Here is a 64,858-nt window from a genome sequence, read left to right as displayed (position 1 = left end):
TACACCCATTAAGTCGCCATTTTATAGGCAACAACCTTATACCCACCTTATAGACTGGCTTCGTGAATGAGGCCTACTAACGGTAAAACGGCTTGTTCTTATACATATATATAATAATTAACCATTAATGTTATAAATAGTATAAGTGTTGAATTTTAACTCTTTTAAAATTCTAAGGGCTAACTTGGAATTAAAGTATTCATAAGTGAAAACTTTTCAAATTCCAAAACTTGAGGGCAAGTTTTGAAACTATTCAAAACTAATTAATTCCATAACTTATGTGTTTAAAGTAGTTTTAATCCAAAAAACTCTTCAAGTTCCATAACTTATGGAAGACTTTAAACTAATAAAAGAATTAACTTTTCTTTATTATTTATAACTTATGGAATTAATTAAGGTTACATTATTTTTTTTTATTTATTTAATGAAGAGACTCTTGAACTTCCATAACTTGAGGACAAGTTATGGAGTCATAAAAAAAATTAAATGACACAAGACTCTTCATTTTGTAACCATTACCAACTTTTATGAGTTTTATGAGTCTTTAATGTGACTCTTCATGTAACTTGAGGACAAGTTACACAAACACATTTTATACTCAACTCTTAGATTAAAATGGATCGAAAACAACTATTTCAATTAACTTTTCTATTAATCTAAGCAACTCATAAGAACAAGATAATTTATATCAAACTTCTTCATGTAATTAGTCTAAACCTTAAACTAATACAAAACATGAATCTATTGACAATTATCTTTGAAAATGGATTAGCATGAACATTACCACATTAAAAAACAAGTTTATAAGTTCAAAAACAACTTAGGGTAATGTTCCTAGTCCACTTCTAGCCAAAAACCTCGAAAATATGCTGTCTGGGGTCCAACTCGTCGAGTGCATGAACAAAACTCGGCGAGTTGGATGCATTTTTCCTTGGACTCGTCGAGTCCCTTCATGGACTCGGCGAGTCTGCTGGGCTGACAGCATCAAAACTCGATTTTTCAGCTCCATTTGCAAGTATAACAAGAAAACAAGCCTAGGCTCTGATACCACTGTTGGGTTTTGAGCATTCTAACACTCCTAAGTGTGCATGCAACCCTAAATACCTTGGATCTATGTTTTCTCTATTATACATGCAAATAAGAACATCCAAGGTATTATCCTAATCTAGCATACAAAACAATGAGTGTAACAAGATAAAATACATACCTCTTTGATGTAGAAAGTCTTCATGAAGCTTGAGTGCCTAGCCCCAATAGTGTGGAAGCCTCAAATGGAATCACAATCATCAAAACACTTAGAATAACTTGAGAGAGTTCTACACTTCATGAAATCGGCTAGCCCTCTTCTTCACTTTCTAATGTGATTCTAGTGTAATACTAGTGGTCGATTTTTGTCAAGAATAAGATCATTATATAGTGTTACAATTAGGGTAAATCCTTAATTGTCATGGCTTTCCATTTCCTTGGATCCATGGGTTCAAATACACCATGGAGCATCCATGGACCATCCTATGGGTTTTAGCCCAACTTAATTATCCATGGAGCATTAGCCCACTATATAAGTATGGATGATTTACACAATCAACCCATATATTTAATTAGTCTTCTTTTGATCACTTAATTAATCCTAGATTAATTCTTGATCAATACTAATTAAATAATCTTATTATTCTTATTATTAATATACTAGAACTTATAATATATTAATAACCATAAGTGTCTTATTTCTCTCGTTATAGTCTATCCAAGTGCATGATGGTATGCAACCCAAATGGACCATGCCGGGTCGGGTCAAGTCTTACCAATTATAGTTATGGACTTAGACATTAATCCAACAAAGTAAATGGGTGTTGTACGCTGCGGTTAAACCTGGGCAGTTATGTAGTCGTGTCTAGGGTGAATATAGCCTGATCAACTATATTCATTCGAGACACAGCCAACATGTGCTTGGGAGTGACAGTGGTGTTCAGCATGCCTAAAACTTACCCAAATATCCCAAACAACGAGTCGTCGTCGCAGCGAATCATGAAATACTATGGGAGTATTTCTAGATCTAACTTTGTTGTAGAAAATTTTCATTCAAGGATCGCCCCTCGATCAGTCCTTTAGCGATAATTTATCTGCCTCGATAATTCATTCCTACTTTATCGCTTAATAGAATTATATGTTTGTCTTAAAGAGATATCCCTTGTTTCATATCTCTTGATTTAATGCAGAGGACTTACCATCCTCTTTTTCCTAATCACTTTAGATCAAAATGTCTTCAAAGAAAGGATCCAGTTCAAGTAACAACAGCTCTCCGTCGCCACCTCCTTCTCGATTCAACCCTGTGATGTTCCAATTGGCTGTTTTCTGCCGCAGTGACTGCCGCAGTGACATATTTGTGCCCTGACAGGTCCAGTGGACCAAGAAGTAACACCTACCCATAAAACCATGAAAATGTTCAGGAGCATCAGAATGAGTGTGATAAGATTAAGAAAGTTTTCTGGAAAAAGCGAAAGGGTCAGAGTGCACAAGGACCCTCCAAGAGGCATGAAACTGTAGCAGTTCAAGCTACCACTACTCTAGTTGCTGCGTCTACAGCTCAAGCACCTATCACTGGATATGTTGACAATCACCCTTGGTGCAACAAGTGCAGTTATCACCATCATATCCCTGGCCCATGTCGTGAGTTGATCTGCAAAAGATGTGGCAAAAAGGGTCACTCCGCTCGAACCTGCAAAACACCAGTTCATCTAATCAATCAAGCTTCCAGATTGAGTACTGTTCAGGCCTGTTTTAGTTGTGGAGAAATCGGGCATTTCAAGCGAAACTGCCCAAAAGCAGCAACCACCAACAATGTCAACAACGCTGAGATGGTTCTAACTACGAAGCAAGAGGAGGCAGTCGCTGATCCCACTCTCGTCGCGGGTACATTTCTTCTCGAAAATTCTTATGCTCGCATCCTTTTTGAATCTAGTGTCAAGAAAGTTTTATTAGTCATTCATTCAAATATCTTCGTAAACATAGCTCTCGTCTAAAAACCGAAACATTTACCGTCAATATGGTTACCGGTGAGAATAAGTGCACTAAACGACTTATCTCCAAGCTATATCTTTACATTGAGTAATCATTCTTTCCTCATTGACCTGATATCAGTTTCAATAAAGAGCTTTGATGTTATCTTTGGCATGTATCAATTGAGTCATGAACATGCTGATACACTTTGATATGAAAAAGTTATTCGTCTCAATTTCCCCTCTAACCGGACCCTCATGATATATGATGTCAAGCTTAGCTCAAATCTTCGCATCATTTCCTGTATCAAAGCTCGAAAACTTCTGCAAAAAGGAGTGTCAGGAATTCCTAGTCCATGCAATCAGCGAGAAACAAGAAGTTAAAGACCTCTAGAGCGTCCCCGAAAACTGTAATATTCCTGATATCTTCCCGAAGAGATCCCGAGAATTCCTTCCAAATGTTAAGTCGAGTCTCGTATCAACTTAATCCCCGGAACTACCCCCGTAGCCAAATCTCCGTATCACTTTGCTCCAGCAGAAATGCAGGAGTTATCCGGTCAGTTTAATGAGTTGACCGTCCAAAACCGATATCCTCTTTCCCGAATAGATGATTTCTTCGATCAACCTCAGGGAGCCAGCTACTCCTCGAAGATAGACCTTAGGTCAAGACACCATCAGCTACGAGTTCACGAGGATAATGTTTCCAAGACAGAATTCAGGACTCGATATGATCACTAAGAGTTCGTATTGATACCATTCGGTCAAACCCTTTTCCCTTGGTCATGTAGTGAGCGATGAAGACATACGCGTAGATCCATCTAACGTCGAAGCAATAGAGAATTGGTCGGCACCAAAAACACCCACAAAAAACCTATCAATTCTTGGGTCTCGCCGACTATTATTGCATACCCATTCAGGAAATCTTTCTAGAATCACCAAACCCCTGATCAGTCCGACATAGAAAGCTGCACCCTTTTTGTTGGAATGAAAAGCGAGATACAACATTTCACACATTGAAGCAAGACTTATGCATCACACCTATCCTGTCCCTACCATAGGGAACAAAGGATTTGGTTGTCCATTGCAATGAGCTCAATCATAGTTTAGACTATGTACTTAGGCAGGAAGGGAAAGTTATCATTCACGCTTCGAGACAAACAAAAGGCACACGAATTTAACTACACAACTTACGACTTAGAATTAGGAGAAGCAGTTCCTGCACTGAAGAATTAGAGACATGATTTATACAGAACCAAGTACACAATTTTCACTGACCTTAAGAGACTACAGAATAGCTTCGATCAGAAAGACATGAACATGAGGCGCCCTTAGCCGAAAGGAAAGCTTAGACAACAAGACTAAGACATTGACAATGATATATGTAAATAGATCATTTTGAAGCCCAAGAATTGTGTTGTGTTTCATATTACATATGTTTTTTTTTAACACTGAAAATCATAACAGATAACTGTTTGAACTTGCAGATCACATTATCATAGTATTTGTGAATAACGTTATAAATTGTTGTACTTTATATTTTTCACAAATGGTTTTCCACATTATAATAGTTAAAAACATAACCTTTAAACTTTGAACATGAAACTTAGTATATCGTTTTGTCCTCGGTAACACTCCACAGAGATACGCGAGTGGAGGATCGTCTTTGTAGATAGAACTTAAACAGGATATTCCGCATTATTACTTGTAGATTTGTTATTCCTATAAATTGGAGACACGTCCTCGGAGAACACTCCACATATATACGCGAGTGGAGGACAGCCCCTATAGCCAGAATCTCTTAGATAGGGAGTGTGACTTGAGTGTATAGATCTATACGGGGATGACTACCCCGCACCTGGCTGCTAGCTACAGCCGAACCAAAAGGTTCAAGGGTAACAAAAGTCATAAATGATACTGACCTTCCTTTTCCATATCTCGTCTATAGTATGGTTATAGAACTCGCAATTTGGATAACAGAGATTTACTTTTTAGTAATAATGGATATAGTAAATTAATAACCTTAAGAATTAGTTTACTATGTTGATAGTTTTATATATGTGTTAAACTAACACACACTTCACAAGGATAATCAGGTTTTCAGTATACATCTTTTACATTACAATTTGGGTTGGTAAAGTAATACACACTTCACAAGGATAATCAAGTTTTCAGTATACATCTTTTACATTTCAATTTGGGTTGGTAAACTAACACACACTTCGCAAGTATAATCAAGTTTTCAGTATACATCTTTTACATTACATTTTGGATTGGTAACCAACTTTTAGGAAAATATAGGATTTTCCTGGGGTAATAACTATTCATAACCAGGATTGTGTAACGTAACGGAAAACTAAACATTAATTTTAAGAAAATATGGGATTTTCTTGGATAACCAATTTTTTCAGAAAACTAAATGAATCTTGTTCATTTTCATAAAACAAACTGCTTATGAACTCACCAGCTTTATGCTGATTTTTAAACTACTTGTATTCTCAAGTTCTCTTTAGGCAGGTATCCCCCTGTTCTTTTGCAGAAGACAGAGCGTATGGAGTCATGTCTTTCTTTTGTTTAAACTTATGTATCTATGAAACTTGTATTACTTTACTTTCAAACTGATGTAATGAAATCTATGTAATGTAATGTTGTGTGTTTACTTCGCTTACTATATACATTGGTTATGATATTCACATGAAGTCACCTCCGCCCTGGAACGTTTTCGCCTTGGGTTTCGGGGTGTGACACTAAGTATATCAAACATTACATGGTATACAACTATAAATAGTAAGGGACCGAAGTGCATAGAACTAAAAGTATACTTTTAAAATCTAAGTATTTCATAAGAAGTATACTAACACTACATACATACCAGAAGCAATATCATAAGAACAAAACAAAAGTATTCGGATGTTGAACACTACGGTCAAACCTGGGCAATTATGTAATCATATATGGGATGAATATAGCCTGATCAACTATATTTATTTGAGATACGACTAACATGTGTTTGGGAGTGATAGTAATGTTGCAACAAGTCTAAAACTTACCCAACTCCATACAAAGGGAACAATAAAACAAAGCCTACAAACTAAAACACTATAAGAGTATTTTGTAGCACTACGATACTAGAACCAAACACAATGTACACATTTCATTCCATGTGTTGCTATAAATTTCATGGCAATTTTTTACTTGTGTTACGTAGACTACCATTGTAAATCGCTTGATATAACACTATAACTGTCAAGATCAGATATACACTGTTCAATATCACCTGACTCCTGACCACTATAGAGGACTTATCTTCACTTTTCTCTTAAATTCTTTTAGAGAAAGATGACTGCGAAGAAGTACATCCGAAAGAACAAAAATCCACCGCTACCACCACCTCCTAAGTATGATCCTGCTGTGTTCCAAGCAGCAGTTACAGCCGTCGTGGCTATTGTAATGTCATAAATTAATGCAAGTGGCACAAGCGAGGCGGGCAGTGGTGCCAACCCTTCCAATCAGGGAGATAGACAAGGACACCCGAGGGAGTGTTCCTACAAGGACCTCACTAACACTAAACCTCGGTCTTTCGATTGAATTGGAGGTGTCATTGCCCTAACTCGTTGGTTCGAGAGAACCGAATCAATCTTCGAGATCTGTGCATGCCCCGAGGCGATCAAAGTAAAATTTTCAGCATGCACCTTCACTGATAGAGCACTAACTTGGTGGAATAGCCAAGTCAAATCCCTAACTCTCTCGGTAGCTAATGTCATGGGTTGGGATGATTTGAAGGAGTTGATGCTGGCTGAGTATTGCCCTCGTGTCGAGATGAAAAAACTTGAGCAAGAGCTCTAGAATCTGAAGATGAAAGGTTCCGAAGTTGCTGCTTATACCATTAGGTTCAGTGACCTAGCCTTTCTGTGTCCCAGGATGGTCACCCCGGAAAATAAGAAAGTTGAAAGATACATATGGGGATTGACACCCCCAACTCAAGGGAATGTCTTAGATGCTAAACCACTCATAATTGACAGTGCCAAGCGTCTGACACATGCCTTAGTGAATCACGGGGATAGCCACAACCCCGTAGCAACCACTCCCGAACCACAAAAGAAGGAAATGGGAAGAAAAAGTTTTGGAACAAGCACAAGGGCCAATCTTCGCAGGAGACCTCAAAGAAGCAGCAAACAGTGGTAGTCCATGATGCTACCATTCCTGCTGTTGTTCCCGCTACTCAAGCATCTGCCAATAAATATGCTGGAACCCTCCCAGGGTGTGACAAATGTAACTTCTATCATCACGGACCTTGCTGTGACATGCAATGCACCAACTGTGGCAGAAAGCGACACACAAACCGTTTTTTCAAAGCACAAATCCATCCAACCAATCAGGCTCCTGGAGCTGGAATAGGTCAAGCTTGTTATGGGTTTGGTGAAACCGGTCACTACAAGAGGAATTGCCCTAAAGCAACAGCTGCGGGAAACACATGGAAAGTACTAGTAATGGGCAAGGAGTAGGAAGTTGTTGATCCCACCGTAGTCACGTGTACTTTCCTCCTTAATAACTCTTATGCATGCATTCTCTTTGATAGTGGTGCAGAGAGGAGTTTTGTCAGTCATGTATTTAAACACCTACTCAAACACAAATCCTAACCTCTAACCAAAACATTCACCATCGAGATGGCTAACAGAAAGAAAGAGAGCACTAACGACATATTTGTAGGATGCACTCTCACTCTAAACGATTATTCCTTTCCAATCGACCTTATGCCAGTCTCCATAAAAAGCTTCGATGTCATCACAGGAATGGATTGGTTGAGCCCCAATCATGCTGATATTCTTTGTTACAAAAAAGCCATTCGCCTCAATCTGCCAAACGGTGAAGCCCTCGTTATCTATGGCGATAAACTCAGCACGAACCTTCTCATCATTTCATGCATCAAAGCTAAAAAATGCTTATGAAAGGAGTGTCACGCATTCCTGGCACATGTATTCAATGAAAAGCAATAAGTTAAAGACCTTGAGAGCATCCCCGAAGTCTGCAAATTTCCTGATATCTTCCTTGAAGATCTTTCGGGAGTTCCTCCCAAACGCCAAGTCGAGTTCCAAATCAACTTGATTCCTGGAGCTACCCCTGTAGCTAAATCCTCTTATTGTCTAGAACTGGTAGAAATGCAGGAATTATCTAGCCAGCTGAATGAACTGCTCAACAAAGGGTTCATTAGACCAAGCTTCTCACCCTGGGGAGCATCAATCTTGTTCATGAAGAAGAAGGATGGATCTTTCCAGATGTGCATATACTATCGCGAACTAAACAAACTCACTTTAAAGAATCGCTACCCTCTACCCAGAATCGACGACCTCTTCGATCAACTTCAAGGAGCAAACTACTTTTTAAAGATAGACCTGAGATCAGGGTACCATCAATTACGAGTCCAGGAGAGTGATGTTCCCAAGACAACATTTTAGACTCGATATGGTCACTACGAGTTTGTAGTGATGCCATTTGGTCTTACCAACACACCCACCGTATTCATGGAATTAATGAATCGGGTGTGTCATCCTTTCCTAGACAAATTCGTGATAGTATTCATAGATGATATACTCGTCTATTCACGAAGCAAATAGGAACATAGTCAGCACTTGAGATAAGTGCTAGAAACCTCGAGGACAAAAAGAATATACACAAAATTCTCAAAGTGCGAGTTTTAGATTAGAAAGGTAACTTTCCTGAGTCACATGGTTAGCGAAGAAGGCATACATGTGGACGCTTCCAAGATAAAGGCAATTGAGAATTGGTCAGCACCGAGAACACCCACAGAAATCCGTCAATTCTTGGGTCTTGTTGGCTACTATCACAGATTTATACGGAACTTCTCCAGAATTGCTAAACCGCTTACCGCCTTAACTCAGAAAGGTGCAACCTTTAGTTGGGGAGAAAAGCAAGACACTGTGTTCCAAACATTAAAGCAGGCCCTATGCAGTGCACCTATCTTGTCTCTTCCAGAAGGGATGGAGGACTTCATCGTCTACTGCGATGCATACAATCACGGGTTAGGCTATGTGCTTATGCAGCGGGGAAAAGTTATTGCTTACACCTCGAGACAACTTAACGCACACGAAGTGAACTATACAACTCATGATCTGGAGTTGGGAGCAATGGTCTTTGCCCTAAAAATCTGGAGACATTACCTCTATGGTACCAAGTACACTATCTTCACCGACCATATAAGCTTTCAGCACATCTTTGATCAGAAGGAGCTTAACATGAGACAACGACGATGGGTAGAGCTACTCAATACCGGTAAATCCAACGTAGTAGCGGATGCCCTTAGCCGAAAAGAGTACTCGGGTCATAGAGTGAAGGCACTAACCATGACGATCCATTCCCACCTGTCCACCCAGATCAAATAGGCTCAGTTGGAAGCCTTAAAACCCGAAAATGTGGCAGGTGAGACTCCGCGAGGAATGGAAAAGAACTTTGAGATCAAGGGAGATGGAGTTCATTATTTCATGAACCGGATCTAGACCCCAAAGTTCACTAGTTATACGGAGGTTGTCATGAATGAAGCCCCAAAACTCGATACTCCATTCACCCAAGTTCAAACTAGATGTATTTGGATCTCAAGCAACTCTATTGGTGGCCAAACATGAAAGCTGAGATTGCTACCTATGTGGGCAAGTGACTAACTTGCACCAAGGTCAAGGTAGAATATTAGAAGGCCTCAGGTTTACTCCAACAGCCAAAAATACCTGAGTGGAAGTGGGAAAGAATTACAATGAACTTCATCACCAAATTACCCAAGACCCAGAGTGGACACGACACTATTTGGGTAATCGTTGACAAACTGACCAAGTCCGCCCACTTCCTGCCAATCAAAGAAACATACAAAATGGAGAAACTGACTAGAACCTACATCCAATAGATAGTACAATTGCACGGTGTGCTCATATCCATTATCTCAGATAGAGATAGTAGATTCACCTCTCTATTCTGGTAGTCACTTGAAAAGACTCTTGGAACTAAGCTGGACATGAGTACAACTTATCATCCACAAACCGATGGGCAGAGTGACAGAACCATTCAAATGCTCGAAGACATGCTGAGAGCATGTGTTATCAACTTTGTCAAGTCATGGGATACCCATTTGACCCTGGTCGAGTTTTCATATAACAACAACTATCACACCAGCGTCAAGGTTGCTCCATTCGAAGCCCTCTATGGTCGTAAGTGCAACCCTGTTGGAGGTAACGTCTCGCTCTCACTGTCAAACATAAAGTTGGTCCTCGTTGTGGCCTCTCGCCCTAAATCACCAGCTCTCCCCCACTTGGGGTCCTGATTCGCACCAACTGTTGTGTGCAGTCGAGCACCGCCCCATTGGGGCTTAGCCAATCCATGCCGATAATAACCTTTTCCCCCCGCAAAGGTATCGGAACCAAGTCTACTAGGTAGCGCTTCTCGAATAATCTCAGCACACAATCTCGGAATACTGTTGATGCTCACACCGATCGATCAACGTAAATCTCTACCTCTAAAGAGAAATCCAACATGTCCGAAGACTCGGGAAACCTCTTGCTAAGTGCAAGAGAAACAAAAGATCGAGTGGCACCTGAATCAAACAACACATGCACTGAAATATCGTTTACATGGAATGACCCTAAACATGCATATACATAGAATATATCAATATCATAAACATCATATAAATACATTAGAGGGAAAGAATGATACCCATCACCACATCAGGTACAACACATGCCTCCTCGGTAGTCAACTGGAAGGCCCGAATCCTCACCACTAGAGCCTTCGCCTTGCCCTGCCGGCCATCAGTAATCCGCAGGGTCGCTGGAGTTGGCGTCGTTGCTGCTGCTATCAACTGGGGACAATTGGCCTTCTTGTGGCCCCTCTGGTTGCAGTGGAAACACAACAACTCTGATGTCTGAAAAGTGGGTGCAGGGGCGGTACAATCCCTGCTGAAGTGTCCTGTCTTTTCGCACTTGTAGCAGCCAGACAATCCCATCTTGCATGCTCCTTCATGTGTTCTGCCGCATTTCCTGCAGCGGTTCGGTCCCGACTGGCATTTCGGCCTACCATCTAACCCCTTGGGCTTCTTCCCCAAAGCCCCAATCACCTGTCCCTCCTCCGCCTTCCTCTTACCAATGTGCTCCAGATCAATCTCTCTCTCCCTTTCCCTGGGAATCATAGAATCCAGGATGGGACAAGCTGAGAAGCTGGCATGCTCCTGAATGTCAGGTCTCAGCATGTCATGGTAGCGGGTCCTTCTCATATCCTCGTCTCCCGCATATTGAGGCACTAATAAAGCCCTCTCTCGAAACTTGGCGGTCATCTCCGCCACTGTATCAGTCGTCTGCCTCACGTCGAGGAACTCTCGGGACAGTCGCTGGAGTTCCACAGCGGGTGCGAACTTGGCTCCTAGAGAGTCACCAACCGACTCCCACCAATCTCTATCCCTATCCCTCAAACATCCTGCCGCAAATCGTACCTTCGACCCCTCGGGGCAATAGCTGGTCAACTGTGCAGACTCAATGTCTGCAATCCATCATCTTGCAGCAATGGGGTCCTTCACCCCATGGAAATCCGGTGCACCACTACCCATGAAGTCCTTAAAGGACAGTGTGCGTGATCCTGAATTAGTGGTAGCCATGTCACTCCTGAACGCCCTAAGGCGATCCTCCTTCAGCTCAAAAATCCCTTCCTTGATTGACCAAAAGATGATCGGGGTCGCATCAAGGATACCTTTAGTGATCTCGGATGCGATGAACTCACGTAGCCTCTCATCCACCGGTTCGGTACCTGAACCCGAACCCGATCTCTCGTGAGCTACCAACTGCGAGCCTCAGACATAGTACCACCATTGTGCAATACATAATGACAACCGTCAGTGATACTGATACATTTAGGCGATCACATCTATCACAAGTTCATTGGTCTTGCCTCAGCCTTCCTTGATTCAAGTACGGATTCTCTGTTTTCAGTAGTACGGGCCCATACTACCTTCCACATTTATCCGTACTTTCCTCAAGAACCGCCTTAACTTCACCAAGTCATTATTACTGCTATTGATCTCTACTGCTCTCATCCTAGGCTTACCCTAGGGAAAATCTCTGATTCCACCCAAACCGATCCTCAGCTGCTGAAGGCCTCCTTGTAATGCCAATTAGCCATCACCTGAATATCATCACATGTAACGAGGCTCAGATAATCCTTCGAGTAAAAGAGTCGCCCCTACAACGGTTAGACTCAAACGAGAGCTATGCAATAGGGCCAAATCCAACACTCTGAGATTATTCAACCCTAATCACATGTGATGCAATGTACTCACCTAATGGCTAACTCCCATCATTCATAGTCCCACAAAGCACAAAGCAAGCAACATTTGGATGCAGGAAAACTACTCAAGCAAACTTGTTCTCATAATGAGAAACTGCACTAGCATACCAATGCTAAGCTCATACTATTAGGCACAACCTAAACAGGTTATCCTACTTCTATCTACGCAATACTAGCATGCAATTCTCACAAGCTGAAAACACGTAAAGCAGACACATAAGGCATCATCCCTAGATCCTTAGTCCTATTCTAGCATGTTGTTCCACCAAAAATGCCTTAGTTCTTCTCAAATAAACGGTTAGGGTTTGCTATGGGGAGTTCTGGAAGCATTGGGGACAAAAGGGATGCTGAATAAGTGGTTTAAATAGGGTGCAAACCCTCATCTAGGGTTTTTTCCGGACAGTGCCTACTTGCCGAGTCCGGATGCGGGCTCGTCGAGTAGGTCATTAAACTTCTGCGTCCAATACGCTCCGACTCGACGAGTTAGACCTCAACTCGCCGAGTCCAAGGCCAAAATGCAAAGTACTAGAATAAAATACATACCGGGAACCAGGTGCTACATCTATCAATTGAAGTATCATTCTTTTCTTAGTTGTAGTATCAACAACATATTTTGCTCTTGATTTAGTCATACTTGTCACTCGATCTGCATCAAAACATATATCATGCTTCAATTAGAACAAAATAGTTTGCTCTTGATTTAGTCATTCTTGTCATTGGTGTATAAATTAGTTTTGATTCATCAAAGTAAACACTAACATCTAATTAATCAATAAAATAACACCCACAACGCAATTATGAAGTAACACCTAACTTAACAAATCAGAATACCTAGAATATTAAGTTACCAATCACTATTTTACTAATATTTTTACTTGATCATCTAAATAAGCAAACAAACATATGGATCAAATTAAGAAGTATCATATTGTTGGGTTATGGTCATTCTAACACTCCTATGGTGTACATGCAACCCTATAAACCTTGGATCTATGTTTTCTCTATTATACATGCAAATAAGAACTTTCCAAGGATTTAATCCTAACTAGCATATTATGAAGTTCTTATACTACAAAGTACTAGTTAGATGACATACCTTTTGATGTAGCTCGATGTCTTCAAGCTTTAAGAGCTTAGCCCTAATAGTGTGGAAGCCTCAATTGGAATCACAAATCACCAAAACACCTTGGAAGACTTTAGAGAATATGGATACTTGGTTCTCTCTAGTGAAATCGGCTAGCCCTTCTTAGTGTACCACACTAGTGCCAATTTCACCAACCAATGATATCTTTATATAGTATGGAGACTAGGGTTAAACCCATAACCTTTCATTTCATATGATCCATGGGTTGAACACTCCATGGATTATCCATGAAAGCTTAGCCCAACCTAAATGAATTTGGCCCATTCCATATATATAAGAGTCCATATTTAATTAGTTCATTTTGATCACTTAATTAATTCTAAATTAATTCTTGATCAATAATAATTAAATAATATGATTCCATATTAACATATTAGAACTTGTAATATATTAATATTAATCATAAATATACTATTCTCAAAAGACTATCCATATAAATTGTGTTGGTGAAGTGCAACCCAAATGGACCATACCGGGTCAGGTCAAGTACATACCAAATATAGTTATGGACTTAGACATTAATCCAACACATATGACTTATCAAACTATCACATAATAACAATTCATATTTTGAAATATATAGGATTCTATACCGAGTGGAAGTTCAAGGTTTATATAAAAGTGCAAGGCCTCTCGTTGGTGCAAATATGTAGAATGTGATATCACACATTTAATTCAATGAAAATTTTAGAAATTAATCATCAATTCGCAACTTGTTTAGCAAAGGACTGTGATGTACATGACAAATTGGGAGAAAGAATTAAAGAACAAGAATGTATATTAAAAATATATAAAATACTATACTAACGTATGCAGAATATTGCACGTACCACAGAAAATATGAAGAATATATAGAATATTATATTAAAATATGTAGAACAGACAAGAACGTAGGTCTAGGAATAGGAAATCGTCCCAAAATCGTTGTATATTGAATTATTTAGCTACATGGGGGAAAGAGGGTGGAATTGTCACATTAATTGAAAATATGTTCGATAATGCAAGTCTTGGCTCATCGGGCCAAAGCGCTGATCAGTTACGGGATGGCAGAACGAAGGGCAACACCAATGTCCGACAATGTCTTCGTAAGGTTGCTGATGGGCATTTTACAGCAGCAGTGAAAGTGTTGTGCTCCTCGGGTGTTTCTTCACATGACATGGACACTATCAAAGCATTAGAGGCTAAACATCCATACAAGCCACCCCCATCCATGTCGAGCACCATTTCTTTTAAGCCTCCCCTTATAGTAGATATTGATAATGTCCTTGGCTGTATTAAATCATTTCCTAAAGGAACTTCTTGCGGGAGAGACGGTTTGAAAGCTCAACATATTTTGGATGCTCTATATGGGGGAAGGATCTGTTATAGCCACAGATCTCCTACATGCCATCACCGCAGTGGTTAACCTGTGGTTAGGGGGAAGATGTCCATCATGTCTGGCAGAATTTGTGGCGTCTGCACCGCTTACTCCGCTTCTAAAACCTGACAATGGGATACGTCCTATTGCTGTGGGCACTATATGGAGGCGTTTGGTCTCGAAGGTTGCTATGAAAGGAGTTGGTAAAGAAATGGCACAATACCTTAATGACTTTCAATTTGGAGTAGGTGTGTTGGGTGGTGCTGAAGTTGTACTTCATAGTGTTAATAGGGTGTTGAGTGCACAACATGATGACGGATCTCTTGCAATACTTACTGTGGATTTCTCAAATGCCTTCAATTTAGTGGATAGATCTGCCTTAATTCACGAGGTCGGGATGAGGTTCCCTTCTATTTCCTTATGGGTTGAATTCTTATATGGCCATGCAGCAAGGTTGTATTTGGGAGATAAGCATATTTGGTCCACTACTGGGGTCCAGCAAGGTGACCCTTTGGGACCACTTCTTTTTGCTCTTGTATTGCACCCACTTATACATCAAATTAGAGACAATTATAAGCTTCTTCTTCATGCTTGGTGCCTTGATGTTGGAGATTCATAGTAGGTGGCTAGAGTTTTGGACATCATTAGGGTGGTAGGCCCAAGATTGGGGCTTGAGCTGAATATCAAGAAAACTGAGCTATTTTGGCCTTCATGTGATGGTTGGAAGCTTCGTTCAGGTTTATTCCCTGCAGACATTAGCCGACCGTCAGTGGGGTTGAAGCTTCTTGGGGGAGCTGTTAGTAGAGACGTGAGTTTTATTAGTGGGTTAGCCATGAAGAGGGCTGCCAAGGCTGTGGATTTGATGCGCCTTCTACCACAGTTACATGACCCCCAAAGTGAGCTTCTTTTACTTCGATCTTGCATGGGCATCGCCAAACTTTTCTTTGGTCTGAGAACGTGCCAAACCGCCCATATGGAAGAGGCTGCTCTGTGTTTTGATAAAGGGTTACGTGAGTCGATTGAAGATATTGTGGTTTGTGGGGGTCCGTTCTTTGGGGGACCTTCAATGGCGACTGGCTTCGTTACCAATTAAATTTGGTGGTTTGGGGTTGTACTCAGCAGTAGAGGCTTCCTCACATGCTTTTGTTTCCTCACGGGCTCAATCGTGGGTGTTACAAGACCACATCTTACGAAATAGCGACATATGTGGTATGGATTCAGATTATGTTTGTGCTTTGGCATGTCTTCATGATACAATTCCGGGCTTTGACTTTAGCGGTTTCACTAATAAGGACATCGCCCCTCCAAAAGCCCAACATTTATTAGCGAGTGCCCTTTCTAGTAAAATTGTCCAAGACATGGAAGTTCACTTCGACATGACGATTAGGCAGAAAGCTACTTTTTAGTGTCTAAGGGCCCCACATGCTCAGGATTTTCTTATGACTATTCCTATTGACGGTCTCGGCCAGCATATGTCACCAGTGGAGTATCATTCCATCCTTAAGTATCGCCTTATGATCCCTTTATTTCCAGCTGACGAGACTTGCCCTGTTTGTCGTAAGGCGTGTTTCGACTCATTTGGGGAGCATGCTGTTCATTGTAAAGAGCTCCTGGGTTTCAAGTACCGACACGATCTGGTTAAGGATGTTCTGTTTGACATATTTAGACGCGCTGGGGTTTCTGCCAAGAAAGAGACACCTATGAACTTTTTGACTGGTCCATTGGAAGGAAGATCAACACTTAGACCAGCTGATGTCTTGGTATTTAGATGGGCTGGAGGAAAACATGCATGCGTGGATCTAACAAGGGTCTCCCCTCTTGTGGGCTTGGGGAGTGGAGTTTTCACAGTGGGGCAAGCTGCTTTAAAAGCTACATCAAGCAAAATGGCAAAACATGAGAAAGCGTGCATGGAAAATCAACACACGTTTATACCCTTTGCATTTGATACTTTTGGTTTCCTTGCGCCAGAAGCTGTGGAGTTACTCAATAGAGTCCAACGGGTCATGCATTGTAATGTTATGACTCCAAGATCTACAGATATTGTGTTTAAAAGAATTAGTTTTGTCATCCAAAAAGGGGTTGCGGCACAACTTGTTGCTCGTTTACCCACTACGTTTATGTAATTTTCAAGTAAAATGTGAATGAAAATTTAAGTTTAAAGTTAAAAAAAAATTACAATTTATAAAATAATTAGAATATCACATAATCATATTTTAAAATATCAGGCATACTGTACTTCATGGAAGTGCAAGGTTTATGTAGAATTACAAGGTGTTTAACTAGTGCAGATATATAGAATATGATACTAAAATATTTAGAATATTATGCATTCTCATTAAAAATTCATAGAATCGATAGAATATTAGACATTTAAATTTCAAAATTTGAAGAAAGCTATATATAAAATGATATATTATGGTTTATTCACATTTCCTTTGACTTCTTTGACACAAAAAAATAGTTATTTGGAGTAGATATGAAGTGAAGTAAAAAAAAGATTTTATATGAGAATTAGAACCTGAATCTGATTATGTTGAATCAGGCATTCTTGATAACTTGATCTGATTTCTTTGATTCTGTAATGTTAGGTGATTGAAAGCTTGATTAGGGAACATAATCAGAATCACAAAGTTTAAAATATGAATCAGAGTGAATAAGATGATTTTTAGGGTTCTTCAATCGCAAATCTCTTATGTAATTAGAATGAGAGTAATCATTATGTTTAAGCATGAGAGGAATTTGATGGTTGAAAGAAAAACTTAATCTCGGTTTACTAGTTCTTCAATCGAACTATAGATCAGGAAAAAAAAAGGATTTTTAGTGTTCATCGAGGCAGAGGGTTTTGTACGTGAAAAAAATGAAGAAAGATTTGAGTCATGATGCAAATAAATTATATTATTATATGTTACCTGGAATGAATTAAGCTGAATCTGATTCTGTATCCATTTGTTGGAATAAGAAATTTGGATTTCTTTTGATTCAGGAATAATTGATGCTCGAGCGCTTTCAGAATCAAAATCGGAATGAAAGGTTGATAAAATTAGAGTTCAAATATGAATATGAAGGAAACAAAAGATGTTGATGATCGAGATTGAATGAAACGGGTTTTAGTGTTCGTATCGAGATTAGTGTTTTATGAATCAGAATGAAGAAGATTTAGAAGAATACTGAGTGCTTTTTCCGATCTGGATGAAATCGAATGTAAAATTCCATTACTGCCCCTCTGTGCCTTATCTAATCCCAAAGTTCCATTTAATTACAAAAATGTCACCGCCTACTTGTGGTTTAATCTGATTTAATTTCAGCCTTTGATTATAAAGATGTGTGGCCAAGATTTTGTCCCCTTGTCTCACAAAATACTATTGTCTCATATGAACCTAACGATATATATATATATATATATATATATATATATATATATATATATATATATATATATATATATATATATATATATATATATATTGAATTCATAGTCTCCTACAACTAAAAGTTTGGATAAGGGATAATGTCACTATAGCGCAATGATGTTATGGGTTTGGTCCGATTTGACCATTCATGTTTATTTTTTGCGCAATAGGCCATCTAATTTTTTTTGTGCATGTCAAGTAAGTCATTATCGTTAGTTTTTAACCATTCATTCGTTAACTTGTTATTCTAAACTACATGAGTGGCCCCTATGGTTAAAAGTTTATTCATAGTTAGTCCTTTACCGGCTATGGTTTAAATTACACGATCAAAACTACTACATATCTAAAACTCTAGGGACTAAAGCGTAAATTTCTTATCTTCTTCCTCATTAAATCCCCTTCTGCCCAAATCCAATTCCCTTTTCTTGATCTGCATTTGAAACCAAAACCCCCGAATAACTTCATTTGAACTGACCGAGATTATCCTTCTAGAAGGCCGAAGCCCCATTAAATTTTATGTTACCCCCTTTTAGTCGGTGTCATAAAAGATGAAAGATCTATTAAAAAAATTGCATCTTCGAGATCAAGACAATTGCCACTTTCCCAAATAGAATCTAAATTATTAAACTACCCCAAAGAAATGGTTACTCTTGTTTCCTCCCTGCTTCGACCATTTTCAATCCTTTTAAGTTTTCCATGGTTCCAACTGCATCACCTGAACCCCTACAAACCACCTACCATTTTCACACACTATTCGTATTTGCTCCATCAATTTGTCGTATAAAAATATCAGATCACCCGACAACTTTAATATAACAAGAATTTGAAGAACAACAAACCCAAATTAAAACTCTACTCCTCCGAAAACCAAACCCAATCCAAGTTTTTTACGAAGAAGAAGAAGATGATGATGATGATGATGAATCTGCTCTATCAATTCGGAGTTTTCAAATGTCAGATCACCCCACAACTCTAACACAATAACAATTGGAAGAACAACAAACCCAAATCAGAACTCCACTTCTCCAAGAACCAGACCCAATCCAAGTTTTACACAAAGAATAATAAGTAGACGATGAATCAAGTAGTCATCCAGATAAAGACCTTCAAGAATTGGATTTTTATCTGGTATTATTAGGTTTCAATCAAACATCAATGTTGAGATGTGGGATTTCATAGGTAACGTTTTTGACGATTGAGGTTGTACTTCCAGTTATTGTTATTGTACATTTGATAAGCACCAACTGTTTGAGACGTGATCTCTACCAGTTATTGTTACTGTACCTTTGATAAGCACCAACTGCTATTGTGCTTTGCCTTTTATATAATCTTAGAAAATATGGGATTTGAGAGTTTCTGTTTGTCGATTAGTATAATGGCCATGTTCAAAGAAGGGTAATCTCGATCAATTCCAACAAAGCTATTCCCATGGGGATTTTGGTTTCAAACGCAACTCAAAAAAATGGAATTTGATTTGGGTAATCGGAAGGTGGTTTAACTGGGAATAATATAATAAATTTACACTTTGGTCCCTAGAGTTTTAGAAATGTGGCAGTTTTGATCATGGAATTTAAATCATTGCTGGTAAGGGACCAACTACGAATAAAATTTTAACCATAAGGGTCATTCGTGTAGTTTAGAATAACTAGTTAACGGAGGAATGATTAAAAACTAATGATAATGACTTAATTGACATGCACAGTAAAAATTAGATGACCTATTGCGCAAAAAATAAACATAAATTGTCAAATTGTAAAAAACTCATAACTTCATTGTGTAACATTGACATTATCCCTTAAAGTTTTGTTGTAGTTGAATGTTTTAATTGTATATCGAATTTGGATCGATCACTTCAAGAGTTTTATGAGTATATTATGTCATATATGTGTTTTAATATTAAAAAAAATTGAAATTTTTATTACGAATAATTGTCAATGAATAAATAATAAAGTAACAAACATATGCTATTATTTTTAATAGACCAATTTTTTATGTGTAGCAAAATAGCAATAATTATATATTTTGTAAAATGTGGTTTTAATTTAATAATATTAAGTTAACGAATTGTATAAAGCTAAAAACAATAATACAATTGATTAACATTAAAGAAACGTTAATTTATTTAAAAAAATAATGATATTTGTATATATTTAAGAAAACTATACAAATAATTCGTAGATATAAAGAATACATTTTATTTGATTGGTGAGATACAAAACTATGAATAGTAAACTAGTTGGCTTTGGACTCCGCTCGCCCACATCGACCGGGACAAGAACCAGGGAGTCATTTATATTGTGAAGCTCTGCAGGTATTATCGTCCCTTCGGGGACATCCGATAAAATTGGAACGATACAGAGAAGATTAGCATGCCCCTGCGCAAGGATGACATGCACAAATCGAGAAATGGTCCAAAGGTTCATTACCTCCCGGTTGTGGATTTTGAGGAGGCATCTAACAGCAATTGATCTTCCAAAGGTTGTTGAATCTATCTCTGTTCGTTTATTCGCTGATATGTGATTCCGAGTTCCAATTTCAGATTCTTTGTTTATCTACCTGTGCACCAGGCATTGTTTTGTCAAGCTAAATATGTGTGTGTGTGTTCGCTTATGTGCTAATGTATGATTCACTTTTGCAACATCAGTTTATTAGTTCATTGCTTGAAGGGATTTCAACCAGATAGACAGCTTCATGAACATCTTTGCTTAATTGGTTTAGGATACGACACTAATTTAGGTACTGAACTTGTTGAATTGTACTGACCATGCATCTATTTGTCCAATGCCCACCTACTGTTTGATGGAATTTCCGAATGAATTGTCGTTCTTTGGAACATTTTGATTCGTGGGTATGCTTTGAATGGTCGTTATGCTGGGATTTTTCTGTATCATTAATGGTAATTTCACATTCCCGTAGGTTGGTGCTCTTAAATCTTGGTGGGAGAAATCAAGGTGACATGTGACTGCCGAAGGATTTAACTGACAAAAAATAACACAGTGACTGGTTTAACAAGTTACAGGTAAAATGTTTAAAGCTTTGCATGTTTCAGTAACAAATTGAAATTTGACTGTATAATTTGTGTTGATAATCACTTTGTTGTATAAATTGGTAAAAATGAGAAAAGTTGTATATAATGCAATTAATCAGATTTGAACTGTTATACTAGTTTGTGAGGATTACGATGATGAATTGGTCAATTTACTTGTCATACCAAGTTTCCAAGTTGCAGATTATGATGTTTTGTATGATTTGTGAAGAAAAGAGAATGATAATTCTATATAAAGAGCATGATAATAGACTAATAGTTGAATATTAAATGGGCACCAGGATGCATTTTGTTTTGTGATGATACCCTGTTAGTTTTTTGATGATAAACAAGTTAATTGTGTGTTTATGGATTAAAAAAGAGGAAAATTGCATATGCTTGGATTAAATAAATGTCAAAAGATAGACTGTTGATTTATTGGTTATATACATAGAACCTTGAGGAGATTGAGAATTTAAACAGATGGGAAAGAAGATGGAACTGCCATGGCTGGTTCGATGCCCTACCCAGATCGTCCTGGTGAACCCGATTGTATATTTTGTTTAAGAACCGGTTTGTGTGGCTATGGAAACATTTGTAGGTTTAATCATCCAACCCACATTGGTCAAGTAATAAAAAATAAATAAAAAAATAAAAAACCCTTTTATTTTTCTCAATCGGAATAAAACGATTGTTGCTCTTCATGTCTGAAATTCGATTCTTAATCAGACCAATCAACTTCAACTTGGAGGCGAGCTTCCAGAAAGAGTTGGAGAACCAGACTGTGTGGTAAGTCTCTTCTCCATCATGTTGACGATTACAGTTAGGGATAATTAAGTAATTTCACATCCTTTTTTTTCAGTATTTTCTAAAGACGGGTACTTGCAAATATGGATCAACATGCAAATACAATCATCCTCGTGTTAGGAGAGGTGCTGGACCAGTGGTGTTAAACATGGTTGGGTTACCTATGAGACAGGTTGCTATTTACTAATCTTGATTTTCAATTTCTATTTTTCTTTAAAATGATAGTTTAAACTAACTTATAAACACTTAATTAGGAAGAAAAAGCTTGTGCACAGGATCTTGTAAATTTGGAGTGGCATGCAATTTTCATCATCCACAGCCATCAATGGATGGATCTAACATTCAATTGCCATATTCATCACAACCACCACCTCTTATCAATGGTGGTTCTACATGGTCATTACCTAGGGCAACATATGTTTCTGATTTATTTACCAATTGTTCTTCCTCATTCTCAAGGAATTGGGCCCACACAAGGTTGGAGCACTTACATGGTAAGGTTAATTGATGTAAATTCTGGGTTTTTGTTTGTGGGTTATGAAAAGTATGATGTCTAAAATAAAGTAAATTGTAATTTACTTTTTGTTGAGTTAAAATATTGTGTCTGATATGGTGTTTGTTTGGTTTTGGGTTTTGGTCAGGGTAGTTTGAACTCGGTAAGTTCGGGCAGCATTTATGGTGGCCCGGGCAGCATTGAACAACCCTATTCCTCTGGTTCTACTAATCTGCCCAAACGGCCTAGGGAACCAGAATGTCGTTATTTTATGCACACTGGAAACTGCAAATACGGATCAGACTGCAAATATCATCACCCAAAGGAAAAGATTGCTCAACTTGCTGCTAGCTCTTTGGGCCCACTTGGCCTTCCACTAAGACTTGTAAGTATAAAACGGGTCAACCCATTTACATGATATTAGATAAACGGGTCGATTTTCATTAGCTTTATCTTATTTTATTTGAATGCAAATGCAGGGGCAAGCAGTGTGTTCATATTATAATCTTTATGGAATCTGCAAGTTTGAGCCAACTTATAAATATGATCACCCTTTGATGGGGTACTCATACAACTACAGCATGAGTCTACCTAATGATAATGCTAATGCACCATCTTTGTTCTCATATGGAGGGGTGAATTCGTCAACACTTCATTCTTCAGGGTCTTCCCCGTCAAAGTCATCTAAAAATGAAGGTGCTAAAACACCAGGAGGTGGTTCACCTTCACTTTCGCCTCAACGTGCTGTATCTCCATCACATTCAGAGTGATATTGGTTTTGTTTAGAATTGGGTTGTGTTTTTGAGAGATAATGATTTTTATGAGGGCTTTGTTTTTGGTTCTGAATAAAATTATCCAGATGAGGAAAAATGTTGTACTTTTATTGCTATTACTTTTACATTTTTATCCGGTATGAACTGTTTTTTTTTTTATGGATGATTTTGTTAATTTTATGAGTGGTGATGCCATTTTTGTTCTAATATTTTATTTGTTACCTTTTTTTTTGTGATGGTAACGACATTAGTTATGTTGTGGACTATTTTAATGGGTTGTTTCTTTTTGACACCTTTTAATTTCAACAACTGTATATGAATTAATAGGGGTGAGCATGAGTCACTTTTGAGAAAAAAAACCGAGCGCAAACCGCAATTTTTTATTGTTTTATTATTATTATTTATTTATTATTATTTTTTTGTGTGTTATTTTAAAAAATATTCGATTTCGGTTCAAGTTATTGGTTATTTAAGTTTGGGTATTTGGTTTTTCTATTTGAACCTGTGGGTACAGTATATAATATTAGTATGGTATTGATGCATTATTGTTCACAGATCTAACTTATTTTTTTTGTAATTTTGAAGATCTTATTTGGGAAATACATTGCCAAGTACTAATTTCGCCCTCTTTTAACTACAAGTCTACAACTATTGTTAGGATGACATAAAACCCATGCATGACTATTTATTATGGATTATGGACTTTATGAATAAGAGTTATCCGTTAAAATGCTTATACGGATTGCTGGTAAAACAATTTTGGTTGACATGGTTTTTTTCGTTTCGGTTACTAATTTTTTTAATCTTATTTTTGTTATAGATATTTTCAATAGTCTATTTGAGTTTAGCATCTTAGTGTCATAAATTTCCCTGTTATGTGTACCATTCATATAGCAACATACTTATATTTATTAACCTGAATATCAACATACTTATATTTTTACAGAAATTACAATGTACGTATATTTATTGAGTAAAACAGCTAACTACTTACAGAATTTGAAGTACAATGCTATTAACTAAATTATTATTATTTATGATTAAGACTATTTTTTTAGAGTGTATGTTATTTAAATTTATCACCCCGTGTAGTACACGGGTTATAATCTAGTATTCAACTATAGTAAAGATAAAAACAATGCAAAACAAGGACATGTACATATATATGTACATCCACATCAATATCTTCTATTTGTTGTGTTTTGAACTTGATGTGTAGTTGTGCTCGTGTAGTGGTGTCTGGTTTCAAGAACGACATGGTAACAATAGAGCTTCAAGCCTTCAATTGCTTGCAACATATATGTTTTTTTACCATAGTTCTCATCAAATTGTGTTGTATATATATTGGCTAGTTGAAATGTTACTTTAATTGGATGTATCAATGGTGTTATTTCACTTATTTGCAATTTGTATTTGTTGTTTTGAAACCTAATAAGCAACGAGTTTATGTTTTACAATATCTTCGTTGGAGAGGATGCGGTCCGAATATATTTCTTATAATTATATTTATGCTAGTATAATACAATAACTATATTTATTATGTTTTACAATATCTTCGTTTTTTTATTTATCTTATGATTAAAAAAAGTTTAAACTAAATTTTTGAATATTAATAAAGTTAGTAGAAATGATTTGTTGGAAATAATAAAATAATACTAGTTATTTGATAATAATTATCATTTATCCGGATTGTATATGATGAATAAATAGACTAGTTTTAAAGGTCTTAATAAATCTTTTGAAATTATATATTTTGTATAAAAATATTGTAGTTATTCGGAGATTCGGATAGAAATCTTGATTACAAATAATCAGATAATTCCTAGATTTAAAAGTTACGTTATAATTTTGAAGGCGTTTAATTTGATTGGCTAGAATACAAAACCATGAACAGTCAACTTAGTTGGCTTTGAAGTCGTTAGTCCCATATCGACCAGGAGAAGACATGAGAGCCGTTTATATGGCGGAGCTCTGCAGATATTATCGTCCCTTCGGGGACATCCGATAAAATTGGAACGATACAGAGAAGATTAGCATGGCCCCTGCGCAAGGATGACACGCACAAATCGAGAAATGGTCCAAATTTTTTTTAACCCCTCTTCTTCGTCTTCGCCAAAACCCTAATTTCTTTTGTGGATTTCTGCACTGTAGTCTGTAATTTCACCGTCGGTAGACAACCGGAGAGGCTATTGGTGGATTTCGAGAAGCCATATACCTGAAATGGTCCAAATTTTTTTTAACCCCTCTTCTTCGTCTTCGCCAAAACCCTAATTTCTTTTGTGGATTTCTGCACTGTAGTCTGTAATTTCACCGTCGGTAGACAACCGGAGAGGCTATTGGTGGATTTCGAGAAGCCATATACCTGCAATTGATCTTCGAACCTTTGTTGATTGTGTATGAGCTGATGTCATTCCGTCCCATCTCCCGTTCCTTGGTTCATCTTCATGTGCACCAGGTATTGTTGTATAAAGCTAAATTAGTATGTTTTCGCTTATGCCCTGATGTGCGATTAAACATTGCATCTTCAGTTTCTTTGTTAATTAAATTGCTCGCGGAGAAATTCAACAGCTTCACTCACATCTTTGCTCAATTGCTCTAGGATACCAGTACCACATCAATTTGTGTACCAAACTTGTTGATTTGAAGTGGCTCATACAAATACAAGTATTTGGCTACTGCTGTTTGTTTGCTAGAATTTCTAAAAGAAAATGTTTTTCTTTTGGTTACAATGCTTCTGCAGTTTTGCTGCTTGATAATGGAGTTGTTCCTCATATTTTATTTTTACATTCCGATTTGCTCTCAAACACATTAGTTTTTTGTTCTCAAATGCATAAATAGGTTAGTTTAACCATTTGACTCCTTGTTGATACTAAATAATCTACATACCCAGGTCATTTTTAGTACAACACAATATAAGTGCTGCTTCTTTTGGCCATGACATTTTTGCTAGTTTGGTGATACTATTGTTTGTGTTTTTTCTAGCAAATTTTACAACTGATTTTAAAATTGTTATGTGTAATATCAAACTATTATAACTACATTAATATGGAAGAATCAAAGAAGTAAAAAATCTCAGGATCAAATTTGTTCAAAAACATTTCACAAATTAGGATTGTAAATTGATTACTCTTGTTGACATCTTAACATGAAATGATCAAGAAAAGATTATAAACAAAAACTGATAACTTACTAACACATGATCTAAAACACCTGTCCTTTCAGAACGGGTATTGATGTGTTTCTTTCTCTCTCTCTCAGGAGCGTATTATGTTGTAGCTGAGTTGAGGTAATCAAACAGATCCAGGAGCATATATATCTTCAAGTCACAGCTGTGATTTGAGAGTTGAGTCAACTGTTCACAAGAGAAATTGATTGGTCATGAACTGTTCTTGAATCAACAACTTGATCTTGAAATTGATTAGTTCTTTGATTCTTTCATATCTAGTTATAATAATTTATATTTACATCTAACTAGTTTAAAATCGGTTGTAACAATTGTTTAAAAAAAATGATTTTAGCAGCTTAAAAGTATGAATTGCAATTTTCCAATGCAACAAGTAGATTGAAAGTTGGTGAGAGTAAGGAGGGAGGATGAGTTAACTTTGTGATTCAAATCTTGAATTGATACTGATCCTGTGATTGTTTAGTGCTAATTGGCTGGAAGCCCGTAGCTGTAGGTATAAAATCCAACAAGTGGTGTGGTGATTGGTGAATGTGGATGATAATGGCTTTTGCAGACTGCAGTACCAAAGACAATCTCTTGTCAATTTGGTTGTATCTGAAGTAAAGCCTTGAACTCATTCAAAATGAGTGAGGATAAGCATCTTAATAACTAATTGATGTCATGTCTTCAATAAGCTAATCCTTGATCTTGAAAATATTGATGTGAAATTAGAGGATGGGATCAGGCTTCTATACCAAAGAGTTATGTACATATCAAAGAAACATTGTTTTTGGTAGAAAATCACTCTCATATGATGAAGTGCAATCGGCTTTGAACTAACTCTTAAGGAGTTAAATGGAAAGACAAGATTTAAAAAAAAAAAAAAAAAAAAAAGAGTTTATCCGTTGATTTTTGGGCCTGTTGGGTAAAGAAACTTCTAAAAACTAGCATTAGATGTAACCATCGTTTTTGTTTTTTTGTATGGAATATGAACTATGTAAGTCGTGTTTTTATGTTTTTTCTCATCTTTACTCCGCTTTTTAAAAGCATAACCTGAGGGGTGTTGATAGTTATATAAACGTACCTTAAATATTTACTACTAATAAAAATATTAAAAAACATGTTTGCTCGTTTTAACTTACATTCGTTGTTCGTTTTTTTAACTTACTATTTGTTATTAATATGCATGTCTAAAATTATAGCATAATACTTAAGCCTACAAAGAAACAGTAAAATATCACACAGAAACAAACATCAGAAGTAAGAAAGCATAAATAAAAACACAGTGCATTCGAGTTCAAGTAGCAAGAATTCCTTTCAGTACATTGCAGTAGCCCAAACACAAAGGAAAAACAAAACACGATTATAAATGTCATTTTAGCAAAACAAGAAAAAGGGTATTTCTTCCTGAGACAAAATTTAAGCAACTGCGTCTAAGAAAGCTCTTCCAGGTTGACGATTTGCAAGAGGCCCATGGCATCCAAGAAGCTGCATCATCAACATTACAATCATTATACATTCCTCATATTACATAATATACACAAAAAAAAAAAAAAAAGTAAAGAGAAGAAAAAAGAAAGCAATACCTTGGCATTAACACCATCAGACATGATTCGGTTCTCAGATTTCCACTGAACGTAGTCAGTACGACTGAACTTAGTAAATCCCCTGCAATCACCATCACCATAACATTATAAACAAAAATTGAAGCATGAAATAACTTTAAAAAATAAAAGAGATGTTAACAATCATATTCATACCATTTCCTGCTGACAATAATCTTTTGGCGACCAGGGAACTTGAATTTAGCCCTACGAAGAGCCTCCTGAGCATGCTGACTGTTACCATCTTTGCATCTAACAGATAGAAGAACTTGACCAATGCTTACACGGGCACAAACTCCCTGTGGTTTCCCAAAAGCACCTCTCATACCAGTCTGAAGCCTATCAGCTCCAGCACATGAAAGCATCTTGTTGATACGAAGAACATGGAAAGGATGAACCCTAACCCTCAAGTGGAAAGCATCCTTTCCTGCAAACTTTGTCATGTACTTGTTGCAGGCGATACGCGCTGCTTCAAGTGCCTCACTGGAGACATTCTCTTTCTCCCAACTGACCAAGTGTACGCAAAAGGGGAACTCATCGACTCCTTTCTTCTTCATTCCAACATCGTAGATCCTAATCTTGGGATCAGGCACACCTCTACAGTAACGAGATTTGGGATATGGCTTGTTCTTGATCTGTCGGTAACATCTAGCAGGTCCTGCACCATGGAACAACTATTACATCAAAAAAGATCCGGTGGAATACAATTGCAGATTTTCGATAGCATCAAATTAGATTCAAACAACCATAGGTTTATTTCCGCCATTTCACAATAAGGCGATTAAACGAACGAGTCATGTAAAAGCTCGGAAAAATTCGAGTACAATACAAATCAATCTCATAAACGAATGCTAGAATCGAGAAAAAAGAGAGGTATTTATCCACCTAACTATCCCACAGATCGCCTTAGAGTTCGACTACCGATAAACAAATGCAAAACACCATCAAAAACTCGAAAAAGAACAACTTCAAGCAATTCATAACCTAATTAGTCGTGATTTTTTCAAAGAAGAAACATTACGCATAAACGATGTTACACAACAGTTGCATCTGATGAAGGGATAAGATTCCTATTTGTGTAAAATTCTTTTCGAATCAGCTCGAAGATAATTACTGTGGTAACAATTACAACATAGAAGATTGAAGGGCTTACTTCTTCCCATGGCGAAATTCTGGTTGGTTGCTGCTGCTTCGAGTCTTCTTCAAAAACCCTAGATGAAGAAATGGTATTTATAGAATGGGGCAAGATGCGCGTGGGTTCTATGGGCTTTACGTATAGGCCTACGTAGTTTGCGTGTTATGGTGATCTGATAATGGGCTTCTAGAAGCCAGTCCATGTTTAATGAATGGGTTAACTAGGTTTTCTTCCAGAAGATATCCATTCGGGTCGACATAAGACTCAATCGGGTATTTAACAATATAAAAAGAGAAAACTTCAAAAATGGTCCCTGTGGTTTCCAGAAATATCAAGTTTAGTCCCTAAGTTCAAAAAACCTCACAGATGGTCCCTGTGGTTTCAAAACTTTTAACAAATGGTCCCTCCAGCTCACTCCGTTAGCATTTCACCGTTAACTCATTTTTTAATAAAATATTGCAGGGGTAATTTCGTCATTTCAGTTGTAACCTCCTCTCTTTAAAAGAAATTGCATGTCCGATTTTTGGGCAAATCCTTTAGCTTCATCAGTCGATCATCTCTCCTCCTTTCCACTGTTGCTCGACCGTTGCACCCTTCACGACATCTAATCGCTTCTGATTCAAAGATGGTGACTTGCAGATGTGGGAATGAAGCAACGAAGATCACTTCATGGACGGATCGTAACCCTGGAAGGCAATTTTGGAACTGTAAAAGATGTGGTTTCATTCGATGGTCTGATCCCCCTATGTGTGCTAGGGCATTGGTGGTGATTCCAGGTTTGATAAGATCAAAGAATCGATTGGAGGAGAGGGTCGCCATTGTAACTGCACAATTGTGGAACTACCAGCTGATGTTGTTTTGTTCATGGGTGTTTTTTTTTTGGTATTATTTTAATCTCTAAATATCTTCTGAAGGTTTGGATGGTAATGGAGTTTTGGTTTTTGGTTTGTAACCATTGCAGGGTTTTTTTTTATTTTAATCGGATAGGGGTTTTTTTGCTTTCAGTTTATGTAGGTGGTTTTGGAATTGGTGGTGTTGTATTTGGTTTATGTATCAGATTAATGTGTAATGCAGTGGTAATGGTAATGGTAATGGAATGTAGTTTGTTATAGTTCATTGTTCAATTTCTTGAATGTTTTTGAAATGTAATTGTTAAGTGTATTGTAATTGCATCTTGAAGATGGTTTTCATTTGCAATTGAAATGTACATTGTTATTAATTGATCTGTGAAGTGAAGGGTAGTACACAAAACATATTAATTCATCACCAAAAAGTGCATACACACCATTACATTCAAAGTTATAAAGTTCTTAACACAACCATGATCCAAAAAGTGCATACACACCATTACATGCAAAGTTTTCAAGTTCTTAACACATCTTCAAACAAGTACACATTACATAAGTTTCTAAATACCTACAACACCAACATCCTAATAACCACTAAAAAGTCAATTTTCAGCCTCCTCCAACTTCACCACTGCCTCCCTGCCCTTTACATGTTCTGGAATTGTGCCCTTTGTTATGACACTTTGAACAAGTGATTGCCAAATATTTCCTGCTCAATCTACCAGCTTGGCTGTTTGGCTCATCAACACCCCTTCTTCTCTTCTTCTTAGGCCTCCCAACCTACACATGTTGATATACTATAGTTAAAATTGAATTCATTCCATGTTCACATGTATACTATATATTTTGTGTACTTTAAATACAAACCTGTGTCTTATGTTTTGGTGGAAGTAAAGTGAATGGGCAGTCACTTTTAGGCCACATTGTACGTCCATTCAATGGATCAATTTTGTTGAAATACATGGCTTTCCATGTTGATAACCTATAGCAAGGATGGACCCATTCATCAACATGTGGGGCATTTTCACCATTTTCAATTTTGTCCCATATAGCACAAACAGCATGTCTACATGGGAAACCTGTAATCTCCCAAAACCTACAACTGCAACTGTGATCATTCAAGTTTACCACATATTGGTCTTGCCATGTGCTTGCCACTTGGTACTTCCCTGCCCCATTGTATTTAGCCACATACTTTGATGCATCAGCCTTAATCTTTTCAAACAGTGTAGTTGCAGTAGGGGTTAGAAGTCCTTCACACTTATCTATTTCCTTTTGCACCACACATAACCTCTTCATGAGATACTCTCTAATATACTCTAAGCAAGTGATAATAGGTTTATCCCTACCTTCATCTAGCTTTGAATTGAATACCTCACAAAGGTTATTCAACAAACAATCAGTATGTGCCCTTCCTGAATAATATATATTAACAGAAGACAATTACACATATAGTAAACACACAAAAGGGAAGATTAACAATTCTCAATAAATTTCTAGAAACTTACCACTAAAGTGAGATTTAGCCCAAGTGTTTTCTGGGATCTTAGACACCCAAGCATGAGCCTCTGCATTGATCTTCTTCAACTCATCCATTGCTCTGTTAAAATGATTGACTGTTGTTGCTCTACCACACTCCCAAAGCTGGTCACTTAAGTCTTTTCCTTTCCATTGCTTCTTCATGTTTTCCTGGATATGCCTCAAACAGAACCTGTGTTCTGCACTAGGGAATACTTTCTCCATTGCTGGTATTATTCCCTAAACAAAAGTCAATGTAATCAACATTAGTTAACCAAATGTATTTAGTAAAGGTAATAAAAAAGTTAGGTGGTACACACCTTTTGTCTATCTGAAATGAAGGTAAAGTTTGAATTTGGTCCCAGATCCAGATCTTCTCCTAACAGTTCCAAGAACCAGGTCCAGCTACTTGTTGATTCTGTCTCTACCACTGCATATGCTACAGGGTATATGCCATTGTTTGAGTCCAACCCTACAGCAGTTAACACTTGCCCAGGGTAAGGGCCCTTCATGAAAGTACCATCCAGACCTAGAAAATCTCTTAATCCAGATTTGAATCCTAACTTCAATGCACCTAAACAGACATATATTCTTCTAAAAGTTCTTGTGGTAACAGACAGGGAGGTTTCTGGATACACATCAATCCTAACTGTTGTACCAGGATTAGTGTTGAGTAGCTCCAACACATAATCCCTCAAAAATCCATACTGTACTTGGTAGTCCCCACTAATGATACGCACAGCCATTGACTTTGCCCTAGCGACCTTTTGCAATGACATTCCTACCTCCAGTTTCTTGCACAACTCTTCGTGTAAAGCTTTCACTGGAATTTTAGGGTTACTCTGTATTTGTTGAACAATTAAGTTTGCTACGTATCTGGAAGTGCAAGCTTTAACCGCCCTTGTTTGCAAACATTTATGCTCATCCTGTACCGTTTTCACCAACCAATCCTGATTTTCATTAGCCCTCGATATTTGGACTGCCCATGGACATGTACCTTTATTGGCAATTACATCTTTACCCTTGCACTTTGCCCTGCTTCTGATTGAGGGCCCACCACTATCAACTCCTGTAGAAGGCTTACTTACAACACCTTTACATTTCACCTTAATCCGGATTTTGTCATTTTTGGCTAGGTATAAAGACCTCCTTGTTGCTACAGCATGTGAGTTCATGTAGTTTTTAACATCAACCTTGGTTTTGAAGACCTGACCAATCTGAAATGGTTTAACATGAACCTCTCCATGTGAGCATGTACTTGACTTACTCAACTCTTTTAGGAGTCTCTTCCTATCATCTTCATGAAATCCTGCAAATTGATAATCATCAGTGGCAATAACTTCCAACTCATTATCAAAGTCAACCACTCCAATCCCATCATCTTTTGAATGATTGTTCAAGATTCCATGTTCATCTACATCAACAGCATTATGGAATTCACTCATGTCTACATCTACATCAAATTGTATGTTAGACTCATCCACATTGTATTCACTGTCATCAGAATCATCTCCACTATCCTCAGAACCATGGCCACTCTCAGAGTAGAAAGCATCTCCACTATCATCACTCACCATACCCTCTAGATAATCCACTTCTGGTTGTTTTTCAAATGAAGTTTGAACATTAAACTCAGCATCATAATCAGCATAAAGTGAGTAGTCCTCTACAAATGGTTCATAGTCATCAACTGTTGTAGTATTAGCTCCATTATCAGCTTGGCAGCTTGGTTCCTGTACATGGTAAGTTCCCAATTGTTCTTCAGTTTCAACTGCACTAGTGATCACTTCTTCTTGAGTTTCAATTTCATGATTCACCACTTCCTTTTGAATGACATGACTTTCTTTACCTTGTGACCTTATAAATGGTACAATACTCTTTGAGTAATCATGGCCTTCATCAACATCTAACACTTGTGACTGCTCATAATCAGGGTTCATAGACTTGTTTAGATCAAGCTTTCTACTACATGAGCCTGCTTCTCTCCTACAAGGTTTCTTTCTATTCATTTCAGGTGACACACTATCAGGCTCCAACTCTTCAATAACAACTTTAGAAGGAGACTTGTAATAACTATCTACCCTTGTCTGACCAGTTTCAATATACACCCTAATAAGTCTGTGTTTAGGGACATATGATACCATTTTAAGTACATCTTGATCATTACCTAAAGGCATTAAGCCATAGTCCAAAGGGTATTCAGGGATACAGAAATGGTAGTAAAGGGTTTGCTCAGTTTTGTACCCTAGTTCTCGAACCATGTCGTCAAGATCATGAACTGAAAATAAATCAGTGTCAACATAATCTACATATGCTACAACACCATCAACGTATTTCCTTCCAGGTGCTTTGGTGAAGACACCACTGTAGTGTATCTTCAACGTGAAATAGTTCTCATAACCTTCTGTAAACACAAAAAAAAAGAAAGAGTAAAACCAATGATTTCCTTACGTCAATACAATAGACCAAGAAAAAACAAGTTTTGTTGTAGTATTGTACCGTATGTTTTTCCTAAGTCCTCCACGGTTACAAATTTTTCTCTAAAACACCATATTGATAGCACCATTGCAATTTCTGCAGCTTAAAACCCTAAATCCCAATTTCAGTTCTTGCTTCTTCGATGGGAATGAACCCGATGACTAAACCTGTAACTGGTTATCTTCTTGGGAGAGGGACGGGTAGTGATGTGCAAGCAAGTAATCATTTCATATTAAAGAGAGGAGGTTACAACTGAAATGACGAAATTACCCCTGCAATATTTTATTAAAAAATGAGTTAACGGTGAAATGCTAACGGAGTGAGCTGGAGGGACCATTTGTTAAAAGTTTTGAAACCACAGGGACCATCTGTGAGGTTTTTTGAACTTAGGGACTAAACTTGATATTTCTGGAAACCACAGGGACCATTTTTGAAGTTTTGTCATATAAAAATACACCATCGAAATACTATTTGGTTTGTTGTCCAGATAAAGCTGATTTGATTCCACGTTTCATCAATGAACCGTTAAACATGATTTCATATTTAAAAATATCTGAATAAATAAAAATAAAATTTTATCAACTTTATCCGATTATGATCATATAAGCCAATCTATTTTAATAAATTAATTTTTGTTTTTTTTTTCATTTGTCAAACTCTTATTTAATTTGTCAAATGTTATTTTGTGGTTATTTTGAATTAAATTTTTTCCACATGTTATTTTATAAGTTTTTCTATTTTTTTAATTTTACATAATATGTTAATGTAATAATTGCAATAAATATAATAATAAATGGATATCAATGTTATTAATAAACTTACATTTTAATTAAAATTTTCTCAATATTAAATACTTAGACATTTTATATTTATTTATTTATTAAATAATTCATGTAATACATAAGTTTCACAATTAATTATTCATAAAGTCAGACAATGTTTCTAAAACATCTATCCCACAAACTATATTTTTTCAAGTACTAAGAAATGACCTCAAAGCATGTTCATCGTGTTTATGCATTAGGCTAGAGAGATCATATTTATGTATTAGGCTAGAGGCAGCAGTATCACACTTCTCACAGACCACGTAAATACCACATAGAATTTGTCATGTTGCTATGAAAGTTTATAATCTATAGACCATATGTTATCATGTATCATATGTTATTTAATTTTTCTAAAATTTAATTATATTAAAAATAATGAATTTAAACAAATTATTTTAAAACTAAAATTTCATTAAACTTGAAAGGAAATTACAACAAACCTATAAAAAACAAACAACATAGAATCTAAAAATACAAAACATAGAAAATAAAATTATGAAACCTAGAAATTAAAATACGAAATATAGAAAGGCCTAAAGGACATCTTCATCGGAAAATTGGTCGTCTAAATCATCGACTAGTACTGCATTAAGATTGATGTGGCAACAGTCAAAATATGTTTCGCCAGGTCTCTACGAAGAACATGATGGGGCTCAACATCATTAATTATTACTCTCATTGTCAAGTACTCATCGCTTCCAACCACAAATGTTTGTGTCGGTAGAACGATCTCATTTTCATTATACTCACATATTGTATTTCATTCATCTTTGAGAATCATAATATGCAATATGATACAAGTATACATCACCTTTATAATGACTCGTATTTTATATACAGTTATCTAAGGCAATTATTAGAGTTCTATCTACAATGCAAATTCTACCAAAATAAAAAACTTTAAATCTCATGGTCAATCACGTGTTTATAATAAAATCTTACATAGAAATTGAAATAGCAAGGAAATTAAATATATTGTAACTCATTGTGCTTGTCTTCCCACATACCACGACTGCTATATACACCTGCAAAACATGAAAATCTCTACAACATCAGACCATATGGCTGATGAATTATATTTTTATTTGTTTTCATGTCCATGTACTCTTTCCGTCTATCTCTCTTCTTTCTCTTACTCTGCAATCTAACTCTTTATCTAATAACATACACTGATATTATTTCTTCTTTCATCTATCTCTTCTACTCTTCTCTAATATTTTCTTCTACTCTTTCTCATTTCATCTGTTTCTTTCCCTATCATCCATTTTTTTCTCATATCCTTTTCTTAATATCTTCTCATACTCATCTCATACTCTACTCATACTTTATATTCTCTTCCTTTATATCTCTCTTAATATTATTCTTTTTATATCTCTTATCTTTCTCATACTTTGTATGTTCTGCTCATACTCCATGCATGTTTTTTTTTATAATCTTACTTTGCTCTTAACATGTCTCTTACTTTTAGCATGCTTGTCTCATACTCTTCCTACTTTTCATATTCTATTATCAACTCTAATGCCTCAACATTTATTCTCATATAGACCTAATGGTCCTTTCTCGTACAACAGTCATCTCTATCATATAAGGGAAACAGCATCCTATTACATTTTAGGTATACTCATCCGTACTTACTTTTTTCTTTAATGAGCCCTCGTGGACCCTTAATCATGGTTATTCTCTTTAATCCTATAACATTTAAATTTTGAGGTAGATTTTATTATTCATAGTTGGTTGTTTTGGAGTTGCCACGACATAGTGCCTTCGACCCACTAATCATAACACATAACATATGCAAGAGTCACACATACATCTAGCATCCTAACATAACAAAACCATGGGTCGCAGTTGGTGTCTTCGACTCGCTAATCATAGTGAGGAAACACGCCTTAGAATCTAGACAATAGTTGAATAGGTTCATGCTTCGAATGCCAGTTCTACCTATCACATATTCATCAAATAGTGATCAATCTTCAAACACAGCTCAAAATATGTAAAATACCCCTTATGACGAAATTGGAAAAAGTCAAAAGTCAAAAGTCAAAGTCAATCGTCCATGTTGACTCCAACACGTCGTGGTGCCCCTTGGCCACGCCGTGTTCCACCAACATCCAAACAGTCGGGAAAATCCCAGCCAACACGTCGTGTTGATACTTGACATAGAACCACATCGTGGTTACCTGAGTTCCAACAACTTAATACATTAAGTTATTTTCTACGATCCCAATAGCTCCAAAGCTCAGATCTAGTCCAGAATATGGTGTAGAAGGATAAAGTTTCTATCTTTATCCATTGGAACTACCCATAAAGGTCCAAAACCCAATCCATAAAGCTTAATAATGCAAGGGCTTAACCAATAAGCACTTAATCCATCAATTCCGAAGTCCATCCTTTTCTATAAGTGATTCTAACACCTACATCATCCCAAAAGTTGGGTGTTTTATAGACATACATGCCTAATGCATGTCTTAAACCCATATTAGGTCCAAATGAGGATTTATGACCTAATTTTTATGCATGTCATCAAAACTTGATTATAGTCCATATCCAAGACACTACTATATTACCTTGACCTGGAGATTCATAAAGTTGCAAACTTTATGAGGTTTAACCATCTCAACAATCAAAAATAAGAGGCTAGTGGGACAAAACTCAAGATCTAACGACTTTGTAAGATAAAAAACAAGTACTAGACGCTTATAGGGGTCCAGAAGAGTGCCAAGATAAAGAATGGGAACCTGCTTGCTTGATCTTTGCTCCCTTCCTCGTCCTTTTTCCTTCTCTATATTCAAAGTGCACCAAACTATCTCAAAAATGGTGGAAGGTGATTAGGGTTTACAAGGAACGATTTGGGGGAATGGAGGTTGATGTGAGGGAGGCTATGAGGAGTTAAGGATATTTAAATAGGGATCAACCCCTTAAACTCAATGGTTTTCTTTATCACCCCCCACCACGTCGTGGTTCAACACCACCACACCGCGGTGGTCCATAAAAATATGTGGCCCAAAAGCTTATCGCCACATCGTGGTGAGGCTTCACCACGCCGTGGCCAAAAAGTACCTATACACAAGTCGAAAATAATTTCATACTTAGGAATGAGTCTCATAGTCCACGACTCCACCTTTATGTTGTTAGGTTGCTAGATATTTAATTTTGTCTTATATTCCTCTTGTTCTTGTTTGTTGGGATGGTGAGATACCATAAAGGTTTCAACTTTATGAATCCCTAGGACATTTGGAGTGGTTGATGGTTTGGATCTAAAGTATGGTTGGATTTTGAGCCATACATGGGATTTTTAGTCGTAATCCTTATTTTAACTTGATGTGAGTTCAAGAAATGCATGTCTATAAAACACCAACTTTTAGGTTAGTTTTGGTGTTGGAAACTCTCTTGGAGTTGTTGGACTAAGAACTTTAGATATTAAATGCTTAATGGTTAAGTTCATGTCATGTTTTGCATTTATTGGACCGAGGGTTTAATATATTGATATCTTAGAGGTTCTTAAGGGATAAATTTGGAAACTTTATCCATCTAGAACATAAAAAGGACCAGATATAAGCTTTAGAGATTTTGGCATCGAAGGAAACAACTTAACCCATTAAGTTGTTAAGAATTTGGTGCATAAGGCGTGGCCCTAGGTTGCTACAGCACGGTGACTCAGAAATCATCATTTGTTTTGTCATTTGTGGGCCACAACATGGCAGTCGACTGAAGTCAACTTTGATCGTTGACTTTTTTACTTGAGTTGACTTTTGGTCAAACTCCTAGTATGGAAAGATGGGCTAAGGGTTTACTTTGTGTTAGTATATAGGTGGTGTATAGCATTTGTATTTTCGGCAGTGAGAGTAGTAATAGTTGATTATCATTTGAGAGGTGAGTATTTTCACCGTACTTATAGGTCAAAGGAACCAATGTTGACCCACTGGATTGTGTTATGTATGATGCTACTTGTCTTTGTGATACTCGAATGGAAGACCTCGGGGGTAGCCCTTGGCATTTGTATGAAAGATCATGGGGGTAGCCTATGACACCTGTATGTAAGACCTTAGGGGTAGCCAAGGCACTACAAAGGAAGACCATGGGGGAAACCTATGGAAATGGTACGAAAGACCATATAGGTAATCCATGACACTTGTATGCAAGGCCATGGGGGTAGTCCATGGCAATGTTTGTATGGTGTGTGGTATTTTGGGAACTTACTAAGCTTTGTGATTACAATTTTGTGGTTTAACTTTTCTCAGGTACTTATAGTTTTAAAGGAAGGGGTTTGATGTGATCGCATGTCATCCCCTTATGATTTCCGCATTGATGATCATTTTACTCTCATGTTTTTTATACATTTGTATTATGATGGTTTTGAGACATATGATGTATGGTTTTTATGATTTCAAAAATGAAAAATGTTATCACTATTTTTGGGATGTTACAAATCCATTCATGGGTTCCTTGCTCTTAACCCTCTATGGATTACCTCTAAGTTCTTACAAATAACTCTCTTATATTGTTCATCTCAAGGAACATTTTCTCTATATCCTCTAATTATACACAATCTGGATTCTCATAGGAACCGTCTACTTAAATCCCTAAATAATCATCATCTCTTTCCCCACATGTACAAAATCCCATTCATAAAGGAATCATACTCTTATTCTCGAAGTAATCATACTCTTATTCCCAAATGAAGCATACTCTTGTCCCCGAAAGAACCTCTATCTCATTCTCGAAGGAATCATCTTTCTACTTTTTTTTATATATATTATGCGACTCATCACATAATTATTATCCCATAAACATTCTATCTCTTTATCTCATTAAGAGATCTTCTACTATACATATAGTACTTGGCTCATTAGGCACTTAATCTTTATATATGTTTATTAATAGTTATTCTACATAATACCATACATGTCTAAACATACATACACGCGCTTATGATTATACTACATATAATCGTACTCTATCTCTATCTACCATCTCTTAGGTATCAACAAATATCTTTATCATCTTATACTCACACATACTCTAGATATACTTACATATTCTGCTACATGTTTCTAACATATACCTTATACATAATCTAAATATATGTATATGCTTTGAAATAATTTTGTGTTGAGGTATGAAGTCTTGTCCAACATTGAGCATTTAGATCATGTTCATGAAGCATTTGGAGCACTTAGGACTCAATGGAGCACTTGAGGTTCATGGAGTATGTGACAAATGAACAAACCTTTTGAGAAAATAATGGATCATCAGATAAGAGAATAAATCAAGCCTTTTGAATCACTGATAAATTTTATTTATAGGTTCATAATAACGATATTATAAGCCATATTTAAAGTAACGTAGCATAACTTACTTAGCTAGGAGTCGGGCTCTACAGGGGCATAACTTTGTCGTTGAATCTTTCCAATAAAGATTCTTGCAGCGCTTCAATGCTCACCTTACTATACTAAAAACTACAGAAAGAGAAGTCGAATCACGAGGGACCGAAATGATCGAGGGACAAGAAGAATAAGACTCTTGAATCAACAGAATGGTGCAAGAAATATGAGAGCCTCTTATTTATTGTAATTGAATTTTCAAAAACCACCATCTATATTTACTTAAATGACTAAACACTCGTTTATAATACTAGTTTAAATAGATTTAATGATATTTGTACTAAACTAATGTCGAAAGTACTCAACACTAGTCTTATAACAACCACATCGTCGATACCCTTCTAATGATATAAACATATGTATATATATGTAATATATGATTTACACTTTATTGTAATACGTATAACTCGTTCATATGAACTCTGTTTTTGACATTCTTTATATCCACGCTTAGCTATCGATGAGATCTACAACTTTCCTTTAGACTCTGTCGGCTAACTTTGAATTTATATTTTTGTCCATATTTTTATAAAATTAAATAATTTTTCTAAAATCACAACTCTCTCGTATGAACTCCGTCTTTGGCATTCATTTTCTCAAAAATCTTATTTTAAGGAGTACTGCGATTTTCATTTTGGTCGCATTAGCTAAAAGTCAACTATTTTCTTCGTAGTTTTTTACGTCATACATTCGTTGTGCGTGACTAATTTTTATATATTCTAAAAATCATATATAATTCACACGGATTCGGATTTTGACGAATTTTATATTTTCGGGATCGGGACGACATATACTTCCTAAATATTATATATATATATATATATATATATATATATATATATATATATATATATATATTGGCACACTTATTTTTAAGATTTACTGACAATTCGATTGATTTTTCATATTTTATTATATTATAATTGTTGGATTAGTGTCTAAGTCCATAACTATTTTGGTATGTACTTGACCCGATGGTGCATGGTCATTTTGGGTTGCCTTCACCAAAGCAACTTGATAGGATGATTTATGGAGAGTAAGGATTAAATATGATTTATTAATGTATTATGAGAATAATATATTAAAGGAGAAGTCATATTGTTTAATTAATATTAGTCAATAATTAATTGGTAATTAGTTTTGTGACTAAAAGAGATTAATTAAACTTAAGGGATTGGTATTGTAATTATAGGATAATTGCAATTTGGGCCATGGATTGCCTTGTATCAAGGGTTGGACGAATTCTATGGGGAAGCCCATAAGGAAATCGTCCAATGGCTTGATTAAAAGGAGTCTATGGGTTGCTTAGGGCTTAAGCATCCAAATTAGGGTTTCCTTGTTAGATAACCCTAATAGCCCAACTATATAAAGACCCCTTAAGGCTCAAAAACGTAGCTAATGTTCTTGTAAGGGTTTACACACGTTTTTTGGCAGCCTCCAACCTCTCTCCTCTTCATCCTCTTGCTTATGGTGTTTGTGAACCATTAGAGGAGTGACACTTGTGACTCTAAGCCTTCCAAAGTCAATACAAGGAGAATTGGGATTGTTATTGCTACATAACAATCAAGCATGTACAATAGAGAAACCTAGATCCAAGCATTAGGGTTTGTATGAGCACATAGGATGTCTTATGACTAAAACCCATCAGTGGTATCAGAGTCTAGCTTGGTTTCAATTGTATTGATGCATTGTATAACTGAAAAATTCGATTTTTTGGATTGTGGAGGCTGGACTCATCGAGTCCATGGCTGAATTCGCCGAGTCCATGCAGACTCGACGAGTCAACTCGTCAGATAATGCTTATTTCGGGATTTCTTGCTGTTTTTGCATATGAATAGTTACCTTATCATGTTAGATCAATATAAATCCGATTTTATGATATATATATGACTATATTCTTGATCTAATTAAAGATAATTATCAATTAACAAGATAATTGTTTCCTTATAAGATAATTGATTAATTATTTTGAGTAAATTAATAAATTGTTTTGCAAGAAATCATTAAATAAATCAAATATGGATAATTATGTGATTAAATGTTAATTTAAAATTATTTGTTATTTGATCCTTGTTGTTATGAAAGGTTTCATATTTTCCCCTTTAGGTTTTATAGTTTAAATTTGAACCCAAAAGTTTTGGAGTTTTGAAATTTAAATAGTTAAAACCCTAATGTTTTGAAATGTTTCAAAACTTGCCCTCAAGTTTTGGAATTTAAAAGTTGATTAAAGGTTTAATTAGAAATGTTAAATTCTAAAACTCTAGTAATGTTTTGAAAAGTTCAAATCACACCCTTATGGTTTTATTAATTAATTAAGGAGTATAATTAAAAGAGGTTTAATAAATCCATAAAAGTTTAGGTTAACCATTTAATTGAATTAAAAGTGTAATTGTTAAAGTTAACCACATAGTATTTTAAAAGTATAAAATGCACCCTATACTATATATAATATTAAAAGTCTAACATTATATATATGTATGAGTAAAAGTCAGTCTTACCGTTAGTAGGCCTCATTCACGAAGCTGGTCTATAAGGGGTGTTTAAGGAAATTGCCTATAAAATGGCGATTGAATGGGTATCCACTCTTACCCACCGCACTCTTGACTAGTGGATGGTCGTTAGCCGAACGGGTAGGATAGGACGAAACCTTCCATTATAAGTATAATGAAATACAAAGTAACTAAATGTTTTTCAAATTCCCGATCTTAGTTACTTAGGCAAAAGTGAATTGATGCAATTCCATGAAATTACACTTTGTGCCCTTGCGAAGACGTTAGTGGAGCGTGTGTGGTTTACCGGCACACTAAATGGTTCTGAGCAAAGGTAGCAAAGGGTGACTCAATGTTTGTCATAGTTCGGTGGAGCGTGTGTGGTTTACCGGCACATCGAATAGGTGATTGTAACATGTGAGGGCACCATGTAGTTTGCATGGTTATTCACACCCGCTTTGTGATCCTCGGCATCCCAGTCACAAACAAGAAGGGCATATCGAGATTTAAACATGCCATTGAAATGTTCAATGAATCTCAAAGGATCTAGGAGTTTTCATAGATTTAAAACTTAAATTTCTTTTTCGTTTTTCATGGTGGAAATTAGTAAATCGTCATTCACTTACCTTCAAATGTTCTGCAATTTTGGTTACGGCATCCCTCTCCCGAGTTGTAGGATATTGTGTTGGGTCCTAGCCTTGGAATTTCATTTGGGTGATTTACCAAAGACTCAATCAATCAACTAACTTGAATTCGTTTTTCTCCCGATGTCAAAGTTCGACAACTATGGTCTTCCCAAATCCTGTGGAACAAGTATTCCACATGAAGATGATATTCCACGATTCGATCGAGGAACAAGAAATCATGCTTCACTTCCTCCTCCTCCTCTAATTATTCTCCCTAACCCACAAGATTGTAAGATTGAAAGGTTTAATATCACTCAAGCCCTTTTGGCAAGAAAACATAAAGAGGGCAAGTCGGTGTGTGCACACGTCTTAGGGATGAAGTCACACATTGATAGGTTAAAAATGATGGGATCCGTTGTCGGTGAAGTGATGGCTGTTGATCGGGTCCTTCAATCACTTCCTAACTTGTATAGTGAGTTCGTAAGAGAGTACTATATGATGAACCACGATGTGACCCTTATTGATCTCACCTATATGCTTATTGCTGCTGAATCAACAATGGTTTGGCGCAATAGAAAAGCAAAGTTGATTGGTGAATCTGCCTTCAATACCTCTATGGATATAGACAATGGCAATGAAAGACATGCAATGATCGAAAAGTTTGATCATAAGAGAAAGGCGATGTCTGAAGTAGTTCCATGTGTTGTTCCAAAAGAGTCAATTTGCTTTTATTGCCAAGAGAAGGGGCATTGGAGACGAAGTTGCCCTATTTACCTAAGAGATCTAAGAGATGGGAGAGTCAAAAGTATGACTACGCTTTAGGTAAGAATCCACTATCTAACTCCGTTAAGTTCCTATTCATTGATTCTTAATACATGATGTGATAAGATTGCATTTGAATGTTTTGAAGGATCGGTGAAAAGAAAGGAAGCTTGATGAGAGAGCAAGATGAATCTAATCACAAGAGATGGATCTTGATCGCATGGACTTGAAGATTGGATTTGGAGCTTAGATAGTTATGATAGAGTTGTTAGAAATTTTCTTTTACATAGTTTTCAATGGATTTTGCATTGTAAGGACAAATGTTTTTCCGCTGCTTTTATAAATAAAATAAATTTTGACTCACTTATTTATTTGTTTATTTCCTTGCAATGAAATCATTATGAAAATTGATGTTTGAATATTTCTACAACGAATGGATATGATTCTTAGTTATGTTATTTATGGAAATGTCAGGAATTTACCAAATAGGGAGAGTTTCTCATCGCCCAAGTTTCAATTGGACAGAAACTTGGAATCATGCAACGTGGATGCACGATGAATGAGAAATTTCGTATTTGGAAATTAGACAAATTCGTTGACAAAGTGTCAAGTGAAGAATTAGGAGATCGAGTACACAAAGTTGTGTGTTGATCAAGTTCACCATAAGAGTAACAAATATATTCGTCATGATTTACTAAAGGCTTAGTAAATATGATTACACTTACAAGATTAAGTGTAATTTTGAGTTGATTAAAGGGTTTAGATCAATAGCAAAACGAATAAGAAGAATCAAGTAGGCAGAAAGATAAGAGTTTCTCCATTATAAGAAGAAGGGAGAGTAGCTTTTATGCTTTATGATAGTTCTTAATGATTAAGAACCATATCTCAATTGATCCTCTAAGTGAATCTTAGTACAATTGTATGTCTAAGAAGAGAGATCAAGGATTGAAGAAATTGTTTAAATCAAGAAGTCTATCATACTTCGTTTCAAAAACAAGTCTTAAAGTCAAGATTGTGACATTGAGTGAATAGTATTAAGAAGGTTTATAACATTCATCAATTGTGGAAAGTTGTGATGTATTGGATAAGACACCAACTAAGACCAAAATTATGAAGTGTTTTGTTTTGATAAAAGCTACACTAACTCTTGAATATTTGGTTGTCAAGAAATGTTTATTGACAAAAGAATCTTATATGTCAAGAAGTCAGTGGGAGTCTTAATGGTCTTGAAAGGTTTCAAGAACAAATCAAATAAACCTTATTGATCATCACTAGCACACGAGTTGAGGTTTACAATCTATCGTGAAGACATTATTTTGTTTCTGTGCCAATCCAATCGAATTAATTATGCATGTGAGTCCTATGAGTTCTCATTTGAATGCATAAAAGGCAAGGACCTTGATCAATGGAAAGTACATTGATAGGAAAAGGTGAGCTGCTTAACTACTTGGAAGACGTGGTGGGCAGCTGTGCTACCATAAGGCAAGAAATCAAGATTAAGAAAATTCGATCCATATGAGTTTGAATTTGTTGTAAACTTTGTTTTAACAAATTCACATGGATAGGAACAAATACACCATTTAAATCTAAGTGTCATAAGATTTCCTCCTTCATGAAAATGATTGTGAGAAAATGCTTTCACTAAGAAAGATTTTAAAAGATAGTAATCGTAAAATTGCATTCTCGAATTCGATCATGGTTACGGCATCCCTTTCCATAATTTGAATTGTGAGGTTTGGCAATTAGTCTTAATTGTTAAGACACACATATGAACTATCTAAGGCAAAAGTGTATAAGTTCAAGAAGCCTTGATAAAGATTATCAAAGCACTAAGTATTAGAAACATGAACTTAAGAAATTCAATAAGTATTGTTTTTCTGAAAGTTAAGATGTTTATTAATACATGTCGAAACTAGTGGGAGCATAAGTGTTATGTTTCATAATAATCATCGTGATAGTGGGAGCATAAATGTTATGATTGTATGATTATTAAGGCAAGTATTGCATAGTTGGCAATATTAATTATAGAAAACAAGAGTCATACTTTGCAAAGTTGTAAGAGTTGAAAGGTTGTTTTGCTATAATTAAGGGAGAGAATATTATGCTTCATTTCAAATCTAAAGGATTAGGTTGTGGAATGTTAATAAATTTAGTCAAAGGTGCATAGTGTGTTCTTAAAGTTTCGATTATGATTACGGCATTCCTCTTCGCAATTCGAATTTTGAGAACATAGCAAATAAAACATTATGCGTCGTGTCCCATACGCTTCGAGTATAGGATCGATTGCAAATGATTTAATGTTTGACCATTCTAAGATTTTCCAAATGTCTAGCGCATTTAGAGGGAAAAGGGACTAGAATCGGTTTTTGACTAAAATAATTAAACAACTATCAAAGGACAATCCAAAGTTCGATGAGGATTGGTTGCTTGTGAGTAGTTGGAAGTATAGTATTGGAAATTATGGAAATGTTTCCATATTGGATGGACAATACGGCATCATTACGAATAGATAAGATTCTATTAAGAAATTAGTTGTCATATGGAAAATATGGAAGTGTGTCCATATTGGGAAGTAAATATTAAAAAAAAAATTGACTAGATTAGAAACCTTTATGCAAAAGGATGTTCAAAGGAATGTACTTTGAGAGAGAGACATCATATCTAAGGAATTGTCTTGTAACAATCTCCGATAGAGGACTTTGTAATATCATTGGCAATAATCTTTGTGACCTTGGTGCAGTGACATTACGAAAGGATCGTTGCATAAAGTGTTTGAATCTAGCATATTCTATAAGTAGCGAGAATTTGATATTCTTACACTTAAGAAAATGGATTTGGAGTTGTAAAATGAGAAGGATTGGAAACGTGTTCAATTTGTCTATTTCACAAAAGTAAGAACCATAGGTAAACATTGTGTGCATGTTAGGAGCATGGGACAAGTGTTGGAATTCAAGTAAGAAGTTGATTACCCGAAACGACAAATAATGAGTAATCGATATGGTGATAAATAAAACGTGTTTTGTTTATACTCAAAGGTTTGAGGCCATATGGGATTAGTATTATTCTTGTGTTTCACCTTGCATGTTTTGACTTCCAGAATAATTGAGTTTATTAAGAATAATCGAATTATTCAAACGGGCCACAGTCGTTCATATGTTGGAAGTAGATATGAATGAAGACTGTCGTTAATTGGTGTGTGGATTGTCTAAAAGAGTATTAGACATAAGCAAATGTTTGCTGCAACGTTCATGAGTGCTTATGAATATGATTTGAGCATTGGATTAAACCCACGCTCACTTGGATCACTATCTCGAGTGATTAGTGAGATGATAACATCTTATATTCTTGAAACCGAGATGTGTGAGTTGTATCTTGCTAATCGGTTGCACATTGATAATGTGTAAACGCACTAGTAACTTGGTGTTATAAAACATATTATTGTGTGCGATCTGGTTAGTGAGTGCAAGCAAGCATTGTATCAAAGTTTATCCGTTCCTTTTATTCAAAGAATAAAAGCGATATCTTTGGGCCCCTCGATGGTTTAGTGATGACATACGTAAATGCTCGGCCGGGCTAGGGCTAATTTGATTTGTTCAATTAGTCTGTCGTCATAAATCGGAAATCGAGATATAGTACAAAGAGAATGATTTGAAATCATATCTCATACGATATCTAGAATGGAGGAATATATGATCCCTTATCTAAGGACACGCGTATCTGATATGATCAGAGTTGACAGTGGCTTTGGAAAGCTACGATTGCAGATCAGGATCTGAAGTCATACGCAGAATAGTTGTTAGACTTATCCAAGTGGGAGATTGTTGGATTAGTGTCTAAGTCCATAACTATTTTGGTATGTACTTGACCCGATGGTGCATGGTCCTTTTGGGTTGCCTTCACCAAAGCAACTTGGTAGGATGATTTATGGAGAGTAAGGATTAAATATGATTTATTAATGTATTATGAGAATAATATATTAAAGGAGAAATCATATTGTTTAATTAATATTAGTCAATAATTAATTGGTAATTAGTTTTGTGACTAAAAGATATTAATTAAACTTAAGGGACTGGTATTGTAATTATAGGATAATTGCAATTTGGGCCATGGATTGCCTTGTATCAAGGGTTGGACGAATTCTATGGGGAAGCCCATAAGGAAATCGTCCAATGGCTTGATTAAAAGGAGTCTATGGGTTGCTTAGGGCTTAAGCATCCAAATTAGGGTTTCCTTGTTAGATAACCTTAATAGCCCAACTATATAAAGACCCCTTAAGGCTCAAAAACGTGGCTAATGTTCTTGTAAGGGTTTACACACGTTTTTTGGCAGCCTCCAACCTCTCTCCTCTTCATCCTCTTGCTTATGGTGTTTGTGAACCATTAGAGGAGTGACATTTGTGACTCTAAGCCTTCCAAAGTCAATACAAGGAGAATTGGGATTGTTATTGCTACATAACAATCAAGCATGTACAATAGAGAAACCTAGATCCAAGCATTAGGGTTTGTATGAGCACATAGGATATCTTATGACTAAAACCCATCAATAATAATCATGAAACATATAATATTCAAATTATTATTATTCTTTATTACGTCAAATAGGTTACAATTGTTAACCCTAACTATTACTTTGGTTAAGATTATTTATCCTAGATAATCTTCTATAAAAAATCATTTTTAATGCTTATTATATCTTAAATGACTAGCCCGAATCTGCAGGTGTTACAACTGGGGGTGCTAAGCTGACATTCGAAGGCATTCACAATTTAATCCCTATTAAGGATGTACACAGACGGAGTGTGGAGAAGCTCTGAATAGTCTTTTGAGTACTGAAGATAGATGAAGGGGGTCCAACAGAGGATGTGGGGATAGTGGAAGATCAAAGTCGAGAAATGGAGGTGGATAGAACAACGGGAGGGACGTGACCTATTAGAACTGCAAAGGGAGTGGTCATGTCAAAAGTCATTGCCCAATGCTCATGGCATGTAAAGGCCAAAAGGTGATGAATATTGTAGAAGATTATGAAGGTGACACACTTATTTGTTTAGTTGAAAATTTAATAGAATCTTGGGTCTTGGATTTTAGTGCGTCATTTCATGCTAGTTATTCTAGAGATGTGATGTAGAACTTCAGGCATTACCAAGGGAAGGTCAGGCTAGAAGATAACAAGTGTCTGGATATCATGTGTGTCGAAGATATGGTTCTCAATATAAACTTGGGCACGTATTGGACTTTAAAGAATGTCAAGTTCATTCCATATCTAAAGAGAATGTTGATATTAGTTGGACAACTTGATAATGAAAGTCATCATGTTAAATTTGGTGATCACAAGTGGAAAGTGAAGAAGGGAAACTTGATCATTGCTAAGGGTCGGAAACATGGTACACTATATATGGTGGAGGTTTTCGAAGAGGAAGCAAGCACTGTTAAAGGAGTTAGAACATCCACTCTATGCCACAAAATATTTATTCATAAGAGTGGGGAGGGCATGAGGAAACTTGTATCCAGTGGGAGGATGTCATATTTGAATAATGTGACAGATGCTTCTAAGCCTTGTTCTATTAGCAGATAGAATAAAATCAGTTTTGCAAAGATAGGAAATCCACCTAAGTTTGGGAAGTCGGGTTCAGTTCATTCTGGTGTTTACAGTCCAACTTCAGATTCTTTAGTGGGAGGATCCCAAAATCATGAAAAACCTATCTCTGGTCAAAGGATATGCAAATTTTCAAGAAGCAGCGGGAGCTCTGATAAATCTGTAAATAGTGGGAGCTGTAGTGATAATGGTTATAAGGACATACCGACATATTATCAAGAGAACCACAGAACAAGTACTCCAGTAAGATTCACATTGTTGTGTAATACGAATAAGATATTTGTATACCATTGGTTTGGTAGAGGAGGATCCACCCAACGAAAGTACTTGCAAGCTTTGAGTTTATTCTGGTAGTTTGGGCATCATATAAACCTTCTTCCTGGGTTTAATTGAGTCCATAAAGTCCATATTTCTACAGAATCACCATAGTAGCACCTGTTTCTGAGACGATTCATTGAAGATGAAGAAGACGAAGAAAACATTCTTCTTAGTCCTCCACTTCTTGGTCCTCCCCAACTGTCTCGGCCAGAAAAGACCGATTTTCATTTATGTTTTTAAAATAATTTCAGAGTAAATCCTTTTGATTTGAAAGAGTTGCGGAATCTGTTCCCAAAAACAAAGTATGATAAAATAATATTTACCAAAGCATTTCATAAAAGAAATGTATTTTCATTATATAATCAAAACTCGGGATGTCATGTTCCGATACATACCATGAAGCATAAACGGTAAAATTACAAGTCATTCAACAAATATATACATATACAGACTTGTAAACAAAACAACTTGATGGTTCATCCATCTTATGCCCTTGCGCCACTTCCTGTAATACAAATAAAACTGAGTGGATCAGGCTTGGGAGTCTGGTGAGCATATAGGGTTTTCAACCCACAATAAATAATTAAATTAATTATTATCAACCAACAATAACCCAATTACCCATTCCCGTTATTCTCACTTTATGTCCCTAAAATAACTAACACAAGGGACCTAGTCTAAGAATATTTCATCGGGGTGACAACACATGCTTCGGGGATTCCTCAGCAATATAAATCAAATAAGGCAACCATGAGGGGGATGGAATACAGCGAATGAACACCCAAGTTCATTAACACCTACAGGTTATGAGTCTGCTAGCGTTCCACTGGACTGTCTAGAAAAGTCCGTGGTCGTCATCTAAATTCCGCTAGATGACTAGATCAAAACAACATCAAGGCCTCTCATCTGTTTATTACACACCAACTATCTGTTAGATTAGTGTTTAAGTCCATAACTATTTTGGTATGTACTTGACCCGATGGTGCATGGTCCTTTTGGGTTGCCTTCACCAAAGCAACTTGATTGAAGAAATAAATAAAGAGAGAGAGGTTATTATGATTTATTAATATGTTATAAGAATAATATATTAAAGGAGAAATCATATTTGTTTAATTAATATTGGTCAATAATTAATTAGGAATTAATTTTGTGATCAAGTGTAATTAATTAAACTAGAGGGGCTGATTTGTAATTATGTGATAGTTACAAAAATAAGGTAAGGATTATCTTAAATATAGGGTGAATGAAATTAAGGAGATAATGCCTTAGAATTCGACTAGGATAAGGGTTTCTAAGACTTATCTTATGGTTACTTGGTTGGCAAGCAACTAGATAAGGATAAGGACTAAAACCCTAATCTTAACACCTATATAAACCCCTAAGGCTCATGAATTCATCTAAGCCTTCCCAAGAGGTCCTAGAGACGAATTCTATACCTCTCCTCTCTCTTTATACCTTCTCCATTTGCTCTTGGTGTTTGTAAGCCATTAGAGGAATGACACTTGTGACTCTAAGCCTTCCAAAGTCAATTCAAGGAGGAATTGGGATTGTTATTGCTACATAACAATCAAGGTAATATCTTAAACCTAATTATATGTTAATATTGATTTCCATATGCTATAATTAGGGTTTATAGTCTTGGATTCAAAGCATGTACAATAGAGAAACCTAGATCCAAGGATTAGGGTTTGTATGAGCACATAGGATGTCTTATGACCAAAACCCATCAGTGGTATCAGAGCCTAGGATGGTTTCAATTGTATATCTAAAAAATTCATTTTTTGGTGTTCAAGAGGCTGGACTCGCCGAGTCCATAGCTGAACTCGCCGAGTCCAGGGTGACTCGACGAGTCAACTCGTCAGATAGTGCTTATCTCGGGATTTCTTGCTGTTTTTGCATATGGATAGTTACCTTAACATGTTAGATCAATATTAATCCGATTATATGATATATTTGATTATATTTTTGATCTAATTGAAGATATTTATCAATTAAGAAGATAATTGTTTCCCTATAAGATAATTGATTAATTATTTTGAGTAAATTGATAAATTGTTTTGCAAGAAATCATTAAACAAATCAAATATGGATAATTATGTAATTAAATGTTAGTTTAGATTATTTGTTATTTGATCCTTGTTGTTATGAAAAGTTTCATATTTTGCCCTTAAGGTTTTATAGTTTAAATTTGAACCCAAAAGTTTTGTTGTTTTGAAATTTAAATAGTTGAAACCCTAATGTTTTGAAAAATGTTCAAAACTTGCCCTCAAGTTTTGGAATTTAAATTTTAATTAAATAGTTTAATTTTGATGTATATTTAAATTCTAAACCCTAATGTTTTGAAATGTTTCAAAACTTGCCCTCAAGTTTTGGAATTTAAAAGTTGATTACAAGTTAATTAGGAATGTTAAATTCTAAAACCCTAGTAATGTTTTGAAAAGTTCAAATACACCCTTATGATTTTATTTATTAATTAAGGGGTATAATTAAAAGAGACTTAATAAATCCATAAAAGTCAAGGTTAACCATTTAATTGAATTAAAAGTGTAATTGTTAAAGTTAACCACCTAATATTTTAAAAGTGTAAAAATGCACCTTATACTATATATAACATTAAAAGTCTAACATTATATATATGTATGAGTAAAAGTCAGTCTTACCGTTAGTAGGCCTCATTCACGAAGCTGGTCTATAAGGGGTGTTTAAGGAAATTGCCTATAAAATGACGATTGAATGGGTATCCACTCTTACCCACCGCACTCTTGACTAGTGGAGGGTCGTTAGCCGAATGGGTAGGATAGGACGAAACCTTCCATTATAAGTACAATGAAATACAAAGTAACTAAATGTTTTTCTAATTCCCAATCTTAGTTACTTAGGCAAAAGTGAATTGATGCAATTCCATGAAATTACACTTTGTGCCCTTGCGAAGACGTTAGTGGAGCGTGTGTGGTTTACCGGCACACTAAATGGTTCTAAGCAAAGGTAGCAAAGGGTGACTCAATGTTTGTCATAGTTCGGTGGAGCGTGTGTGGTTTACCGGCACATCGAATAGGTGACTGTAACATGTGAGGGAACCATGTAACTTTGCATGGTTATTCACACCCGCTCTGTGATCCTCGGCATCCCAGTCACAAACAAGAGGGGCATATCGAGATTTAAACATGCCATTGAAATGTTCAATGAATCTCAAAGGATCTAGGAGTTTTCATAGATTTAAAACTTAAATTTCTTTTTCGTTTTTCATGGTGGAAATTAGTGAATCGTCATTCACTTACCTTCAAATATTCTGCAACTAGATTACGGCATCCATTTTCTAGGTTGTAGCGTATTGTGTTGGGTCCTAGCCTTAGTATCTCATTTGGGTGATTTACTAAGGACTCAATCAATGAATCAACTAGCTTGAATTTGTTTCTCCCGTTTTGTAGATGTCAAAGTTCGACAACTATGGTCTTCCCAAATCCCGTGGAACAAGCATTCCACATGAAGATGATATTCCACGATTCGATCGAGGAACAAGAAATCATGCTTCACTTCCTCCTCCTCCTCCAATTATTCTCCCTAACCCACAAGATTGTAAAATTGAAAGGTTCAATATCACTCGAGCCCTTTTGGTAAGTAAACATAAAGAAGGAAAGTCGGTGTGTGCACACGTCTTAGGGATGAAGTCACACATTGATAGGTTAAGAATGATGGGATCCATTGTCGGTGAAGAGATGGCTGTTGATTGGGTTCTTCAGTCACTTCCTAACTCGTATAGTGATTTCGTAAGAGAGTACTATATGATGAACCACGACGTGACTCTTATTGATCTCACCTATATGCTTATTACTGCTGAATCAGCAATGGTTTGGCGCAGTAGAAAAGCAAAGTTGATTGGTGAATCTGCCTTCAAGACCTCTATGGGTATAGACAATGGCAATGAAAGACATGCAATGATCGAAAAGTTTGATCATAAGAGAAAGGGGATGTCTGAAGTAGTTCCATGTGTTGTTCCAAAAGAGTCAATTTGCTTTTATTGCCAAGAGAAGGGACATTGGAGATGAAGTTGCCCTATTTACCTAAGAGATCTAAGAGATGGGAGAGTCAAAAGTATGACTACGCTTCAGGTAAAATCCACTATCTAACTCCGTTAAGTTCTTATTCATTGATTCTTAATACATGATGTGATAAGATTGCATTTGAATGTTTTGAAGGATCGGTGAAAAGAAAGGAAGCTTGATAAGATCACAAGAGATGGATCTCGATCGCATGGACTTGAAGATTGGATTTTGAGCTTAGATAGTCATGATAGAGTTGTTAGAAAATTTTCTTTTACATAGTTTTCAATGGATTTTTCATTGTAAGGACAAATGTTTTTCCGCTGCTTTTATAAATAAAATAAATTTTGACTCACTTATTTATTTGTTTATTTCCTTGCAATGAAATCGTTATGAAAATTGATGTTTGAATATTTCTACAACGAATGGATATGATTCTTAGTTATGTTATTTATGGAAATGTCGAGAATTTACCAAATAGGGAGAGTTTCTCATCGCCCAAATTTCAATTGGATAGAAATTTGGAATCACGCAACTTGGTTGCATGATGAATGAGAAATTTCATATTTGGAAATTAGACAAATTCGTTGACAAAGTGTCAAGTGAAGGACTAAGAGATCGAGTACACAAAGTTGTGTGTTGATCAAGTTCGCCATAAGAGTAACAAAGATATTCGTCATGATTTACTAAAGGCTTAGTAAATATGATTACACTTACAAGATTAAGTGTAATTCGGAATTGATTAAAAGGGTTAAAATCAATAGCAAAGCGAATAAGAAGAATCAAGTAGGCAGAAAGATAGAAGTCTCTCCATTCTAAGAAGAAGGGAGAGTAGCTTTTATGCTTTATAATGGGTCTTAATGATTAAGAACCATATCTCAATTGATCCTCTAAGTGAGTCTTAGTACAATTGTATGTTTAAGAAGAGGAATCAAGGATTGACGAAATGGTTAAATCAAGAAGTCTATCATACTTCGTTCCAATAACAAGTCTTAAAGTTAAGATTGTGACAATTAGACCTGGCAATCCGTGTCTGCGTGTCGTGTATTCGTGTCAGACACGAATTTACACGACACGAATTTGGTAAACACGAACACTACACGAATTATAAAACGTGTTTTGAATATCAAACACGAACACGACACATAAAAAATTCGTGTGACACGTGACACGACACGAATATACACGTTTTAACCGTGTTACACGAAAACACGAATAAACACAAATAAACACGCTTTTAATGCATTTTTTAAGCTAGGATGACAAATTGACAATAACATGCAATAATCTTAATCCAAAGTACAAAGTACAAAGTTCAAACTCAAAATTACAATCCCAAAATATTTTAAAACAAGTAAATTACTAAATTACTAACTATTAACCGTGCCAGAGGTTGAACTTTTAACCGAGTTAGGCTCCTCATTATCATCCAAATTGACAACTTCGTTCACCACATCACCAACATTATAATTAGCTTCTCCAAATAACCAATCTTTGGTACAAATAATTGCTTCCGTAACATTAGATTTGAGGGAGCTTCGATATTGATCAAGAACTTTACCTCCAACACTAAATGCAGACTCGGAAGCTACAGTGGAAACGGGAATAGTCAATAAATCTTGTGCCATAGCAGTAAGATCGGGATATCGAACCTGATGTCCTCTCCAATATTCCAAAATATTTATCTCTATTGTTCTTGGCATTCGGGGCTCCTCCAAATATAAGTCAAGTTCGGACTTTTTAGTTGAAACAACATACTCGTAATCAAACGAGTCGAACTCCTATTAGTAAAATGAGAACATTAAAAATCTTGAATAAATATGATAAAAAATAATAAAAAAAACAGTTTTCATTTTTCATAATAAAAAAAAAACATTTTTCATTTTTGATAATAAAAAATAGTTTTCATTTTTCATAAAGAAAAAACAGTTTTTATTTTTCATAATATAAAAAACAGTTTTTATTTTTCATACAAAAAACAAAACAGTTTTCATTTTTCAGATTTCAAGTTTTCGGTTTTCATTTGACGAATAAATTATTGAATGTAAAATAAATATTAAACAAAAAGTTGTACCTTCCAAGCTTCATTGACATTTATACCGCTACCAATTTCATCCAAGCTTTCGTTAGGCTCATTTACATCATTTAAAGTTGAGCCATTATTTTTTCTCATTGCAGAATTACTACAATAAATATAAAAAAGAGACGATAAAGTATCTTTTACTTCATCAAATTGACTTGATTTCTCTCCATAAATCTTAGTGTAGCCCCATTCCACAGTTTGCAACTTGTATCGAGGATCAAAAACCACAGCTAGAGCCAAAATCAAGCTAAACTCAGACCAATATTTCTCAAACTTTGCAAACATCAAATCAGCCATTTTTTTAAGTCTTGCATCATTGCTGTCCCTATGTTTCTCCAAGGTCAAACGGGCCATTAAAACAGAAGGAAAATACAAGTTAGATGTAGGATATTTTGACCCAGAAAATACACAAGTAATGTCATAGAAACTACATAAAAATTTGCTAAGGACTTCAATCCTATCCCACTTGTCATTAGTTGGACAAAATCTATAATTTGAATCACTTTCTTCCAAATGAGTAAAGGTCGTACGAAAGTAAAGTGCACTTCGAAGCATGAGATATGTGGAATTCCACCTTGTTGGAACATCTTGTCTTAACCCCCGTTTTGGATCCAAACTAACTAACTTCACACAATCCACAAATTGTTGTTTGCGAGCTTGAGATGCTTTGACATACTTCACACTTTCTCTTACTTTAGAAACACAACCATCAATCTCTTTCAACCCATCTTGAACTATCAAATTTAGAATGTGAGCACAACATCTTATATGAAAAAATTGACCATCTTTAATAAGTGCTTTCCTAACATTCAATTGCAACTTCAAGATATTAACGAAAGTGTCATTCGCAGAAGCATTGTCTAATGTTATGGAAAACAACTTACCTTCTATTCCCCAATCCGCAAGCATAGAGTAAAAATTTTCACTCAATGAAATTCCATTGTGGGGAGGTGGCATATCAGAAAAATTCAACAATCTTTTCTGCAAAATCCAATTTTCATCAATGAAATGAGCTGTAAGGCTAATGTATCCATCAGTAGTAATAGAACTCCACAAATCAGAAGTTAAGCAAATACGACCCGGTGCTTCCTTTAGAAACAATTTTAACTTGTTTGTTTCTTTCTTGTGCATATTCACAATATCAGATCTCACAGTGTTTCTACATATTAAATTCAAATCTTCCGACACATATTCAAACAAGTCTTTAATACCACTATAGTCCACAAATGATAATGGTAAGTTGTGCATGACAATTGCTCTTACTAACTTCTCACGAAATATATCTTTGCTGAATTTTGAGGACTTCAACATCAAAGAATCTTTATCCTTCCCCAATAACATTTGACCTACAACAAGCCTATCCGGCCTATAACATTTATTTATATGTCGTTGTAAGTTCCCAGTTCCATATCTACTGTCATAGTTCTTCACCTCATCACACCATCTGCATTTTGCTCTCTTAACTCCATCTTTTGTGACAACATCATTTAATAACTCGAATACACGCCATACCGCTGATGTTTGTTTCTTCTCCCTCTTACGGGTTCCTTTCATTTTCTGATTGTGTTCTCCCTCCTTCTTTACCTCCACACAATCATCATTTGAATCATCCTTAGTATCATTGTTAGTATTGTCATCCATCTAAAAAACAATAATTAGACAAACTGATAAAGGAAACAAAACAGCCAACCATGCCTAAAAGAGTTACAAACAGATTTATTGGGGCTTTGTCTTCCAATTTGAGTAAACTAGAAACAAAATCCTACAAAGGAAAAGATTATATAACATCCTATGGTCTTAACAGTCAACAGTTAACATTCTATGGTCTTAACAATTTAAATAGTCAATACGTGATCAAAGGAGACAATACAATAAACAGAAAAATCACAGGGCTGAATCTGTGATCAAAGATTCAAATGAAACAAAAAATAAACAGAAAATAACAAAGGAAAAGATTATATACCATGTTTGTGTTAGAAGCCATAAACTCAGAAGAAGCTATGGTGACAGAATTGAGAGACCGGTGACTCACGAGAAGTCGAGAATCAGTGAGCACTGAGCAGCTTCGATTTCACTTCAGAAGCACCGATGTCCGATGGCGACTTGGCGAGCCTGTGAGCCTGTGAAGCACGAAGATGTGGGACGTGAAGCAAGATGGCGACGGTGACTCAGTGAAAGGCTAAAGGACCGGCGATTGGAGAAGCTGTGAAGGCTGTGAGCCTGTGAAGCACGAAGATGTGGGACGACTCGGCCGACGATCGTGATAGATGGCGAGCGACGATGAAGAACTCAGATAGTGATTCGCGATTTCACATGAGATGAAGAAGGGAAGAACTCAGGCCTCAGCTCAGCTAAACGAAATTGAGAATTTGAGATAGACTGATAGAGCATGTCGGCGATTTTGGAAACGAACAATTCAATTTAGGATTCAATTTAGGGTTATAAATTATTTATTAACTTTTACGCAATCGGTCCCTAGTATTTTATAAATATAAAATTTAACCCTAAAATATATATGTGTATATTATATATATGTGTTTATACGTGTCACGTGTCAACACGAATTTGTATCGTGTCTTATACATGTCTAAACAGGTAAATTCGTGTTTGACACGTGTAAGACACGAAACACGAATTTAAAATACGTGTCAGACACGAATAAACACGAAACACGAATTTCTAAAACACATACACGGAAAACTCGTATCGTGTTCGTGTCGTGTATCAAATTGCCGGGTCTAGTGACAATGAGTGAAAACTATTAAAGGTTTACAACATTCATCAAATGTGGAAAGTTGTGATGTCTTGGATAGGACAAAGGCCAACTAGGACCAATTTATGAAGTGTTTTGATACAAGCTACACTAACTCTTGAAAATTTGTTTGTCAAGAAATGTTTATTGACAAGAAAATCTTATATGTCAAGGAATCAGTGGGAGTCTTAATGGTCTTGAAAGGTTTCAAGAACAAATCAAATAAACCTTATCGATCATCACTAGCACATGAGTTGAGGTTTACAACCTATCGTGTTGACAATATTTTGATTATGTGCTGTTCCAATTGAGTTAATTATGCATGTGAGTCCTATGAGTTCTCATTTTGAACGCATAAAAGGCAAGGCACCTTAATCAATGAAAGGTACATTGATAGGAAAAGGTGAGCTGCTTAACTACTTGGAAGACGTGGTGGGCAGCTGTGCTACCATAAGGCAAGAAATCAAGATTAAGAAAGTTCGGTCCATATGAGTTTGAATTTGTCATAAACTTTGTTTTTTAACAAATTCACATGGATAGGAACATATACACCATTAAAATCCAAGTGTCATAAGATTTCCTCCTTCATGAAAATGATTGTGAGGAAATGCTTTCACTAAGAAAGTTTTTAAGAAGATAGTGATTGTAAAATTGCATTCTCGAATTCGATTATGGTCAAGGTATTCCTTTCCATGATTTGAATTGTGACGTTAGGCAATTAGTCTTAATTGTTTGAGACACACATATGAACTATCTAAGGCAAAGGTGTATAAGTTCAAGAAGCCTTGATAAAAGATTATCAAAGCATTAAGTATTAGAAACATGGAAATTCAATAGGTATTGTTTTTCTGAAAGTTAAGATGTTTATGAATACATGTCGAAGCTAGTGGGAGCATAAGTGTTATGTTTTATAGTAATCATCATGATAGTGGGAGCATAAAAGTTATGGTTGTATGATTATTATGGAAAGTATTGCAAGTTGGCAATATTAATTATAGAAAAACAAGAGTTATACCTTGCAAAGTCGTAAGGGTTGTAAAGTTGTTTTGCTATAATTAAGGGAGAGAATATTATGCTTCATTTAAAATCTAAAGGCTTAGGTTGAGAAATGTTAATAAATTTAGTCAAAGGTACATAGTGTGTTCTTAAAATTTCGATTATGATTACGGAATTCCTTTTCACAATTCGAATTTTGAGAACATAGCAAATAAAACATTGTGCAACGTGTCCCATACGCTTCGGGTATAGTATCGATTGCAAATGCTTTAATGTTTGACCATTCTAAAATTTTCCAAATATCTAGTACATTTAGAGGGAAAAGAGACTAGGATCGGTTTTGACTGAAATAATTAAACAACTATCAAAGGACAATCCATAGTTCGACGAGGATTGGTTGCTTGTGAGTAGTTGGAAGCATGGTATTGGATGGACCATATTGATATTATTATGAATAGATAAGATTCTATTAAGAATAAGTTGTCATATGGAAAATATGGAAGCATGTCCATATTGGGAAGTAAATATTGAAAATCTATGACTAGATTAGAAACCTTTATGCAAAAGGATGTTCAAAGGAATGTACTTTGAGTGAGAGACATCGTATCTAAGGAATTGTCTTGTAACAATCTCCGATAGAGGACTTTGTAATATCATTAGCAATAGTCTTTGTGACTTTGGTGCATTGACATTACGAAAGAATCATTGCATAGAATGTTAGAATCTAGCATATTCTATAAGTAGCAAGAATTTTGATATTCTTTCACTTATGAAAAAAGATTTGGAGTTGTGAAATGAGAATGATTGGAAATGTGTTCAATTTGATCTATTTCACAAAGTAAGAACCATAGGTAAACATTGTGTGCATGCTAGGAGCATGGGACAAGTGTAATAATTCAAGTAAGAAGTTGATTACACAAAACGACAAAAAATGAGTAATCGATATGGTGATAAATAAAAGGAGTTTTATTTATACTCAAAGGGTTGAGGCCATATGGGATTAGTATTATTCTTGTGTTTCACTTTGCATGTTTTGACTTCCAGAATAATTGAGTTTATTAAGAATAATCAAATTATTCAAACGGGCCACAGTCGTTCATATGTTGGAAGTAGATATGAATGAAGACTGTCGTGAATTGGTATGTGGATTGTCTAAAAGAGTATTAGACATAAGTAAATGTTTGCTGCAACGTTCATGAGTGCTTATGAATAAGATTTGAGCATTGGATTAAACCCACGCTCACTTGGATCACTCCATGAATTGTATCATGAGTGATTGGTGAGACGATAACATCTTATATTCTTGAAACCGAGATGTGTGAGTTGTATCTTGCTAATCGGTTGCACATTGATAATATGTAAACGCACTAGTAACTTGGTGATATAAAACATATTGTTGTGTGTGATTTGGTTAGTAAGTGCAAGCAAGCATTGTATCAAAGTTTATCCGTTCCTTTTATCCAAAGAAGGATAAAAGCGATATCTTCTGGGCCCCTCGATGGTTTAGTGATGACAAACGTAAATGCTCGGCCAGGCTAGGGCTAATTTGATTTGTTTAATTAGTCAGTTGTCATAAATCGGGAATCGAGAAATAGTACAAAGAGAATGATTAGAAATCATATCTCATACGATATCTAGAATGGAGGAATATATGATCCCTTATCTAATGACACGCGTATCTGATAGGATCAGAGTTGACAGCGGCTTTGGAAAGCTACGATTGCAGATCAGGATCTGAAGTCATACGCATAATAGTTATTAGACTTATCCAAGTGAGAGACTGTTGGATTAGTGACTAAGTCCATCACTATGTTGGTATGTACTTTACCCGATGGTGCATGGTTCTTTTGGGTTGCCTTCACCAAAGCAACTTGATTGGAGAAATAAATAAAGAGAGAGAGGTTATTATGATTTATTAATATGTTATAAGAATAATATATTAAAGGAGAAATCATATTTGTTTACTTAATATTGGTCAATAATTAATTAGGAATTAATTTTGTGATCAAGTGTAATTAATTAAACTAGAGGGGCTGATTTGTAATTATGTGATAGTTACAAAATAAGGTAAGGATTATCTTAAATATAGGGTGAACGAATTTAAGGAGATAATGCCTTAGAATTCGACTAGGATAAGGGTTTCTAAGACTTAACTTATGGTTACTTGGTTGGCAAGCAACTAGATAAGGATAAGGACTAAAATCCTAATCTTAACACCTATATAAACCCCCTAAGGCTCATGAATTCGTCTAAGCCTTCCCAAGAGGTCCTAGAGACGAATTCTATACCTCTCCTCTCTCTTTATACCTTCTCCATTTGCTCTTGGTATTTGTAAGCCATTAGAGGAGTGACACTTGTGACTATAAGCCTTCCAAAGTCAATTCAAGGAGGAATTGGGATTGTTATTGCTACATAACAATCAAGGTAATATCTTAAACCTAATTATATGTTAATATCGATTTCCATATGCTAGAATTAGGGTTTATAGTCTTGGATTCAAAGCATGTACAATAGAGAAACCTAGATCCAAGCATTAGGGTTTGTATGAGCACATATGATATCTTATGATCAAAACCCATCACTATCTACCCATGTTCTACCCAACATATTAGTAGATAAAACATACATTTTTATACATAGTTTCAAAACCTATATAGCATGCTAAATCAATACATTTCCACATAACAGATGAGGCGCACACACATAACACGTATTTCATATAGAAATAATCATATATGTAAGATAGAAGAAAGTGAATATACATTCACGCACATTACAACAAAATATACACATAACACGTATCTCGTATAAAATACTTCATAATCATGCGTTAGAAGAAAGTAACAACACATTCACACATATAAACGACAATATACTTAATACACTCAAATCATACTTGTATTATTATCGTGTTTATGAAAGGTAGTATACACTCACACATATAAACAACAATATACTTAATATATCCAAACAATACTTGTATTATTATCGTGTTTATGAAAGGGACTATACACTCACTTTGATCAGAAGATGATCCGACAGCACTACGACTTATAGAAGTAGTATACTTCGATAGATCTGGAAGATCTTCACCAAAATCGGACTCCTCGCGGGCAGAGCTTCGGCTCGGGAATAACGCTCTTCGGGATCCTCGGGGCTTCGGATCTTGCTTCGGGGCTCGGGAATGATATCGGGGATTTGGGATATGATTGGCACGCAAATCGAGGCAAAACTTAGAGAGAAAGAAGAGTTTGAACAAGAGAAAATGGCTGATTTCGAGTTCTATTTATAGGCTGAGGGTCTGGGATTACGCGGGGTGAAATCTCAAATTACGCAGGGCGTACTCAGTATGCGGGGCGTAACTTGGTTACGCGGGGAGTACTTTCACGTCACTGCATGCGTCGACGGGTGGCACTCGAGTACTGGTCAGACAACTTGCAACCCTCTGAGTACGCTGGGCGTACTCAAATTATGCTGGGCGTAATTTGACTCGTCAAACTTCTAAATTGCGTAACTTTCGCATACAAGCTTTGTTTTCGACGTTCTTTATATCCACGCGTAGGTGAGACTACGCTCTACAACTTTCATTTAGACTCCATTGGCTAATTTTGAGTTTATTTTTTATTATTTATTTTTAGTAGGCCCGGACACGAAAACTTCGTTATAAAATCATAACTTCTTCGTCCGACGTCCGTTCTCGCCTAACTTTTCATCGTTTTACTACTAACAACGAGATCTTCGATTCTCATTTAGATTGTTTTGGCTAAAAACCGCTCGATCTCAAATCGAGTATTCGGGCTGCATACTGCCAAGTCGAAACTTAGAAAAATCATAACTTCCTCATACGAAGTCAGATTTGGGCGTTCTTTTTATGCATGCTCTCGGTTTAACGAAATCTACGACTTTCGTTTAGATCGCTAAGGCTAAATATCACTCTATCTTAAATTCATATTTTACGTCACTCGGCGTCGTGCCGGTTCTGTCGCGAAACTTCGACATGTCATAACTTCTTCGTTATAACTTGGATTTCGGCATTCTTTATATATTCGGAAACCTCGTTTCGACCACTACAACTTTATGTAAAGGTATCGGGCTTATCTCACACTTAAATTTTGATGCTTATTTTATTCTTAATTCATTAAATTATAATAATTAAAAAAATAAACACATAAATCACATAATTCACAAATAATACATTTTATTATTTTAAATTTGGGTTACAAAGGTTAAACTAGACTATTACATCAACGAAAATGCCTAGCCTGGAAACGCGGACGTTACAATTCTCTCCCCCTTAGGATGATTCCGTCTCCGGAATCACACATCAACAAACAAATGCGGATAGCGACTCAACATGTCACTCTCCGTTTCCCAAGTGAGATTTGGCTCATTCGAATGTTTCCAACGGACAAGCACTAATTCGACCATCTTGCGTTGCAATTTCTTAGTCTTTCGGTCAACAATTGCCGCTGGTTCTTCAATTAACCTCTTGTTTTCATCAATTCTCAATTCAAAAATTTGAATTATATCAGGAACTTTACCCGTGAACTTCCTCAAATAACACAATGGAAAGTGTTATGAATTCCATTCAGTTCTTCAGGTAATTCGAGCTTGTAAGCTTGGTTCCCAATTCTCTGAAGAACTTTAAATGGTCCAATAAACCTCGGACTTAACTTTCCCCTTTTACCAAATCTTATAAGTCCCTTCCACGGCGAGACTTTAAGTAAAACCGAGTCTCCGACTTCAAAAGTCACCGGACTTCGCTTCTTGTCAGCATAGCTCTTTTGACGATCTTGAGCTGCTAACATTCTTTCCCTGATCACTTTCAACTTCTCAGCAGTTTGATGGACCATCTCGAGACCCATAAACTGCTTTTCCCCAGCCTCAAGCCAACACGACGGC

General features: G+C 36.0%; 4 protein-coding genes, 1 long non-coding RNA gene, 2 other non-coding genes and 1 pseudogene across 8 annotated transcripts; 5 read left to right on the top strand and 3 right to left on the bottom strand.

The window, feature by feature from the left end:
• The first annotated feature begins 14,822 nt into the window (after window positions 1–14,822).
• LOC145046959 (uncharacterized) lies at window positions 14,823–15,926 on the top strand. The gene is made up of 2 exons (XM_078995215.1): window positions 14,823–15,368; window positions 15,456–15,926. Exons 1-2 carry the CDS (start codon window positions 14,823–14,825, stop codon window positions 15,924–15,926), a joined length of 1,017 nt encoding a protein of 338 aa, XP_078851341.1.
• A 379-nt stretch (window positions 15,927–16,305) lies between these two features.
• On the top strand, window positions 16,306–23,473 carry LOC145046958 (uncharacterized; annotated as a pseudogene). The gene is made up of 8 exons (XR_013682094.1): window positions 16,306–16,952; window positions 17,059–17,085; window positions 21,723–21,897; window positions 21,998–22,057; window positions 22,131–22,247; window positions 22,330–22,569; window positions 22,717–22,953; window positions 23,048–23,473. The product of XR_013682094.1 is annotated as an uncharacterized LOC145046958 (transcript).
• Window positions 20,563–20,664, top strand: LOC144999433 (U6 spliceosomal RNA). Its single transcript, XR_013660901.1, has one exon. It is a non-coding gene; the product is annotated as a U6 spliceosomal RNA (small nuclear RNA).
• A 1,726-nt stretch (window positions 23,474–25,199) lies between the features above and the next one.
• LOC145048384 (uncharacterized) lies at window positions 25,200–26,861 on the top strand. The gene is made up of 2 exons (XR_013682825.1): window positions 25,200–25,796; window positions 26,600–26,861. It is a non-coding gene; the product is annotated as an uncharacterized LOC145048384 (long non-coding RNA).
• LOC144999419 (U6 spliceosomal RNA) lies at window positions 25,327–25,429 on the top strand. The gene has a single exon (XR_013660888.1). It is a non-coding gene; the product is annotated as a U6 spliceosomal RNA (small nuclear RNA).
• A 904-nt stretch (window positions 26,862–27,765) lies between the features above and the next one.
• On the bottom strand, window positions 27,766–29,391 carry LOC145048383 (large ribosomal subunit protein uL16-like). Its single transcript, XM_078996850.1, has 4 exons — window positions 29,262–29,391; window positions 28,265–28,766; window positions 28,091–28,172; window positions 27,766–27,992 (listed from the first exon to the last, which is right to left on the bottom strand). Exons 1-4 carry the CDS (start codon window positions 29,269–29,271, stop codon window positions 27,924–27,926), a joined length of 663 nt encoding a protein of 220 aa, XP_078852976.1. The 5' UTR covers window positions 29,272–29,391; the 3' UTR covers window positions 27,766–27,923.
• A 1,111-nt stretch (window positions 29,392–30,502) lies between these two features.
• LOC145048382 (protein FAR1-RELATED SEQUENCE 7-like) lies at window positions 30,503–32,368 on the bottom strand. Its single transcript, XM_078996849.1, has 4 exons — window positions 31,930–32,368; window positions 31,600–31,849; window positions 30,959–31,506; window positions 30,503–30,871 (listed from the first exon to the last, which is right to left on the bottom strand). The coding sequence occupies exons 1-4, from the start codon at window positions 32,353–32,355 to the stop codon at window positions 30,701–30,703; spliced, it is 1,395 nt and encodes a 464-aa protein (XP_078852975.1). The 5' UTR covers window positions 32,356–32,368; the 3' UTR covers window positions 30,503–30,700.
• Window positions 32,369–32,477: 109 nt separating this feature from the next.
• On the bottom strand, window positions 32,478–34,175 carry LOC145046954 (uncharacterized). The gene is made up of 3 exons (XM_078995211.1): window positions 34,109–34,175; window positions 32,607–34,013; window positions 32,478–32,509 (listed from the first exon to the last, which is right to left on the bottom strand). The coding sequence occupies exons 1-3, from the start codon at window positions 34,173–34,175 to the stop codon at window positions 32,478–32,480; spliced, it is 1,506 nt and encodes a 501-aa protein (XP_078851337.1).
• Window positions 34,176–64,858: the final 30,683 nt, after the last annotated feature.

The sequence above is a fragment of the Lactuca saligna genome, chromosome 5 (assembly GCF_052625555.1).
Source record: "Lactuca saligna cultivar CGN05327 chromosome 5, ASM5262555v1, whole genome shotgun sequence".
Lineage (NCBI taxonomy): Eukaryota > Viridiplantae > Streptophyta > Magnoliopsida > Asterales > Asteraceae > Lactuca > Lactuca saligna.
Note: the sequence above shows the minus strand (reverse complement) of the source record. Positions and strands in the feature narration are given on the sequence as shown.

Bases quoted from the DNA above. Each gene is read 5' to 3' on its own strand.
- LOC145046954 (XM_078995211.1), bottom strand. From the start codon at position 34,175: ATGGTGCTATCAATATGGTGTTTTAGAGAAAAATTTGTAACCGTGGAG. The intron at 34,014-34,108 runs GTACAATACTAC...TTGTGTTTACAG, and splicing joins GGACTTAGGAAAAACATACG to AAGGTTATGAGAACTATTTC. The intron at 32,510-32,606 runs GTACATGTCCAT...TTTGCAAACAAG, and splicing joins AGATGTAATTGCCAATAAAG to GGCGGTTAAAGCTTGCACTT.
- LOC145048382 (XM_078996849.1), bottom strand. From the start codon at position 32,355: ATGGCTGTGCGTATCATTAGTGGGGACTACCAAGTACAGTATGGATTT. The intron at 31,850-31,929 runs GTGTGTACCACC...ACTTTTGTTTAG, and splicing joins TCATTTCAGATAGACAAAAG to GGAATAATACCAGCAATGGA. The intron at 31,507-31,599 runs GTAAGTTTCTAG...TATATTATTCAG, and splicing joins GGCTAAATCTCACTTTAGTG to GAAGGGCACATACTGATTGT.
- LOC145046959 (XM_078995215.1), top strand. From the start codon at position 14,823: ATGGGGGAAGGATCTGTTATAGCCACAGATCTCCTACATGCCATCACC. The intron at 15,369-15,455 runs GTATTGCACCCA...GATTCATAGTAG, and splicing joins GACCACTTCTTTTTGCTCTT to GTGGCTAGAGTTTTGGACAT.
- LOC145048383 (XM_078996850.1), bottom strand. The intron at 28,173-28,264 runs GTATGAATATGA...TGGTGATTGCAG, and splicing joins ATTATTGTCAGCAGGAAATG to GGGATTTACTAAGTTCAGTC. The intron at 27,993-28,090 runs GTATTGCTTTCT...TTGATGATGCAG, and splicing joins CTGATGGTGTTAATGCCAAG to CTTCTTGGATGCCATGGGCC.